This window comes from Myodes glareolus, chromosome 9 (genome assembly GCF_982192425.1).
Source record: "Myodes glareolus chromosome 9, mMyoGla1.1, whole genome shotgun sequence".
Classification (NCBI taxonomy): Eukaryota; Metazoa; Chordata; class Mammalia; order Rodentia; family Cricetidae; genus Myodes; species Myodes glareolus.
The window spans coordinates 68,992,182-69,063,899 of record NC_142034.1 but is presented as its reverse complement, the minus strand read 5'-3'; the positions used below and the strand labels follow the sequence as shown (position 1 = coordinate 69,063,899).

Sequence of the window (71,718 nt, the reverse complement as noted above, 5' to 3'; positions counted from 1 at the left end):
CTTTTAACTCACGGAGATCCACCTCTCTCTGCCTATGAGATGTTGGGCCTGTGGCACATGGTTGCAATCCTAGCACTCAGGAGGCTGAGTGCATGTACATGGAGGCATTGTTCATGGAGGTGTACATTGAAGTCCCTAAGTGATGGCTGAGTCCGTGACTAGAGTCAGTGGATTGAAGGTGTCTACCCCTGTACCAGGCTCTACCTTGTTTTTTGAAATGAGGCTTCTCACTGGAACCTGTTGCTCTCATTAGGTCAGTGAGCTCAAGGGATCCATCTGTCTGCCTCACCAGTGCACGGATCCCAAGTGTGTCCCACGACACCCAGCTTCTGTGTTCTGCAGCTTGAACTCAGGTCTTCACATTTGCGTGTCAAGTACTTTACAGAATAAACAATTTCTCCAGCCTTGCTGATATGATGCTTTAATAGCCGAACATCGGCTGCCACTTTTTCCGAGGTCCTTTGGCATTCTGTATTTGGTATGTTAGTGCTTTTAGTCCCAGGAGCAGTGTTTTGGGTTGAAAGCACTGCCTTGTTACCTTCCTGCCAGGTTGTGTGTATGCCATGTTGTGTATCAATGGCCTGTCGTTCTTTTCACTTGATTCACTTTTGGGGCGAGGTTCCAGCATGTGGAATGACAAAAGAGTCCCTACAATTCTGGACATGCTGAGCCCACAGCTTCCTGTGCCTTCTCTTCCCCGAGCGTGTGCCTGTGTCTCCTGTCCCATCTCTCTGTCATACCTGTTTTTGTCAAGACCCAGCTCACTGTTGAGAATCATAAGTGAACAGACTCACTCTTCTCCCTTTTATTTCATTTGTCCCTGTTTGCAGGCCTGTCCCATTCATCCCCATGAGCTGTGTCTTCCTAGAGGACTTGCCCATGGTACAGCTTGGAGTTGGAATTAGCTGCTTTACCAGGGAACGGAGAACTGGTGTTTAATTCCTGTATTCTTGAAGTCCCCAAGTGATAAATGAGTCAGTGACTAGAAGTCAATCAGTTTCAGATTGTGTGACATTTCCGTCCAAGGATATATTCTTGGGATACTGTGTATGGGGGGTATGTGTGAGGAGGAAGCCTCTGGTCTAAGTATTCTTCCTGGATGTCCCTAGTCCATTTTAGGCATTAATTCCTACAGAACAACTGGCCTCTCACAACCCTGCTACTCATGCTCCACCCTGCTAGAAGGGCGTGGTCAGTTTCCCTTCTTCCTCCCTGCATCCAGTATTCAGTTAGGTCCCACCATGCTACCTCAACAGACTTGACGCTGCACTCCGCCACATCCATGATTTTACTGCATCGTTAGATTAATCTTTCTGAAACAGCCCTGGCCTTGTATCCCACACATGTCTTTTCTTTCTCTCACTGCCCCCATAGACTGTAAGCCTTGGTGGCAGGATCTGAGAGTGAGTCACCTTTGTTACCCACCCTGTGGTATCTATCAATAAATATTCTTGACTAAACAAATGAGTTCTCTCTCTCTCTTGGTTTTTTGAGATAGGGTTTCTCTAGCTTTGGAGCCTGTCCTGGAACTAGCTCTTGTAGAACAGGCTGGCCTTATAGACCTGCCTCTGCCTCCCAAGTGCTGGAATTAAAGGCTTGCGCCACCACTGCCCAGCTGAGTTCTCATTTCTCAATATGAAGTCCTAGTGAAATGCTTCTCAGGTTATACACAGATTTTTCTCTGGGGGTAACTAGGATTTCAGAAGTTCTCTCAAGATTGGTGTGAAGTTAACAATTAGGAGTTAACCACAGAAAATTTCAGAAAACTTTAATTTTTTCCATTAGAATTGGCATGGACATGTGTCTATGGATGGCTCAATAAATATACTTTTATATACAGCACAGAAAATTTTACATTCCATCTTTAAATTGCAGAAATAGATTTTTTTTACAAGCCAAAAAAACTTGAACTAAAACAAAACAAAAATAACAAAAACAAACCCTGCCATAACTTTAATAACTTCATGCAAAAATGGGGAGGGGCCAGAGGGAATTGCCTGTTCAAGGTTGAAAGTCCAATGAGAAGTAAAAATTGTACATTAAGGAAGCGGTTGCTTAGCACGCTGCTTAAGGTGGGAGCCAGACAGATCCTTAACTGCAGCTTTAAGGCCATACCTAGTTTATACATATGTACAAAGAAGTTTCCATAGAAAACACATGGTCACATTCTCTTCTGGCAAAGGATGAGGAACTTCCGTGAGAGTAATTCAGACCCAATTTTCCAGGTCAATTAATCAGAGACGCCCCAGGACTGCTACTCAGCAATCTGCTTTGGCTATGTGGCTCGTGGAAACCTCTCCCACTGTGGCTGATCAAGGACTTTAGAGCTCAGCCCACAGTGCCCAGCTAAGCACGACTCTTGCATCCTTTGGACTTAGACCACTCCAGGCATCTTCCCTCTAGTGAACCCCACAGCCACGCTAGTACTGTGATAGGAAGGATGACAAGATGCTCTGTTCTAGGACGGATGCCTGGGGAGTCAGTCTTGACTTCCAGGGAGCATCCCCTGCCTGTTCTAGCCTGTTCTAAGGGGCTAACTTTTCTCCCTGTGCACTGGGACACATTTCAGTTGGAAGCTAACTTTCTGGGGAAGGGAAAAGGGAAAAGAAAAAGTTACCCAAGGAGTCAACGGGAAATCGTTCTATCTAAAAACCAAGCCAGGGAACTTTTAAGACAGGTTAGTTCTGTGCAAATACTTAGATGGATGAACTATAGATGACAAAGGGCAGTCCTTTGGAGGTGACTCCCAGGTCCACAGGAAGTCATTTGCTTTGGCAAGATTTGGGAGAGACTGAAGTGGCACATTGCTCCCCTTGGCAGAAGCTAGCTCATCTCGAATTAGTGAATTTTATCTGAAGTCCAGATGAGACTCAAGAACTTACCAAGCCTGAGATAAACAAGGCAAACGCAGCATCGCTCCACTCGGGCATGTTGGAAGCCAGTCCAATCTGGTTTGGAAGCCCCGTGGCTCATTTGAATAGTCACTTCATTTCTATTACTGCCACCCTTTGAGTAGCACTGTCAAGTCCTTGCGTGGATCCCAACAGAGCTGTCACCAGGTTGATCCTGACAAAAACAAGAGGGCTTCAAAGTAGTTATGGTTTTGTCTTGACCACTTTGCTTTTGAGACAGGGTTCTGTTATTTAGCTCCAGCAGGACTAGAACTCAGGTTAGATCTTTCTGCCCCTACCTCCGTGTGCTGGGGGTCATGCACCACCACAGCTGCTGTCTTGGCCACTCTGATTCACTTTGTTTATTCCAAGCCTATGGCAACGGAAGACATGTATTTTGTCCAGTTTTCAAGTTTTTTTTTTTTCTTCTTTTTGAGGCTACTGAGGCCCCTGCTATATCTTGTAAGCAGAACTCTGGTTGCTTAAATGGGGTGGGGGAGAGAGAACATGCCCCTCACCCCTCTGTTATCGGGAGTATGCATGCCAGCATGCAGTAGGCATTGTACGTGTGTCCAGCATGAGAAAGAAGCAAGATGAGCCCCTTGGGAGTCTAGCTCATTCATCTCATTTGAACTTGTTAGTGGTGATATTATCATGGCTCCATCATCGGAAGAAGGAATCATTATGACATGATAGTGGATGGATTTAAAATGTTGTGCAGTATATCTCATCCAACTTTTAGCTCCATTGATACTACTCTGGCTAAACTGGCGTGCAGAGAGCACAGTGCCTTTTCATGTGAGGTAGAAATGCATCTAACATGGAGAACGTTAACCTACCCAACTGCTTCTGTCATCCCCTGCCCCCCAAGCTAAGGCCTGGGGACAATATCTCCTGAGGGAGATACTCCGAACCGCTCCCTCAAAATGCCCCTCCTCAATTGGTCATGGGAAGGAAGCATATTCCTGAGGAAAACCAGTGTCACTGCGCATTTGCACCTGTGATGGCGTCGCGGCATCTGGTTCCTGTCTGTGTTTTCTCCTTCATACCATTTTTTTTTTCCTTGTCTGATTTTGTGCCTGGAATAAATCTTCTCTAGGGTGGGGAGTGTTTTCTTTAGATGCAGTTAAGAATGAGAACAGCATGCTGTTGCTTTGTCCTCCAGGTCTGTCCTTCAGTTAGACCAACAACGAGGTGATATCTGGACCACAAACTCGGCTCTAGAAACACCTTCAGTATACTGCTGAGGATGTGGTTCGGCGGTAGAGCACTAGTCTTGAATGCCACAGGCTGTGGGTTCAATCCCAAGTCCCAACGGGGCAGGGGGCACAGAACACACTTCACTGTCGGCAGCGTGCATGACGTATGGAAAAACCTTTTCTAGTCAGTGTTCATGGTGAGCTCCACACAGAACCGTAACTTTCAGGGCTGGGGTGTGGCTCAGTCAATAAAGTGCTTGCTGTACAAGCATAAGGACCTGATCTATGTGGATCCCCAGAACCACATAGAAACTGGGTACAACAACCTCTCATCTCTCTCTCTCTTTCTCTCTCTCTCTCTCTCCACACACACACACACACACACACACACACACACACACCCTACAATATAAAGAAGCCTGACTCCCAAGCTCCTGTATAGCTCCCGGGTCTTTTTGGCTTAAACCCTTAGCATTTAATGGGATGAACTGATGACCTTTAGGATGTGGGCTCCCAGTGACTACTTCACATGCTTCCTAGATCAAAGCAAAGCAGGCTCATGTATCATGAGCTGGGGATATCATGGGGTCAGAAAGGAGATGGAGTCTTTTGGCTTTGCCCTGCCAAACTGCTTCATGAACCCTGATCTGTAACATCTCCTGCAAGCATGCCTGACAGGCACAGCCACACCTCCCCTAACCTGACTCCAACTCATTGCTCCTCACCTGAAATTGCAAGCAATGCTTACATGACCTCCCCTCCCCATTTTATCCTTGGATCTCAGCACTTGCTCAGTCTGCTTGAGCCTGCCCTGTCCTGTCTATCAGAACTTTGCTGGGTTTCCAATACACCACGGTCTGCTTTCCTTGTGTCATCCTCTCTCTCCCATGCTAGTGACTGTTTGGGGGCTTCAGTCATTGCCTGCCACGTGGCTTTATTTGGATGCTCAGCTTTCATAGCATGTCACTTCCAGACTTAATATAGCAGATGTAGGGAAAAAAATCACAGAAAAACTGGGAATACTTCTGTTTATAAAGTCCCATGTGGTTATAGTCTAGTCTTGGCTGTGACACTTGATGCTATTAGAGAATTCTCTGGCCCAGTTAGGTTAAGTTGTTTTGTTCAGACTGAAACATTCAAAGGCAAGTAGGTAATCTTCATATGGAGTCAGACTTGGCCTTCGCTAGAGTCCACTCAGAGTGAAACTGTCCTCATTACACGGATGATCTGGGGGCCCTCAGGAAAGAAGCTAATATGTTCCTGGGTATATTACTGCTACAGCTAGCCAGCCAACACCCTGGTTTTGGGGTGGAGCTACAGCCGAGGCTAGGCAAATTCTGGGAAACAGCAGGAGAGACCTTGAACAGGGAGATGGACTGCCCGGGGTGTTGCACACATCAAATTGCCTTCTGGACAGTTAGTTCAAGAACAAGGGGATCCAGAGACAAGCATCTATTTAGTGCTTAGGGTTCTTGTTTTGTGCTGAGGGGGGATTTGACTATCTATATGTTTTCTCTTCTAATTTAATTTTCCCTTTCATTTCTAGATCTGGGATGACAGAGAAGAGCTACTGGACACCCCCTCTTTCCTGGAACATTGATCTGATCGGTATTTCTGTTTCAGTTGGTGCTTATCTGAAGACAGCTCCTTTTTCCCTCAAACACCTGCTTGGGAGAAGTAGCTGGGCAGCTGCCCCACAGGGTAAGCATTTAACTGCTTAACAGGTGGGTGAGACCACCAAATGGTAAATAGTTGCCATGAACATAGTCTCATAATTTGGGCTCAGAACCCTTGAGCACCCCAAGAGCGAGGTGCCTCTGGTCCCTGCATCCCTCCCCCAAATTATTCACAGTCACACCAGGGCTCACCCTGCTCAATTTCAAGGCCGGCCCTTAGAGACGATGCTTATCTTTGGCTCCTGTGCCTTTCGTTCTTCTTCACCTTGAGCAGATGTTAAAGGAATTCTAGGCTTTGGAAAGCTCTTGTCCTAACTCTTCACTCCAGCCAAGTCTAAACCTTCTTGACACAAGGCTTCCACCCTCTGCAGGACCACAAGTAAGGAACGTGGTCCTATCCCCCAAACAGCAGATTCTCATCTGCTCTTGGGCTCACTCCTCTTTGTCTTCAAACTTCAGTAGCCACTCAGTGGCTTCACCTCAGCTAAGTCCCCTGTGTATCAAGCTGTCGTAGTAGATTATTAACCTTGAAGTTGGGTTAGTGGGTTTATGATGTTCATGACTACATTTTGAGACAAAGAACAGTGGACATTGGCTTTTTTGTTTGCGTTTTGAGACAGGGTTTCTCTGGGTAGCCCTAGGTGTCTTGGAACTCAATTTGTAGACCAGACTGGCCTCAGATCCACAGAGATCCACCTGCCTCTACCTCCTGAGTGCTGGGATTAAAGACGTGCGCCACCATCACAGAACATTGGCTTTTGATCAAGATCTTTGATCTCTAATCTAGTCAAAGATGGCATTCACCAGCATTTGAGAGGTAGCTAGGATGTTAACCATTTGTATGCTGGGATGGACTTAAACAGAAACATCCGTACTTTTGATCTGTAGCTCTTAGATGCATTTTAGTGCAGTACCTCATCTATATTCTACTTTTAATAACAAAAACATTGATCATTTCATTTCCTCAATTTTATGCTCATCAACAGTTTGGAAAGTTAAGGTTCCTTCAAGTTTTCGGGAAGTGAAACAATTTGTTGAAGGTTAAAAAACACATATGTGGAAGACATAAATGGACACCAGCCAGTCTCAAACCCCAGTTCCCCATCCTCTGGGGACCAGGCCTGGACACCCTCTGTCGGGCTCTGTCTTGGGCTAGCTGTCTTTGACTCTGCTGACTCCCTGTGTGCTGTGGGTGCTTCATCTTGAGTGGGTGTTAAAGGTGCTCTAGGCTTTGGAGTCACACCGCTTAGGGAAGCTATGGGTGGGTTGAGAGAGTTTTCAGAGGGTGTCGGGTGAGTCCCCTTCCCTTCTTCTCTGTAAGTACCCCAGCCTCCTATACTAGACCCCTCCTTTGAAGGTTTCTCTCCCCGATAAAAACCTACACTGTTGTCCATCACTCACCCTTTGTCTGTCTCCCCTTTTCGCCAGTCCACACATCAGGCAAGTGCTCTTCCAATGGAGAGTTTTTCATTTCCCTGGGGATTTCGACCCACTCAAGGATGTCCTCTCTGCTACTGGGATGTCAGAGTACAGCAGACTAAACCCTTGCCAGGATGCACGTTTTCCTCGCACAGACAGAGTTCTCATGGTTGAGCCAGTTGAGCAAGGCACATTCTCTCCTCTCTTGTCATAGACTGTTGCTACTGTTTCCTAGAACTAGATAAAAAGAAAGCGGCTCTCGCTTCAGACTGCTGAAGTAGAAAACAGAATCCTTATTCTATTTAAAGAATGTGCTTCCTGCTTGCTTGGGTGGAGGCATCTTTTTCCAGCTGATTCATTGGGTAAAAGTCATTCACCCCTTCAGAGACTTATTGGCCACTTACCAATCCAAGAAACAGCCTGGGAAAATCCAGCCTCACCTGCCTGGGCAGAGTAAAGGGTGGGTGGAAAGTGCCGGAGCTGTTCCTGAAATAGATACTGATAGCTTCTACTGTGGTGTTCATCATTCTGAACTGGGCTTCCAGTCTGACTGGGAAAAGACTCTGACTCGCCGAGCCCTGAAGAGGATACACTCTGCTTGTCATCTTCTCCGAAGGATGCAGTCACTGCCGGGGGTGTGACAACCCCCTTTGGCTTCAGCATGTCGCAATCAAGTAAGACAGAAGACCATTATCAGTGGCAGTATCACCTTGACTGGAGAGCCAAGCTTCCCTGCAGTCTTACGTCATGGCGCCTTGCAAGACATTACTTCTTTTTATGATGCTCGTAAAGATGCACGTACTGGAGGAAGTGAACCAGCCTTCTTGTTTGTCTCCCAAGTGTGAAAAAAAAGCTATGGAAAATATTGTTACACTTCTGAAAGGAATTACTTTCCTATTATTGATAGTTTAGAAGAGGAAATAATTAGGGTGAAACTTCCTTTTTTCTTCTGGAGTTAATAGAAAAATAGATCTCTCTCTCTCTCTCTCTCTCTCTCTCTCTCTCTCTCTTTCTGTCACACACACACACACACACACACACACACACACACACAATCTCACATTTTCCATTATTGCCTTTGCCAAGAAGGGTCTTGCAGGTGCTAGGAAATTCCAGAAGAGGGCGGAGTGGAGCCGTTTATTTCTCAAAACAGTGGACTCCCTGAAGCTAGCAGGGTGAGCGGCAGTTGGTGTCCCCACCTGGCTCCTAGAATAAACAGCTCTGGAGGTGAGTTGAAGTCATCCACTCCTCTGCGCCCCTTTCCAAGGCTCACACTATGCACGAGTGTCAGTCTGTACTGAAGAGGAGCTTCAAAACCAGTGCGGTATTCTCTGCACGGACATCAGATCTCCATATACGGAACCATCCGTTTTTCACCTGTAATCTCAGGGCATAAGGCATTTGTGCTCAGCCTGAAGAGGAACTAGGAAAGCCTTGCCCTGTTTATTGGGATCACCTGAAAGCTTTGACTTAACTTATGTAGTTCAAATCCCTTCCTTCTTTCCCTTCCCTCCTTCCTTCCCTTCTCTTTTCCTCTTCTTTTGGGTTTTGATTAAAAGAGGAGAAACAAATTTGCAGATTTCCTGACAAAGAGAAGCAGCAACAGGAATTGTGCTGGTCAGTGCACCTGTGCATAAACCTACATGCTTGCACCGAGCCCTGAGAAATCAAAACGATTGATTTAGACTGGGCTTTAGGCTGGGCGAAGACCCCCAGTGTAAGCAGAGAGTCACGGCAGGTAGAGGCAGGGAGAGTTCAGATGCCATCCCACTCTCCCCACTGTGCATTCAGAGAGACCAAAGTTTGCACATGTACCCAAGAGCACTCTGTGTATTAACCGTGGGCTTGACTCAAGCTGTCTCTTTGCTTATAGTCTGAAGGGCTTCAGTGACATTCGCCAGTATGGCTCAAAGACGTGAGCCCATGGCTTGTTGGATTTGGCACCCAGGTCAGGCAGCTCACAATGGACCACTCCAAAATGATGACACAGGGACCCAGGACCCCAGTTGAGACTGGGAAAATGGTCCATTGATTTCTCTGTCTCAGGGTGACTCCAGATGCTTGCCATGGAGACCATTTTGGAAGGTGCTGGGTGGTTTTGTGTGAGAGATGTGACTCAGCATAGATTCCGATGTTCCCGTGGTCACCCTATTCACCTAGACTGGAGTCACAGTAAGGAGAGGGCTCCGTTGATTATTTTCCATCACAGATGTTAGTTACCTAAACAAAGAGAATAAAGTGCCTCTGGAGAGGGCTAATTGCAGCCTCTCCTAAGATGCGCAGCCTTGGAGCGACAAGATTCCTCCTCTTGTGCCGAGGAAGATGCTCACAGCACCATACACTGGCATCTTCATCCTGAACTATTCAAGGCCGTCTTCATGTTTCCTGCTTTGAACATTTTTAGGGTGGGAAAAGACAGACCTCAGATGAGAGTCACCCACTCACGGGGCTCCTACTGCTCAAGATTTCCCCTAAACAAAGGTCCTGTGCCCCCTCACCCTGAGCCGGAACGTGGATTGTCCTTTTGGATGGTACAGTCCAAGAGGAGGGAAGGCTCAGGCCGGCTGACTTTAGACCTGGAGGAGCGCCAGCAGTCAGTCTCATCCTCTTGGCTGCGTAGTGCATCTTCTTCACTCAGAGCGATTGGTCTTTGTCTTGGCTTCATCTATTTTAGACCCATCTTGGTACTAGCTTCGATGCCACAAGGAAAGGAGGAAAACTCCCCAGGGAAAGTGCATGGTAGGGGACAAGTGGACATCATCTCTTCACTCCCACCCCTCCATCCTGCCCTTGAGCTCCCTAGCTTGAAGGATACAAGCGAAGCGCCCGACTGATTGTCAGAGATCAATCTCTATCCTGCCTATAACTCTGACCCAAGGCCAAGCCAGTAAAGTGCAAGGACAGAAGTGCCACTCCTGGGGCCTAGCCATGGAGCGCAGGCCTGGGACAGGCTTCGTGCCATGGGTACAGTGGTTCTGTGCATATCCAGATCGGCCAGGAGGACTCTCGCTTCCAGTTCAGCTCATCACAGTCCCTGTCACTTTCCCTGGAGTGCCCTGGCTAGGCTGGGACCATTCTGGCACTTCAGAGTTAGAAGGAAAGAGAAATATTTGTCTAACTTTCCTACGTGTTAAAGCTGTGCAAAGCATCTTAAAAAAAAGACTTATAAAAATATAATGGGGTCATTCCCCCAAACTTCCCAAGTTATGATCTATGAAATGTCAAAATATAATGAATGGACTTTCTAAATATCATGGTCTCTTCCCACCCACACATAGAATGGGCGACAGCAGCATCGGCGACCCCCCCTTTCACCTCTTCAAACTTGATTCCCACCTGGCATTTGGGACCTGTTTCAGCCAGGTCCACATTCCCAGAACACACCTGCTTGCAGTCCCAAAGAGACTCTCCAAAAAAATAGACATTTGGAAAAAAGTTCATGGGTTTCCACTCAGTTTCTCCCCATATTATTTCTTGAGATTATTACTTTTTTCAACAATAAAAAAGATTGCATATTGGTAATACAACGAGAAGACCATGGTGGCCATAGGGCTGGCGCTGAGTTGGGCTGGCATTGAAGCGCAGAAGCAAGAGGAGCAAGCTTGGCGCCCTGTGGGGGTTCCTGGATTCTCCACCCTCAGGCTTCTGCAATGGTCCTTCTCCTCGGTCACTTCCTGCTGTTGGTCCATCTTTATCCATCTCCATGACCTACGCCTGTGTCACGTGACCCTCTTGAAGCAGAGGTGAAGTGGCTTTTTGGCATGTGTCCACGGGGGTCAGCTTGAAGATCCACATGTCATTTGTAAGGGCGTGATGTGGGCACATACCACAGCAAGCTGGTTAGTGGCCATTTCTACTCTGGGAGAAGTTGTCCATCACTTTGGGGACTTTAAAAGTTTAAGCAGTTACTAGGCTGATTTAAAAGACGCATCTTTTGTTCTCATGGGTTTTGCATTAATGTTAAGCATAGTTATATGTCATATATTACACTGCTTTCCTGCTCTGGGGCAGGCAGCACTGACCTCCAAACAGGAGACTCCCCCCGCCATGGACTTGAATTTTGAAAGCTGTGATTCCCCAATCCCCCTCCCTGACCCCCACCCTAACCCTCATGAAAAGGCTCCCCCACCACCTCATGCCCTTGGAGGCTAGATGAATATTGCCATACCCTGGAAGTATCCACCCCTGTGGTTTCTATTGCACTTGGAGGGAGATGGGTGTGCGCTCTCCCCCTCTCCCTCCTCCCCTGGTTCCCAGCCTCTGTGCTCCTCCCACCACCCTCTCCCACCCCCCCCTCCCCACCCATCACTTGTTGTGGACATCCTCTCTTCGAACGATCTTGTAGATGATCCAGTAGAACATGTTGAAGATTAGGAAGGCCATGGGGAAACCGATGCGCGATATCTTGTCGATCTTCTTGGCTCTTTGGATGAAGAGTTTCCGCATCTCCTCCGGGGACTTGGACGGTGCAGGTGGGGGGTTGGTGGTGTTATTGTTGTTGGCACCCTTGACAGAGATGCCATCCTTGGCCTGCAGACAGGCTGGGCCCATCCCGTAGGCGGAGAAGTTGAAGCGGCCTTCTCCACCCTCATCATCCTGAAACAGATTCAGCATGGGGCTCTACTTAAAATAAGACAAGGGCTGGGCACCCTCCCTGCAAGGCACTCCCCTTGGGGACCAGGCCATGCCATCTGATCCTCCCTGTCTCTCAGGCTTTGTGTCCCCAGTTGCTGGAGGCAGTCTGGCTGGCTGGGGAGTTTGGCCTTATAGAGGGGCGCCACTCACCTGCAGAAACAGATGCAAGCCAGGGGATGGGAATGAGCACAGATTCTGAGGTCTGGGTTCCGCACCAGGTTGTGGGTCTTTGTCATTTACTGACTTGTGACCTCAGTCTGCTAACTTCCTTCCCTTGCCTGAGAATTATTTTCAGGTTTCTTCTCGAGGTTTTTTAATCTTTGGAGACTTCACTGAGTAGGTGACTCCAGGCTGGCCGGGGGTTTGATTAGGGTTTCCAAGGATAGTTTGGAGACATCCCCTGCTTTGCCTCTGTTGCACCTGTCCCATTTTCCCCACCCTGTGATGGCCTGGGAAGGAGTAGAAAGCTCCTGGCTTTCCCATGTTACAAACCAGGGAAGCCATGGCTTCTTCCTTCCTCATGTTTCCACACCATCACCTTCATGAGTCTTCTGATTCCCAGAAGCTTGTCAAAGGCTCTTTGTCATTTGGCCCCAACTTACCTTTCCAGTCCCACCCCACTTCCCATGTGATCTGCACCCCTGCTGGCTTTGTTGGCCTTCTCTTCCTTTGTAAAATGCTTGATCCCAGATCCTAGTGGTTCATCCCTTTCCTAGTCAGCTCCATTTTGCCCTGGCCAGTCCCCTACACTTGCAGCTCCACAACAGGACCAGAAGGCCAAGGTGTTTGTTTTGTTTTCTGTGTGTATGTGTGCTCCTAAGTGTGTGGGTACATGTGTGCATGCATGGGTACACGTAAAGGCCAGAGGTGGAGGTCAGGAATCTTTCTAGATCCTTGTCCTTATTTGTTGAGGCAAGGTCTCTCAGTTGAACCCAGAGCTCACCAGTTCAGCTTGTCTGGCTGGCCAGCTTGCTCCGGGATCTCCTGTGTCTGCCTCCCTGGAGCTGAGATCACAGGCAGGTTACCCCACCTGCCTGGCACTTCCGGCTCTCATGCTTAAGCCAGAAGCACTTTAGTGGCTGAACTGTCTTCCCATGCCCAGGCCAAGGCCAATGTTTTGGCTGCAAGCTGGGCTGCCAACTCAGTGGGTAGTGCTGGCAAGATTCACCAGCTCACATTGCCCTCCTGGACACCAAGAGCTTCCAGGAGAGGAATTCTGTCTTGCTTGTTCCCCGAAAGACAGTGCTAATGAGAATAAGAAATGCAAAATCTAGGATCCAAATACTCCAATCTCCCCATGCCTCTGCCACCCAAGGACGTCCCATCATCTGACTGAACTGGACGTCTCTGTCATCCTGCCGCTGTATGTCAAATGCTGGGACCGTGGGCGTGTGCGACTATGCCGTGTTCTACTAAGGACTTTCTAGCAGGCTACCTCAGGATAATTCGATTCTCCCAGTGCTAAAGAAGGCCTCAGATTCCCTGGAGTGTGGCCGCCTGCTCCATCTCCCTTCATGCCATTCTCTGTGTAACATTATTCTTCAGCCACCAGGAAACATTTCCCCACATTTGAGGATGTTGGACTTTTCCTGTTTGGTTCACTTCAAGTTATTCTCCCTGCTATGCTTCTGCCTCCCAAACGGGAGCCCTGGTCTCCCTTTTTTGCTGCCCCTTGAGCTCCCAAAGACAGGCTAACTATCATGCAGAGTGTCCTGGATGCCACTGACCCCACTGGGATCTGGCATTGCCTCTCCCATTGAGTTCTCAACCAGTGGGTGGTGGTCCTTTTTGGAGTTGGGGGACGAACCACTTTTTCATAGGGGTTGCCTAAGATTATCAGAAAATACAGATATTTGCATGATACTTCATAGCAGTAGCAAAATTACAGTTTTGAGGTAGCAATGAAAATAGTTTTATGATTGGGGGTCCCCACAACGTGAGGAACTGCAGAGGGTTGTGGCAATAGGGAGGTCGAGAAGCACCGTGTTAGAGAGTGAGCTTGTGTGGGCTGCCGTGGTGCAGCCTGTCCTCCCAGCATCTGGAAGCAGAAGCGGGAGGATCAAGAGTTCTGGACCAGCTGAGTCACACAGATGGAGGTCAGCTTGAAGTATGTGAGGCCCCATCCCTCAAACCAGCAACAGCCAGCTCTCAAACCCAACAGGAAACAAACACTGGGCACACAGACATGTTCTTTTAGTATAGAAGCACAAAACCTAGCAAGATTATTACTTCAATAAATGAAGTTTTCATCAGCCCCCAGCCTCTTCAATTTTTTTCTTAGACTTATTTATTTTATGTGCATGAATGTTTTTCCTGCATGTATGTTTGTGTTCCAAGTGCACATAGTGCCTTCAGAGGCCAGAAGAGAGTGTCGGGTATCCTGGACCTGGAACTGCAGGCAGTGTGGACTACCACTATGTGTGCTGAGAATCGGACCTGGGTCCTCTACAAGAATAGGAAGTGTCCCTAATGTTTGAGCCAGCTCTCCAGCCCACCCAGCCTCCTTTTAAATATTTTCCTCTTTTTACTCTTTTGGTTTATCTAAGGGGGTGCTGCATCCTGCGTCAGACACATGACTAATGACCAGGAGATGATAAGTGAGTCCATCTGGCTGAGCATTCACTGTGGAAGGCAGGGAATGTGGGGGCATAGCACGAGGGAGGGCAGCCAGGCGCAGGGCAAACACTGGAAGGTGCTGGAGGCTTCACACCAAGGCCAAGAAGAGGAGTTGGGGAAGCCAGCACATTTCTGGACCCAGGACCTGGCAAGCGACCTGGGACTTTATAATAATATCCAAATGTGAACTTGCCCTTACTGTTAGGAGGCAGAGAATAGAAATGGTTGTCCCCCCACCCTCTTTTTATTATGGCGGTTGTCACCACACCACACCACACCACACCACACCACACCACACCACACCACACCACACCACACCACACCACACCACACAACACAGTACCGGTGCAGACGACATGGCAATGGATGACCCAGAAGTGTAAATGGTCTCCACACATCTGCTGCCCTATCTCAGAGCTAAGACCTGTAACGCTGAGCAACACTGAATGCTCTAGAAGAGGCCAGACTGGAGAGATGGCTCAGCACTTAAGAACAGGGACTGTTCTTGCCGAGGACCTGGGTTTGGTTCCCAGCACCCGCATAGTGGCTGACAACTGTCTCTAATTCCAGTTCTAGAGGATTCAGTGCTCCTTTTGGTCTCCTCTGGCACCAGAAGCATACATACACACAGACAAAATACTCATAGACATAAAATAAAAATAAATAAACTTTAAAAAGATTTAAAAATGGACAAAACAGGTATGGGCTGGTAAGATGGCTCAGTGGGTAAAAGTGCTTGCTGCTAAGTCTGAAAACCTGAGTTCAATCCCCAGGACCCATACAATAGGAGAGCATGGGTTATTTTTTAAAATAATATTTATGCATAGATTAAATAATATATATGCAGGGCTGGAGAGATGGCTCAGAGGTTAAGAATACTGACTGCTCTTCCAGAGGTCCTGGGTTCAATTCCCAGCAACCACATAGTGGCTCACAACCACCTCTGTGATCTTTGCCCTCTTCTGGCCTGCAGGCATACATGGAGGCAGAACACTGTGTACATAATAAATAAAATATCAAAAAATATGCATGTATTATTTAACTTTATTTTATGTGCATTGGTGTGAATGTATCAATATATTAAGTCCCCTGGGACTGGAGTTACAGACACTTGTGAGTTGTCACATGGGTACTGGGAATTGAACCCAGGCCCTCTGGAAAAGGTGCTTTTTAACTGCTGAGCCATCTTTCCAGCCCAAGAATGTATCCTTACAAGTTATTCTCTGATCTCCATATTTCTGCACATGCAGACATACATGGATATTTGTGAGTGCACACACACACACACACACACACAGACACACACATGTTCAAGGCCAACCTGAACTACATGAGCTGTCTCGAAAACTTTGGAATGACACTGCAAGAAATGCTCAGTGCTTCCTGTACATAATGAACCAACCGTCTCTAGACAAACAGGAGCCCCTCCACCACATGAATCCCACTGCATATAACGGGCTCTATTGGTATGTTAAACACCACACTAGCTTTCCTAGACATTTTTGGAGAGTTATGTTCCACCCTCCTATCTGTTACACATTGGTAGGGAAAGAGGTTTGGACCCTTCTAACTAGACAGTGACCCCTTGTATGCTGGAGAAAAGAAATACCTAAGGAATGATTGGAAAAGGCTTGCTATTCTGACTACAACCAGCAGGTGACAGGACAAACATGTTCATCTTCCTGGAAACACTCTGGCATGGAGCAAGAAACAGACTATGAAACATAGACTATGGAACCCACCCAAGGGATTCGGAGCTCTTGCTGAGTCTGGGCCCCCCACAGGAGCCTCTCAATGATCCTTCTAATGAGGTAGGCCGGGAACTTGGAAGACTGGATGCTCTCTGCCCAGCAAATGAGACAACATTTGGAAACGTGGAAAAACAGTGGGACTTGGGGAGCCTGGTCCAGATCACTGGCCTAGAGAAGTCCAGGTTAGAGCTAATTCCTTGCCACTCATCATCGAGGCTCCAAAACCTGCATAGGCTTCTTACTCAAGGGGGGTTTCTGCCGCCCAAATCTACAGGACTCCAGTCAAGTCACACCCAGATGCTAATGGGAGGTCTTCCATAGTGTGGGCCCAAGTAATCAACCTTGGCTTCTGATGCTCAGACCAAGTGCAGAGCCCTTGGGAATGAGCTAACATCAATTCGTCTGTACACAAGGGGAGCGATGATGTGAGCTGGGTCTGGGGTGAGCTGTGTCTGGGGTGAGCTGGAGAGTGTATGCTCTGCCTGAGGGCAGCTCCATTGTGCAGATACACATGGGGATGAGTACTCAATTTGGTTAAAGGTGGCAAGCATTTCAGGTGATGCCAGAAGTTCGTGGCTCAAGTGGCTTTCTACATTATTTTATTCCCTAAAAATTTTTATTTTAGGGGCTGGCAAGATAACTCAGCAGTTAAGAGCACCGACTGCCCTTCTAGAGGACCTGTGTTCAATTCCCAGGACTCACATGACAGCTCACAACTGTCTGTAACTCCAAGACCTGATACCCTTACACAGACATGCATGCAGGCAAGGCATCAATGCACATAAAAAATAAACAAACCATTAAGAACTTATTTTATGTGTATGTGTGAATGCCTGCAAGTATGTATGTGTCTAGTGTTCTCTGAGGGCAAACATGGCATTGAATTTCCTGGAGTTACCAGTGGTTGTGAATTAACATTTGTATCCTCAGAATTGAACCTGACCTCTGCAGGAACAGCCTATGTTCTTTATTTTTTTTGTTTGTTTTCTCTTTTTTTTTTTAAAAAGAAATTTTTATTTATTTGTTATTTATATAGAGTTCTGCCTGCATGTATTCCTCCTGCAGGCCAGAAGAGGGCACCAGCTCTCATTACAGATGACTGTGAGTCACCATGTGGTTGCTGGGAATTAAACTCAGGACCTTTGGAAGAGCAGGCAGTGCTCTTAACCATTGAGCCATCTCTCCAGCCCCTGTTTGTTTTCTGAGGCAGGGTTTGTCTGTGTCTTGGCTGTCCTGGAACTCGCTCTGTAGATCAGACTGGCTTCTAACTCACAGAGATCTGTCTGCTTCTGCCTCCCAAATGCTGGGATTAAAAGTGTGTACCACTAACACCCAGCTAAGCCTGTGTTCTTAACCACTGAGCCAGCTCTCCAATCCTTCTCCCTTTATCACTTTCTCCCCCTTTCTGTCTCTCCCTTCTCTCCTTCCTTCCCTTTCTTCCTTTTTTTCTTTGTAGCCAAGGCTAGCCTTGAACTCTCTACCTCAACAATGATTTTTATTGGACTTACAGAACTGCTTGAAGGGTTACTCACAGGAGTATGGAGACTCCAAAGCTGCCACAGTGGAAAGTCTTTGCCCAGTCTGGATGATGGCTTCCCTATAGCTGCCTAGAGGTTTTCCCTAATTCAGATAACCTTTCCTAGCTTTTAACTTTGAATGTCTGATCCTCCTGCCTCAGCTTTCAGAGTGCTGGGATTACAGTGGAAATCACTGCACCTCATTTTACTTTAGATTTTTTTTTTTTTGAGAAAAGGTCTCATGAAGTTCAAGCTTACCTTGAGCTTGGTATAGCAAAGAATGACTTTGAACTTCTGATTCTCCTACCCCTACCTCCAAGTACTGGGATTATAGGTGTGCACTCGCGTCTGGATTTATGCAGTGTGAGACATGGAACTGGGGGCTTCACAAATGCTAGGTGAGCACTCTACCAACACAGCTACACCCCCAGCCCCTCTCTTTTACTGAGACAGTCCTATGCTGTAGTCCAGGTTGACCTTGAACCCCCAATCCTCCTGCTTGTGCCTACAAATGATTACTACTTCAAAGGAGGGACTTGGTTCCTAAAGGGTAGTAGGAAGGGCTAAACCTTCTAGGAGGTTCCATCCAGCCTGCCAAATCTTTTCCAGTACAGACACAGAAAGATCTTGCTGTCTGGGCCCCAAGAAGATTGTCCTGTGGTTGATTGACGAGCATGAATTGAATCATGTTGCCGATGTTTAACATACTAAGGGGGAGCTGTGTGTGTGTGTGTGTGTGTGTGTCTGTGTGTGTGTAATAGTTTTAATCCTTGACACTGGTGAGACAGGGACAAAGTTTAAGCTTCCTTGGAACCTCTGACTTCATCCTCAGCATAGCCTCCTACCAAGCCAGTTTTTATAGACGGTGATGAAACTGAGCCCAGAGATAGGCCAGCTTGAAGCCACATGCAGAAAACAAGCAGCAGGCCTGCCCCAGCCTGCCCTGTCTACAGGAAGAAGCTGGTTTATGATCATGACTGTGGGCATTTGCTTCTTGGTGCCACTTGATAATCCCTACAGCACTGCTGCTGTGGTTAAAGAGAGGCTCTTGTAACCATGTACGTCATCATTCACGAGGGGAAAAGTTAAGGTTTTCAGGGTTCCATCCCTGATTCTCATTTGCTCATGGGGACAGCCCACGAAGCAAGGGTCGCCGGACTGCTCAGAGCTCTTCCACTGCCCACCGGTTGCCCCACCTTAGGCCACGCCCCAAAGGCCTACCTTGTGATGTCGCCGCTTCCTCCTAAATCGCAGCAGCTCCTTGTGTTGCCTGGACACGAAGTTCACGGCCGCATATTCCAGCAGAGCCGAGAACACGAAGAGCAGGCAAACGGCCATCCAAATGTCAATAGCTTTCACATAGGACACCTGGAGTGAAGGTGGGAGAAAGCACGGGGAGGTGAGGGGAGAGGAAAGGGTCCTGAAATAGTGGGTGGAAGATTCCAGAGATAAGCAGTTTGTAAGCTTTAGGTCCTGCCCTGTTCTGAACAGTGCGATGAACTCTCGCGTTGTCCTACTCCATCCTGCCGATAACATAAGCCATTCTCTCCCAAGCGTATCCACTCTGTGTTCACGACGTGGCCACGCGCATTAACAGATGGACTCTGGCCAAAGCTTAATTTACTTAATAATGGCTCCAAAGTGCAAACACAGTGATGTTGGGAATTTGGATATGACTAGAAAAGCTACAAAAGGCGTCTTTCAAGCAAAACGGCGAAGTTCTCAATTTAATATGGAAAGAAAAATACACTTTGTTGACATTGATAAGATCTACATCAGCAACACATTTTCATTTTAAAAAAATTCTAACTTTATTTTTTATTTTGCGTATTTATATATAGATATTTTGTGCGTGTGCACATGTGTATGTGTGTATGTGTTTATGTCTGTGTACCACATGCCTGCAGTTCCTGAAGAGGCCAGAGAGGCACTGGACCCCTTGGGACTGCAGCTACAGAAAGTTATGAGCTACCATGTGGGTGTTAGGAATTGAACCTGGGTCCTCTAGAAAACCAGTCAGTACCGTTAACCACTGGGCCATCTCTCCAACCTAAGGATATGTTAAAAAAGATTTATTTTTAAATTCTACATTTCATTGTATATTTGCATGTGAGTGTAGTATCTGCAGAGACAAGATGAGGTCCTCAGATCCTCTGGAGCTGGAGGTATAGACAGTTGTGAGCTGCCCAGTGTGGTGCTGGGAACTGAACTTGGGTCCTGTGCAAGAGCAGCAAGCACCCTTAACCTCTGAGCCATCTGTCCATCTCCACAGCAGAACACATTTGTCTACAAAATTATGGTATGCATAGGAAAAAAATATGGCATAGAGGGTTTGGTACCACTGTCTTTTTATGCAGTTGCCAGAGGGAGAGCACAGTGGAGTGTCCCTTGAATACGATCCCCGGGGATAAGAGGAGATTGTTGTATTGCGTGCGGATGGGGCATTGCCTGCTCTTCAGGAACTTCCCTCACTCCCCTCCGCTCTTCAGCAGGGATATTCGGATGGAAGGAGCAGAGGAAGATAGAGAAGGCATGTTGAACAAGCTGAGCAGAATGTCAGGGAAAAAGTACGATGCTGACATGAGAAAGGATGAGAGGAGAATGATGCACCGCCATCGCCTCGTCTGTGGAGTGGAGCATTGTATTCCAGTTTGAGAGGATGCTGGACTGAGCATTGGCATGAAAGGAGGCTGTTAGCAAACAGCACTGTCAGACTCTCAGAAACCATGCCTTCACGGAATCATTGACCGCACTGGCAGAAACTGCTACAGTCACGTGACCCAGACTTCTCTTGATTAATACCAAAGGCTCATCGCCATCCTGAGGGAATTTACTCAAGGAAAGCAGCTGACGGCTGAGAGATGGCTCAGTGGAAAAGGGCACTTGCTGACAAGCCCAAAGACCTGAATTCAAACCCCAGGACCCACGTGGTAGAAGTAAAGAACCAACTCTCCTAAATTGTTCTCTGACTCTGTTGCTTATATGTGCCAACCCCCCCTCCCCCAATGAACGAAAAAGTAATAACAGCAACAACAAAAGCATTTGGATTGTGGAGAGACTAGCAAGTTCACAGCATTGTTTTAAGACTGTTGAAAGCTGGTATCTTTTACCCATCACCTTTCTACTTCTCCAACCCTGAAGGTCGACTAATCTGCTTTGTGTTTCTGTGGTTTCTCTGTTCTGAATATTCCCGAATTCCATTATGAAATAATATTACAACATTTCTCCTTCCATGCCTGACTTATCCCACTTATAATATTTTTTAGGCTCGTCTAATGGTTACTTGCAACAGTGGTGATTTATTTGCAGTTATTTTAAAATATTTATTTTATATTTATTCATGTGTCGGTGCATGTATTTCTATGTGTAGACGTCCATGTGTGCAGGGCCTGTGGGGGCAAGAAGAGGTCACCAGTTCCCCCTAGAGCTGGAGTTACAGGTGGTTTATGCCCTGCCCTACACGGGTGCTGGGAACCCAATGGCAGTCTTCAGCAAGGAAAGCAAGTGCTCTTAACTGCTGAGCTGTCTCTCCAACCTCAACAATTGATTTTTATTTTTGGTTGTGAGCCTAGCCTTAAACGGCTAAGCCATCCCTTCAGGCCTCAACAGTTTATTTTTATGGCTTAATAATATTCGATTGTATGGCTACACAGCACTGTTTTTGTCAGTCCTTTGGACTGGCGGTGGAACTAAGACTGAGGCTGTGATCTGCCCTGTAGAGAGTCTCTATGCACTAATTCATTTCCCCTGGGGGGCTTTGGGTGCTTTAAATGACTCTTCTCCCATCCTAACCCTCCAGACCACAGTAGCCTTGAAAATCAGCAGCCGGAAAAGCACAGTAATACCCAACCACCAGGCAGCCACTGGAGAGGCCGAGGAGCTGTTTGACTCTAGTTCCCAGGGCCTTGCCCTCCTCCTTTGGCCTCCTCAGCTGTCCCCTTAGAACGCCTACTCACTGGCTGCCTTTCTTTGACCTGATTTGGAGTGGGTCCTGGGAACAGTTTTCATTTGTGTCTTTTTAATCTGGGGGACATTTGTTGAAAACAATTAGTGGCAATTGCTATCAGAGGCAAAGCGATAGGTTAATCAAAAAGTGAAAGAGGGGACAGGGGAGAGAGCTCAGTAGTGGGGTACTTGCCTGGCAAGCTCAAGGGCCTGGGTTCAAGCCTTTGCAATGCCAAATAAAAAGTTCAGGAAAGTGAGCTATGTCACGAGATGCCACAGCAGGCTAATCTGTGAGTGCTCATGGACAACCCAGGACACCTGACCCCCAAGCAGGAAGTGAAGGCTGAAGCCAAGCTGTACACTGCCTGGCTAATGCTGACGCTAGCAGACTCTCTCAGGAGGAGGTAGGGACATTCACAGGATCTGGGTATTCCATAAAAATCTGTGGTTTTTGTGTTGGCCACCAGGCTGAGTGAGCCAGACTTCAATGGCTGACCTAACACAGAATTCAGGGTTCACAGAACCAGCTCGGACAAAGAATAAATGTCAACAACAAGTCCTTAGGGGGTAGAACCCGAGTTCCAAAAATTGCCATGTTGTATTATGTAATACGAACGATTTATTAGGTGTGCAAAACTAGCAAACAAACAACTCAAAACAAAAAATAACTCTTCCCACCAGAAAAATATGACCCAGTTACAGGAAAAAAGAATATGGGTGAAAGAGGTGGCACCTGAGGAAACCAGATATCAGACTTAGTAGGCTTAACGTTTTATTTTATTTTTAGTTATGTGCATGCATTTTGTCTGTGTATGAGTATGTGGCCAAAGGGCTAGAGGCATTGGATCCTCTGGGGTTGGATATATAGGAAGTTGTGTTGTGGGAGCAAGGAATTGAACTAAGGTCCTCTGCAAGATCAATGAGCGCTTTTAATCTCTAAGCCATCTATCTAGTCTCTTTATTTTTATTATTCTTAAAGATAGAATATCATATAGCTGACCTTGAACTTGCTGTATAGCTGAGGATGACTTAGATCTCCTAACGCTCCTGTCTCTGCCTTCTAAGGGCATGTGTGCCACTATCATACCGGGTAGACAAAGACATTAAATTAGTTGTCTTAAATATATTCAAGCAATCAAAAGAAACTGTGTATAGGAAATTGAGCATGGTGGCACACATCTTTAGTCCCATAACTAAGGAGGGTGAGGGTGCAGGATCACCATGTATTCAAGGCCAGCCTGGGCTACAGAAGAGTCTGTCTCAAAGAAAACAAAAAACAACACAAAGAAACTAAAGGGAAATTTGAGAACATTCTCTCACCAAACATAACACAGTAGTAAAAAGGTAAAAATTATGAGAGAGCCAGAGGAAAACTCTGATGTTGAAAGTCAATAATTAAGATGAGAATTTCACTAGAGAGAAATTCATAGCAGTGGATGTGAGGAGGTAGAAGAAAGAACCAGAGAACATGGAGAGGAGTCAGCATCATTGAGATCGTGAGTCTGCAGGGAAAAATGAGGTGAGAGAAGCACAGCCACAGAGACTCATGGGAAACCACCAAAGCCACCAACACATGATGACTAGAACCTCAGAAGAGACAAAAAGAGGTAGAATAATTGATCAATCACCTACCCTATGCCTATTATCCATTTAGTAATCAACTCTCAATTATCTCTCAATCTATTAACAACCTATCATCTATCTATATATCATTGATCTTCTATAACATCCTCCAGCTGTCTACCCATCATGTCATGTATGTATGTATGAATGTATGCATGCATGCATATATGTATGATCTGTCTGTCTGTTCTTGTTTCTTTTTTGTTGCTGGGACAAATACTCTGTCCCACAGCTACTAGGGGAGGAAAGGACTCATTTGGCTGACACTTCCAGGTCACATGTCATTACTGAGGGAAATCAGGGTGCGAGCTCAGAGCGATCCTCGAAGCAGAAACCATGGAGGAATCTTACTTGCTGGCTTTCTCTCTGCCCACTTGTGCTCAACTAACTTTCTTATATAGCTCTGGATCACCTACATAGGGATGGTACTGCCCACAGTGGGCTGGGATTTCCTACATCAACTAACAATTAAGACAATCCCTCCATAGACATGCCCACAAACCAATGTGATCTGTGCAGTCCCTCAGTTGAGACTCCCTTAGATGACTCTAGGTTGTATTGAGTTGATAGTTAATGCTAGCTAGAAGTGTTTATGTATGTATATACGCATGTATGTATTTATTTGTGTCTACATGTATGCCATCTAATATATCTGTCTACCTTATCTACAAATAGCATCTTTCTATACCATGTGACTATTTCTGTATCTATGTATCTCTCTATCCCCTTATATAGATAAACAAAACATAAGTACTAACAATTGGTGAATGTAGGTGAAGGTCATGGAGTGTGTCTCGGGTACTCTTTTGGTGTCCCTGTGTGAAAGCAGAAGCAATGTGTGGTCCTGACTGGAAGTGGTGCAGACACCGTTTATCACCAGCATGGGCCTGGCATGAATAGCAGAATACAGTGTCGTGTCTGGTGCTGGCAGACAGAGTGGGAAGTGCCTTGGACAGTTAGAGTGAATGGAGCAGAAACTGAGCCTGGCATTAGGGAAAAGCAGAGCAGGATGAAGCAGCCATCGGCAGCAGTGTGGTACTTCTCAGGGGGGTGTCAAGGAGTGTGGCATGGCGGTAGAGTTATTCCTCACTAGGGGGCATGGAGGGGCAGCAGTGTAGAGAACAGAACCTATGTCTAGTGTTAAGGGTGAATCAAGCAGTCTGTGTTGAGTCTGGTGGGAGGGCTGATGAGAAAGAACGCCGAGTCAGGCAAGCATGGAATAATTTAGCAACCTGGGACTCCATACGCCCTTCTCCAGACAATGCATATAACAACCTAGGTCTCCCCACCCCTTGCATCATGCTGTATGCCCACTGTGGACAATGGATAATGGCCATGAAGAACTCCCCCTTTGTGGGTAGTTTCTATTCAAATATTTTCCTGGATGTATCTGGGTATAGGAAGGAGGGGGCTGATCCAGTCTGATTTGGTTTTGGAATCATGAGCAGTGCGGCATAGTGTGTCCTCTGAACAAACTGGTAGGGAAAATTCTCTCTTTACCATCTTTTGTTGCTGTTGTTCTTTGTTTTGAGATAGGGGATTGTTATGTTGTCCTGCCTAATTGGTAACTCACTATGTAGATCAGGTTGGCCTGACCTCAGAGATCTACCTGACTCTGCTTGCTAAGTGCTGGGATTAAAGACATGTGCCACCATACCCTGATCCTTATTTACTGTTTTATACCTCTACATAATTGGGTGTATATATGATTAAAATCAGATGCATCATGGAAAAGAGAATGCTCAATAAAGTTTATATAACTTGAATCTGTCAATCACAATATTCATTAGTCATCAGTCCCTCCTTCCTTCAGGACCCATAAAAAGAAGTCCCAAACAGTGACTGGACCCTTGAGCCCTCTCTCGCTCAGGTAGCCGGCTGCTTCTCTCTTTGGCAGGGTGCCTAATATATACTCTTGATTTACTTAAGAATAAAGTTTTCTTGCTATCTTGCAAACTGTATTCATTTCCCCTCCAATTCTTTGAATAATATGTTAAGAACTTAGAAAGTGTAAATCAGACAGCTACTTCTGGAAACAATGCTACACGCAGCACGTATATTCATGGTGACACTATGTGCTCCTCATGTCTCAGGCAGGGATGAGGGGTGCTGGCTTCTCCTCTAGTCTAGGGTTCAGTACTCCCCAATAGTACCACTCACCTTGGGTAGGGAGGCTCGGGAGCCAGAGCTCTGTGTGGTCATGGTGAGCACAGTAGTGATGCCCAGCCCCACACGAGCTGGTGCAGCATCCATGTTGATCCAGAAGGAGATCCAGGACAGGATGACGATAAGCAGGCTGGGGATGTACATCTGGATCAGGTAGTAGCCCATCTGCCGCTCCAGGTGGAACCGGGCCTCAATGCAGGTGAATTTACCTACAAGGAACGACAGCAAAGGAGCCATGGAACATGCTAGCGAGTAGCAGCGGTATTAGGGTCAACTTGACTAGAGTCCTGATTCAGCCCCACTCTGTCTATACTCATAGGCAAGTGCTTGAATTGTTCTGTGCCTAGTTTCTTTACCTAGGGTAAATGGTGTAACACAGTTGACTCTCCATATCCATGGGTTCTACATTCATGGTTTTAGCCAAATGCAAGTAGAAATATTCAGAAGAAGTTCATCTCCTCTGAACGTATGCAGGCTTTGTTCCTGTCATCGCACCTCAGACAACAGGCGAACATCTCTGTATACAGCTGAGTTAGGTATTGTCAGTCACCCTAAGATAATGTGTGCAGAAAGATGTGTGTATGTCATATGCAGACACTGCCCCACTCTACCAAGGGGACTTGAGTATCTTTGGTATCTTTGCCTCTAGGTGTCAGAGGGGGTCCTAGAGACAACCTTCTGGGAACACTAAAGGATGACAGACATCAACAATACATACTTCATATGGTTACTCTTTTTAAAAATTTACATTTATTTATGCATTTGTGGTGTGTGTGTGTGTGTGTGTGTGTGTGTGTGTGCACAAGCGGGCATGTCATGCCATGGCCCTTGTGTGGAGGTCAGAGAACAGCTTGTGGGAGTGAACTTATCCTTCCACCATGTGGGTCCTGAGGAGCAACCTACGGTGGTCAGGCTTACTGGCAAGCGCTTTACCCTTGGAATCCTCTTGCCAGCCCTCATACAGTGGTTCTTGTGGTTTTGGTGGGGTGAAATGAGATGGTGCTTAGGAAGAACTATGGCAGTCCTCACACATCGTGGGTGCTCAGCAGCCTCATTTGCCAGCACCATCATGACTACTGTCATCCTCGTAATTATCACCATCACCAACGTCATTATCACTGTCATCTCGATCACCATTGTCCTTTCAGAGTCATTACCATCTTCACCATTGCCACCATCCTTGGGATCACCATAATTGCCATCTTCATCATTTTAATTGTCTTCACCGTCATTGTCACACTCACCTCTGCCACCACCACCACCACCGCCATCATTATTTGTTTGCTAAGAGAGAGTACAGGTGGAGTTTCCAGACCCTTCTGCTCTGGTGTCCCCAAAGATGACTCAGTTCTATCACTGCTTGTAAACCTTTTGCTTGATGACTCTTATTTGAGATGTTCATACCCACACTCTTGGACATCTTTATTTCTTCCTAAACATTTCTTTCTCTTAACTCTTGGGTTTTAAAACGACTCAATCCCAACTCTGCTTAAGAATCCCTTTCTTTGCTCCTTCTTTTCTTATATGAAACATTTCCTGTCCTCTACAGGAGAGTTTAAACTCTGTAGACTGTCCTGCCCAGTTGACCTCTGACCTGTATTTCTAGCAATTTCCCTCTTCCCTTACCCTAATGGTCACTCTCTGTCCCCTGTCCTTATCTGGATCACGCCTACTCCGTTACCCTTCTGAACTTTGATCTTGCCAGTATCTTTGCCCCTCTTCCTTCCCTTGGCCCAGGAAACGCCTTTGCTCTTGCAAGAACGCTTATCTACAAAATGGCAGAAGGCTCCTTTCCTTGGTGTGTTCTCAGCTCTGCTCATGAGATCACCCAAGCCTTTAAGTCACAGAACAGCTGGTGAGTGAGTGAGTCAGTCAGTCTCTCTCTTTGGATCTTTGGCACTGGACTGGGCAGCCTTTTACCTCTTTTCACTCATGTATTACTGGAACTAAGACCATGCCTGCCCCAGGGAAGGGTCTAAGTTCCTGTCTACTGAAGCCAGGGACCAGGAGATTTCATAGGGCTCCATGTGATCAGCGCCCTGTCCATCTTTCACCTCTGTCCCCACAGGGCTTGACCCAAGACTGTAAAGGTGAAGCGTGGAGGAGGGAATGAGAGGGAAGGTTCCCTGCCCATCAGACTCTTTCCACCTCTTGGCTGCTGTCAGTAATGCTGCTGCAGGCACAGAACAATCGCGTCTCTGAAATCCTTCCTTTGCTTTCTAGATGGATATATAAAAGGTTATTGTTGCATCAGGATGCAATGGAAGAGAAGAGAAAAATAATAGAGTATTAGTCTTAAAAATAAGAAAATTGGGCAGAGGAGAGGGCTTATTGGGTGAAATTCTTGTTTGGGTGAGCAGCTGTAATCCCAGTCCTGGGGAGGAGGCAGGTGAATCCCAGGAGCTTTCTGCCAGCCAGTGTACCCCAAACGTTAGTCCCAGTTTAAAAAGAAAGCAGAGAGTGATAGAGGAAGGGACCTGCCATCCTCTGACTTCTGTGTGTACAAGCATAGTAACATATATTTGTATACACACGGGAGAGAGAGAGAGAGAGAGAGAGAGAGAGAGAGAGAGAGAGAGAGAGAGAGAGAAGATGATCCTGCCATTTCAAATATACGAATGGAATCGGCAGTCCCTTTCCTACCAAGTGAAGTGAACCAGATACAAAGACAAGTACTTTTCCATTTCAGTTATGCACATGGTCTGTGGCAGGCAAACTCACAGAAGCAGAAGGTGGAATGGAGGAGTTTAAGTGAGACAGCGGCCAAAGGGTGCAGAGACTCAGTCGTGCAAGATTATTAAACTCTGGAGATGTTGTACTGCGTTCCTGGTCCTGATCCATATGCACAGTCCTTCAGCCCTTTGTCAAGAGAGTGGACCTTAGGTGTACGTGTGTGTACATGCGTATGCACGAGGTGAGGCACATATCCATTAGCTTGATTGTGGTCTCCATTTTACAATTGATAGCACGCACATCAAGGTGTACATCTTCAATAAATATACTATTAAATTTTGGCAGTCAATTCTAGCCCAGGAAAGAGTGGAAGAAAAATGCTGCACGCTGGTAAAGCCTGTGGCTTGGGAGGATCTGCTGTGTCATTTGGACCCACGGTCAGTGGTTACTCGTGGTGGCCATTGGGAGTCCTGATATCTCAGAGTTAGCACACTCAGGGGCAAAGTACATCTTCAGACATCCGGAGACTTCTGTGCAGTGACCCAGAAAGCTGGAAGCTGTAGCTGTCCTAGGCAGACCAGAGCCCAGGCCGCCTGTCTCCCACAGGGGCTTCCGCTTACAGTGGCTTCTCCTGCCTCCCCGCCCCCCTCCCGTCTTCCTGGACCTGCCATTCTTCTATAGCAGGCACACCTCCGCTCTGCTCAGCTGGGGTCAGGCACAGCTTCTTACGAGCATGCCAGCTAGCATGCCAGTCGTCTTGTCCCTCCCAACAGTGCTCACACTAGCTGACTTCCTGTCTGAGATGGGGCATATACGATCTTATGGTCTAAGTCCAGTTCCTTTCCGAATTCAGCCTCTCCTAGCAAAGGTAAGACTAGTCATGGATGACAGACAGCTGACCAAGTAGCTGAGTTCCCCTTCTCTACCCACCACGGCTCCCAGAGAATGGACCAATTTTTAATTTTTACTAATTATCAGTTAGAACCATGGCCTCCCAGCTCCCTCTTGCTTGGTTGGGTCCAAGGCAAGCACTTTACTTCTGCACTATCAGAAACACAAGTTTCTGTGTGGCAGAGCCCACTCCGTCTACCAACTCCCCCTCCTTGCCTCGGTGGCGCAGGAGCCCCTGCCCAGAACAAAGAGTATTTACTAACTTCCTTTGTAATTAGGTGTGGCCTGGCTTACGTTAACATCCCCAGGATTCACAGAAATAACATCCCAATGTTATTTACTTATTTATTTATTTATTTTTGGTCCAAACCTATTCCATTAACCACCAGGTGATAAACACAGACCACGCAGTTCTGCGACTGAACGGTGTCTGAAATGCCCTGGGGTCCTGAATGGCATGACGTCTCTGGCACCCACCTGTGTTGTAGTGCTTGGTGCAGTATCTCAGGTCCTTCTCCTCTTTCAGGATAAACTGAGGCAGCGTCAGTCCATCTGCCACCTGCACCGCTCCCTGCTCCTGCCACTCAAAGATGAGGTCATTCATGGTGTATCCAACTGGGAGGGATCGGGAGAAGGAACAGTCACCAAGATCTCTGTGTTACACTTAGGGTTGGGGGCTGGGTTAAGCCTCAGATCACGGTGGAGGCCAGGGGATTCCACTGCCTTTTCTTCTTTACCTCCCTTGTATAGGAGGTGAATTGTTGAAATTCATTCCCCAGCCCTCCCACCTAGCTTGGTCCTGGGGCCCGGCTCCTCACCCCAGGATGAAGGGTGATTGACAACCAGCACTTCTTGCACATGCCACCCCGCAAAGCTTCCCCTTTTGTTCCTTACAGGTTTTCCTTTGGGGAGTGAATCTACCAAGTGTGATCTTGATGAGAAGCGTAGGTGGGAAATGGTGGCCTAATCAAGGCCACCAGATTTCTGCTTCAGGACCAGCTCTTTTTTGTTTTCTTGAGACATGGGCTCATGTAGCCCAGGCTAGCCTCAAACTCACTATCTAGCTGGATCTGTCTTCAAACTCACAATCCTTCTGCCTCAACCTCCTGTGGTGTACATGACCTAGTAGTTTGTACCTTATGTGTGTGGTGTAGCATACATATATGTTCACGTGGTTATGTGAATGTGTGTGTGTAAGCCAGAAGCTGATGTCAGATGTCTTCCTCAATTGCTCTCCATATCATTTATTTTTAGAAAATATTTTATTGTTATTATTTTTTTAAATATTTATTTATTTATTATGTATACAGTATCTGTCTGTGTGTATGCCTGCACACCAGAAGAGGGCACCAGATCTCATTACAGATGGTTGTGAGCCACCATGTGGTTGTTGGGAATTGAACTCAGGACCTTTGGAAGAGCAGGCAGTGCTCTTAACTGCTGAGCCATCTCTCCAGCCCCTTGTTATTATTTTTTTTGTATATATATATATATATATATATATATATATATATATATATATATGAAAGTCTCACATGCATGCAGATGGCCTCAGAGGCCAGAGGTGTCAGATTTTCCTGGAGCCAGATTTTCGGGTGGTTGTGAGCTGACCAATGTGGGAGCTGGAAACTGAACTGAGGTCTTCTGCAAGAGCAACATATGTGTTCTTCTTTTTAAAAATGTTTTATTTATTTTTATTTTATGTGGGTTGGTGTTTTGCCTGCATGCATATCTATCTATGTGAAGGTGTCGCATCCTCAGCACCTGGAGTTACAGTTGTGAGCTGCCCTGTGGGTGCTGGGAATCCAAGTCCTCTGGCTCCAGCCCTGCAGTATGAGCTCTTAACCACTGAGCCATCTCTCCAACAACCACCTTAGTTTTTGAGACAAGGTCTCACTGAACATGGATCACATTGCTTCAGTTGGGTTGGTTGGCCAGTGAGTTCCAGAGATCTGCTCATCTCTGCATCCCTGGCTGTGCTTGCCTTTTACGTGGGTCTGGGGTTCCAAACTCAGGTTCTGATGCTTGTGTAGCAGACACTGGACTGGCTGAACCTCTCTTCTTGTTCTGTTTCCTCCTTCCACCAATACACTCCACTAGCTCCTCTTTGCTAGAGTGACTTGGGCAGTCAGTTGTCTACCTCCCCTGCTGGTGAGCATCCTCAGACCATGACTTCTCTATGACATTTCTCTTCATTCCTAGCAGGCCCATTCACAATGTACTTTAAACCTTGCTTCTTCCTGGAAGGATGCAGCTGAAGACAAAGTCTGTGCTCCAGTGAGACAGAGTGGGGGAAGTTATATTTCTATTGTATATTCTCAAAGGACTCCTCCCCACTTGGCGCTTTGAGCTATAAAAGTATTCTCTTGGGTTCCAGTGATTAGGGAATTTCTGCCCAGCAATGGGTAAATAGGAGGCTGGTTCCTTTAAAAAACAAAACAAAACAAAAACCTAAAAAACTATTCTGGCAAGGGACTCACAGCTTTCCAGTTGCATGATACATGTCTGTACGTCCATCGGGAAGTTCTTCAGGTCCATGGGGCAGGCCAGCGTCAAGGTGATTCTGAAAAGAGAAGGGACTGGGCTGATGTGGGGACCACACTCAGGGAGTCTGTGCCTCCATGCTTTTGCCAGTTGAAATCATTGTTTTAGGGTGGGGACCGGAGACCTGAGGACCAGTGCTTAGAGAATAAGTGTGTGCACATTTCCAAATTCCCGGGATGGCAGAGGAGGCTTGGTGATGGAAAGGCGGTGGCCAAAGTCAGAGAGACTTCTGGGTTTCTCTGAAACTTTCTTGGCTGCTAGAGACCACTTTTTTTTTTTAGCAGATTGTTGGGGTGCCAGGTGCTGCCCTATGCCAGTTCTTCCTTCAGGGTTTCCATTGCGACCCCAGCCCCAGGTGCTCCTACGCTTCAGCAGTAAGTGCTGTACATAGCTCTTGGCTGCTTCCAGCCACAGACTGGGCCCGCCAAAAGTGAGTCCAGAGTCCCCCTACCCCCACTGCTGACTGTTCCCACACAGCTGACTCACATCTGTGGGTACAGGCAGGGGCAGGTGGAGAGCAGTGGGCCAGTTATTTATTTTGGGGGTGTTCAACCCTTATAAAAGCTGCAGCCCCAGAGCCAGAGAGAGCCCTCTGTGATATCCCAGGCGGGTAACTGAGTCCTGGCGGAGCTGATTCTGGGATTGGCAGACATAACTCCCTGCTGTCCTGAGGTCAGCCTTACTTCTTTGAGGTACCCGGATAGAGATGTCTCCACAGAACATAGCCGCTACCACCGCAGCTCCACACCTAGCCCTTTGTGAACGTCCCTTCCAGCTCACACCTCAGGTGTGTGGATGTCCTCCAAGAACTTTTTTTTTTTTAAAAAAAAGCAGGAGATGAATGGGTAGAAAGAGGGAGGAGAAGGGATGCAGGGAAGGGGCGGGAGGAGTGGAGAGAAAATGAGCGAGACCCATTTCTGAAGATAAAAGCTCCGAAGCGGGGCAGCTGTCAGACCGGGTTAATTTCCAGATGCTGCATGACCTTGGGACCATTGCTTTCTGCTGACCTGTCCTTCTGTCAGGTTGCACCGGGACTCTGCTTCCCAGAGACATGAAACTGTCCTGGCAGCAGAGACTTCCAGGCAGAGGTGACCCTCCCTCCAGCAACCCACGGGGGCTTGGTGGCTGACTCCAAGACCCGTGTCATTCTTCGTCTAAATGTGGCCGGTAGGGTGAAGTCAATCCGCAGAGTGGTGAGGGTTCTGAGACTGTGGGGGTACTGAGCCCAGTCCCCTCTGAGGGTCAGGATCAGCCCAGCCCCTGCTCTTTCCATCCTGCCTCATCCGGGATATTTAAGGCTCCTCTCTGAATGGGAGATGAGACTTCTCTCCCACCGAGGAACTGAAGGTAGAAGGGATGGTCACTTAGCTCTCTGAAGTGCCTTTAACTCAGAACACATTTCTTCATTATCACGTATTGATGGGCAGACATTAAGTGGTGGCCCATGGCCATTCTGATTCTCGAGAAGTCTTGGGACCCAAGTGGAAAGCTGTGGCTCTCTTAATTCTCCAGAGGGCAGGGACCCACACTAGTACCCCATCAGAACTTACTTTCTGACAGGAGCCGTGAAAACTTGGGAAGGTTTTCCAAGTTTCCACATTCGTACTTTCTCTGATGTATATAATGGGATCATCAAACCTAACTCACGAGTTATATAATGATGTCATACATAAGCAGAGCTCTGCGTGGTACGTTCTCCAAGATGCCAGTGCGTGAGCGTGAGCCCATTTTTCCATTTGCATTGTCCATTGTCCCTGTGCCCTGGGAGAGGAAAGTAGGGACTAGAGGTACGTGTGTGTATGTGTGTGTGTGTGTGTGTGTGTGTGTGTGTGTGTGTGTGTGTGTATGTGTGTGCGTGTGTGTGTATGTGTATGTAGGGGAGAGGGAGCTGGTGTCACAGGACACTCTGAAAGTTTAGCACCTAACTAATGTCTATAGGCTACAGGCACGGGGAGGTGTCCTGTCTTCCAAGGTTTAATACAAGGCAAGTGGGATTTAAGGCAGGGAGGCAGCAACCCTGGCTCATTCTCGTGGACCGTGCCATTCCCTGGTGGTCCCATTTACCGCCAAGCTGCTGTGTCTTGGCAAGCTTTGTTCCTTAGACTTGCTACCGATCATGTCTGAGAAGTCTATTTTGCCTTTTTGTTGAAACGCAGGGTGACTTAAACGCCACCTTCCCTCACAAGCCTTTGTCCCACCCTCCCTCCGTGCTTTTTGCTGGCTCTAGAACTCACCTGATGCTGTAGAGCACATTGCCATTCCGGGAGATTCTCAGTAATTTGTTGTCAGTGGTGATCTCGTGGAAGTGGGCTCCCTTTTCGTTGGCAAAGAACAGGTCAGGCTTCCAGATGGAATCCAACATGGACGGGTCAAGGTCCAGGGAGTCATCGGGGTACTCATTGTAGGCCAGACGGGGGTCATTCCACTGCTGCCTCAGGAAGATGTTGACCCTGTAGTCCTTCAAACCCAAGACAGCAGTGGGGGTGGGGTTAGGTTCTGGGTGCCAACTCTCAGAGGACTTGGGTGTTTATGACTCATGGACTCCAAAACCTATCCGGGAAGAGGCTGAGTGTGACTGCCTCCCCTGGTTTACCTGGGCATCAGGGGACCAGCAATTACTCCTTTCTGTCCTCAGCTAAGTATACATAAGTCTGAACTTTAGAACAACCTTTTTATTTTGAAGGAATTTTAGCCAGACATGGTGGCTCATGCCTGTAATTTCAGTACAGGAGGTTGAGGCAGCAGTGCTGCCATGATTTGAGGCCAACATGGGTTACATAGCAGATACTGGGTCAGGACTGCAGAACATGATTCTGTCTTAAAACAACAAACAAACAAACAAACCAAGAATCAAAAAAATTAAAAAATAAATTTCCAAGACTAATGTAATAGGTCTGTTTTCTTTTTCTTTAAAATCAAAATCAAATCTCCTTCCACCATATGGGTCCAGAGGATTGGACTCAGGTCACCAGGCTTGATGGTGAGCACCTTCACCTGCTGAGCCTTCTCCCCAGTTCCCTGCTTTTAGCTTCCTGTTAACATATTGTTATATTTACTTTCTATTTTTTTGTTTTGTTTTTTTTTTGAGACAGGGCTTCCCTGTGTAGCCTTGGCTGTCCTGGAACTCTTTCTGTAAACCAGGCTGGCCTTGAACTCTAGAGATCCATTTGTCTCTGCCTCCTGAGTGCTGGGATTCAAGGTGTGTGTTGACACATCCAGTTTACTCCTCCACAAATAAGTGTAAAGTGTAGAAAGAGAAGTTCAAGGTCAATCATAGCTGTGGAGTTTGAGGGCATGCTGGGATACAGGAGACTCATGCAGCCAAGGCAGGTCCAGCCGAAGTTTTCTTCAATTGTTTTCACCAATCATGGAGTTTAGTTTTGTTCACACTTGGAAAAGCTGGCAGGACTCTGGGCAGATGTAGGTAGGGAATATTCCATTAAAAAAGTATTTCAGTAGTAAGTCTTTTAGGGGCTGGAGAGATGACTCAGTGATTAAGAGCACTGACTCCTCTTTTAGAGGACTCAGGTTCAATTCCCAATACCCACATGACAATCACAACCACCTGTGACTTCAGCTTCAGGGCGACCTGACACCCTCTTTTGACCTCTACCAGCACTGCACACACCCACTCATACACAAACATATAAAGACAAAGTAAGTCTTAAAAAAAGGAAAGCTTTGAAGCCTGTCCTGGAACTAGCTCTTGTAGACCAGTCTGGCCTCGAACTCACAGAGATCTGCCTGCTTCTGCCTCCCGAGTGCTGGGATTAAAGGTGTGCGCCACCACCACCTGGCTTAAGGAAAGTGCTTTAATTTTGATGAAAAGGTACTGTAAACTTGGGGTCCATGAGTGTAGTGGCACTGTAAATAGAATTTGGGGTGCATTTCTGCTTCCCAAGGCAGAAGGGCAGAGCGTCAGTGTTGAGCTACCCAAAGGGTATCACTCTCCGAAAGATTAATGACCCCAAGTCTGACTTTTGGTGCCAACCTTCAAGAAATAGTACACACACACACACACACACACACACACACACACCCCACACCCACATCCGTGTAAATATCTCCACACCCATGCACCCAACCACTCACCCACACATACATCCACACCCATGCACACTCATGTGTGTGCACACACATACACCTCCACACACCCTTACTTGTCTGCATACATACACCCCCACACATGCACATCCCTCATACCCATGCACCCACCCACTCACCCACCCATACACCCACACCCATATTTGTGCTTGAGTGTGCACACACACACACACACACATTCGAGATAACACCCTTTCTCCGAGGGTGCCCGAAAAGTGAGGCCACACTGTCTTTTCTTTTGGAGAGCTGCTTCTGAGCCCTCATCAGTCTTGATCGGTCACTAGTGGGGATGAGTGAGATCTTCCCACGCTCACTTCACCCCTGTCTACCGCTTCCCGTGTGCTCCATTCTGGTGGAAATATCGATAGCTTCATAAAACATTCTAAAGTGTTTTATAGGATTTTCCTATAATTTAATTGCAGTGTGCCCCTCAAGCCCCATAGAAGGTGACATTTGGTCTCATAATCTCAGGTCTTATGAGTCCCATGATGAGGACTAGGCCTGGATATTGTTTAAAAAGCCCCGTTCCAGGGAATCTGACACCCTCTTCTAGTCTGCACGGGCACTGCATGAACAGAAATACATGAGGTGAAAAACCCATACATATCAATAAAAATAAATAAATAAAAATAAAAAATTTCAATTATATTTGTTTAATCTCAGTCTCTCTCTCTCTCTCTCCGTGTGTGTGTGTGTGTGTGTGTGTGTGTGTGTGTGTGCGTGTGTGTGTATGTGTGTGTGCACGCACAAGCATATGAGTGAAGATGTGGAGGTCAGAGGGCAACTTCCAGAGGCACATTCTTTCCTTCCATTATGTAGGACTCTGGTCTCAATCTCAGGTTGTCAGGCTTAGTGGCAAGTACCTCTACCTACTGAGCCATCTCACCAACCCTGGACGTTGGCTTTTGTTTTTCTTGCATTGTTGATGACATCTCTGAAGCTAGCCCCTCCTCTCCTTCTCCTTTGGAGCTTATGCAGAGTGTGTTATGATGGGTTCTGGGAACGTCACCTGGGAGTAAACAGACTATGAATGGTTGGGTAGAAAAAGCCTCCAGTCCCCAAATCCCAGTCATGCTTTTGATGTTCCTGCTAGTGACATGTCAAGGCTGGGCATGTAGCTCTGAGGAAGAAAAGGAAGTGACATTTCTTAAAATGTTTTCCATACTGCCACACACGTTTAATTCTCACGAAAGCTCTGCAAACAAACACCCAGATTCATACGACAAGGGGGAGAAATGGACTTGGAGAGGCTGAGGGATGTGTCCAAGAACAGGGTTTATGGATTGGGGAATCTAGGGCTGGGATCCTATTGGCCCAACCCTCTAGTGAACACATGATTTGGATGAGGGAAGTTGGTTCTTGCTTTGGATGCTCTGGCCCTTGTTGCCTGGCAAATTCTGTGAACTCAAGCCCCACCTCCTCTACTAGCTGGAGGCGCTAGGTACCCCCTGGCTTTCTTGCTGAGCTCCCAGGAGAATGGAATCCTCAGAAACACCCATCTGAGTGCCTCCTTCCTAAGAGTGGCTCCTCCCAAGTGTGGTTGGCAGCAATTGGAAAGGGTGATGCTGAGCTCCTGTTTCCCTGCAGCAGCTCTGCTACCCCAGCAGTCCCCTCCTACTTTCATGTCTTACTTTTCTTCTTTTTGCAGAAGTAATGCATGCAAACAAAGAGAATGGTGTATCATTTGAAAGAAGAAATAGATCCCATAGGATCTCATTATGAAATGACAAATGAGAGTCAGAGCCAGAGACTGGGGCAGACTATAGTAGGGTCCCCAATGCCTGACTTCTCTGGCCCATGGCCTCCAGTTCCTGATAGCTTCCCTGGCTTCTGAGTTCTCCCCATGACCATTGGCACTGCCTGGAATCTATTTCTTAGGCTCCCACCGTGGAGTTTTCCTCTTAGGGTTGGTAAACGGTTGGGAAGGAAGCACAGAAGGGATCAAAGTGAGTGGGTCAGTGGTTGAAAGTCAAGGGCTGTTTTGACTTCTTAGCCTTACACTTTGCTGGCTTGGTGTTTGACCTATGTGGAGTTCATATGCAAGTTCAAAACCAGAGAGGCAACAATGGAATTCTCCAACCAAGGACTTAAGGTCCCACTCTCTCAAAGGCAGTTCAAATCCCCAAAGTGGGGGACACTCAGAGGCATAGTCAGTCCAACTATCTTCAGCATCAACTCACCCTACTTTCAAGACAAGGTTCCTTGACACTCTGATTTCTGGTAACTGGACAACTTAGTTGTTTTGCTTATAAGACCAGCGAAAGACATTAACTCACCCATCCATCTTCATCCATCTGCCCTCCCATCCATCCATCCATCCATCCATCCATCCATCCATCCATCCATCCATCATCTATCCATTGTTCATCCACCCATCATCTATTCACTCATTCATTCATCCATCCATCCATCCATCCATCCATCCATCCATCCATCCATCATCTATCCACCCATCCACTCATTCATCCATCCATACTTTAAACATGTGAGGGCCTCCTATTTGTCAGTTCTAGCTGTATTTCTCCCTCTTTCCTTCCTTATGGTGTCTAATCTAACATTCTAACATCCAATGAGCTTCTTTAAATTCAGAATTGGGGAGAAATAGGAAGCACAAAATGTTTAAACAGGAAAGATCTCAGAGTTTGTGAGGATGTGTTATTGAAAAGGCGATGGGGAAGACCAGAGGTCCACTCACTGTTGTCAGAAGCAAGAGACACGACTGTGAGGGATAGACGGAGGAATAAAACTCATGCTCCTATTTTTTTATGTATAGTCCGGGCTGTCCTCAAACTCTCCATCCTCCTGCTCCAGCCTCCTGAGTGTTGGATTATAAGTGTATGTCACTATACTAGACTCATGCACCTCTTAAAAAACAATGCTTTATTACTTTTTTTGGGGTGTCTGTGTACATGTGTTGGTATGTGTGTGCACATGCTATGGCATGGGTGTTGAGGTCAGAAAACAGCTCGCTGGAGTTGGTTCTCTCCTGTTATGTACGTTCTGGAGCTCCAACTCCGTTTGTGAGTCTTTGCCTCATTTGCCTTTGCCAGCTGAGCCATCCATCTGCAGGCCCCTGTGCTCCGTTTGAAGTCTTAGCTTTCAGCTCTCAAGGAGAGAGCGGAGATTTCCTTTGCTAAACTCAAACGAATTCTTACCATGGATTGGGCTGCGTTGGATACAGACAAGCAGAAGCAGAAGCGGAGGCAGAAGGTTTTGGTTTCTGCCCTTGGTGAACTCAGATTATCCAGCACACAAGGCTGGCAGGGGTCACAAATCTCTACTCCAGGAAGCTCAGCGTGTCAGTGGTCTTAGGATGTGCTAACAAACTGTTATCACATGCAGTCCTGGAACCACAGGGGCTTGTTCCCAGCAAGGTTAGACGAGAAGGTGGCACCTGAGATGACTGTTTCAGGTTGTCTTTCTTCCCAAGGCTAGGGTCTCAGAGCAGCTCTTGCACCGAGATAAGGACAGCAGCTGCTTACGGTGTCTGCTGGGAAAGGAGCCAACAGCGCGAGAGGACAGAGGTGATGTGTGAATGTTCAGAGCAGTCATGAGGAATGGGGCCGCAGCTCCAGGGTGTTTAAGATTAGAATGAGAAGAGTCAGGAGCAGAAGGACTCTCATGTAGTAAAAACCAGCGTAGACAGAGAGCTGTGTAAGGCGGGAGCACTGACGCTTACTCAGCCTAGCATAACAAAGGCTTCCCCTTCTGAGCACCTACTGTGAGCCAGGCATTGTGTCTAATCACACCACACAACTTGGCTTTTCTTTTCTTTCTTTTCAATCTTGAGAATAATTCCGTGGCATAAGCATTTTTCAATCCGATTTAAAAAGTGTGTATGTATTGGTGTATGTGTTTATGGGTGCAGATGTGTGGTCATTTGGATAACAAACATCCCCCACAGGCTCATGTGTTTGAACACCTGGCCCCCCCACTAGGGGTGCCATCTAGGAAGGTTATGGAGCCTTTAGGAGGTGGGGCCTTGCTGGAGGAAGTATGTCACTGGGCTTTGAGGGTTTACAGCCTGACTTCACTCCCTGTTTCCTATGATGCGCGTGGATCTAATATTACCAGCCGGCTTCCTGACCTTGCCACCCTGCCTTCCCTGCTGTGATGGACTCCATACCTCAGGAATTGTGAGCCAAGATAATGTTTTCTCCCTTCTGTTGTTCTTGTCAGGTTATTTTATCACAGAAAAGAAACTAACACAGTGTGTGTTAGGTGCAACTGTGCGTGCAAGCCAGAGGACAACTGCCATGGGTTCAAGATGTGCTACCTTTGTTTATGCTGTGGGACGTCTGTTTATTGATGCAAAATGTGTTGCAATCTTTTATGTTGCATTTGTTTAACTCTCTGAAGCTGCGTTACTTTACCTGTCTAAAACACCTGATTGGTCTAACAAAAGGCTGAATGGCCAATAGTGAGGCAGGAGAGAGAAACAGGCAGGCCTGGAAGGCAGGGAGAATAAATAGGAGCAGAAGTATAGGGAAGAGAAGGAGAAACAAGAAAAGAAGGAGAGGAGGATGCCAGGGGCCAGCTACCAAGCCCCACAGCCAGTCATGGAGTAAGAAGGAAAGATAGATCTATAGAATAAAGAAAGGTAAAAAGCCCAGAGGAAAACTGTGAAAAGAAATGGGATAATTTAAGTTAAAGAAGCCGGCTAGAAACAACCAAGCTAAGACCAGGTATTCATAAGAATAAGTTTCTGTGTATTTATTTGGTAGCTGGGTGGTGAACCCCCAAAGAGTTAAAAAACAAAACAAAAATATTAAAAAACCCTCAACAACAACCATGTTGGTCCTCATGTGTTATCCACTTTTTGCTTTCTCTCTCTCTCTCTCTCTCTCTCTCTCTCTCTCTCTGTCTATCTCTCCCTCCCTCCCTCTTTCTCTCTCTCTCTCTCTCTGTCTATCTCTCCCTCCTTCCCTCTCTCTCTCTCTCTCTCTCTCTCTCTCTCTCTCTCTCTCTGTCTATCTCTCCCTCTCTCCTCTCCTCTATCCCTCTGTCTCTCTTTCTTCTACTCTTTGAAACAGGATCTCTCACTGGTTTGGCTGACCAGTGAGTCCTAGGAATTCACCTGTCTCCAGTCTCTGGCTTCTAAACTGTGTTCTGGGGACCACACTCAACTCCATGCTTGTAATGCAAATGCTCTACCAACTGAGCCATCTTCTCAGCCCTCAATCTGATTTCAAAAACAAAGAAGACTCAAGAAGGTAAGTATGCTCAAATCACATGGTTGATAAAAAAGGGTTGAGGGGGTGGAAGTGGCTGGAGTCTGATGATATAAAAGTCACACTCTTATTAAACAAGAGAAAGAAGCGTGAGGTATATGAAGTAGGATGTCCAACTGTCCCTGTTTGCAGATGATACGATTCTACACATGAAAACCCCAAGACTCCAACAAAGGTTATTGGAAGTGATAAATGAATTTAGTACCAGGATACAAAGTACCAAGGTACAAAACCAACATATAATCGGTAGCGTCTCTATGTACTAGTAGTAAATTTGCTGAGGAAAAAAAATTAGGACAGCATCCTATTCACAGTAGCCACAAAACAAAAGCCGGGAGTTGGGGCAGTAGCTCAGCAGTGGTTTGCTTAGCATGCATGAAGCTCTGGGTTCCGTTTTCAGCACCTTATAAACCAGGTGTGGTGGGAACACCTGCAACTTCAGCACCATAAAGATGGAGGCAGGCGGATGAGGAGTTCAGGGTTGGGGTTGGAGAGAGGGTTCAGCATTTCAGAACACTGGCGGCTCATGTTGAGATTCCTGGAACCTGCCCGGTGACTCCAGTTACAGGGGATCTGGTGCCCTCTTTGGACCTACTAGGACCCTGCATGCATGTGATCCCTTGACATACCTCAGGCAGACATTCACGCAGTACAATAAATTAATTAAAAATCCAAAGAATTTCAAGGTCATCTTTTACTATATAGAGAGTTTGAATACAGTCTGTGTTACATGAGACCCTGCCTCAAACAGAACACCTGCCCCCACTGCAGTTCCAGGAAAACACCTAACTAAGGGTGTGAAAGAACTCTTCAGTGAAAATCACACAACTTAAAACAAAACAAAGCAAACCAATCGGAGGATACTGAAAGGTGGAAGGACCATCCATGTTCACTGATCGAAAGGACCTTTCGGTAAAAGACTCCTACCACAAAAAACCTTCACAGAGGCAATGTAACTTTCACTGGAAAAACAGAGACATGCTTCACAAAACTAAAAAAAAAAATTCTAAGATTTATACAGAAGCACAAAGGCCCAAACAAACTCGAGTGGAAAGGACAAAGCTGGAGAGTTCATGGTACCTGGTTTCAGGACACCCCGCTGAGCAATAGTTAAAAATGGTACTCTACTGGCACAGGAACAGATGCTTAGATCGGTGAGGTAGAACACAGTGCCCGAAATAAGCACAGCATCTTCAGCCAACTGCCTTTGAAGGTGCCAGAAACAGACACTGGAGAAAAGACAGCTTCATCGACAAACAGTGCTGGGAAAAGCAGGGCATCCAGATGTAGAAGACTGAAAGTTCATTGTCTCTCTCTCTCTCACCCTGCTCAAACAAATTAGCTCAAATGTAGACCCTGAAACTTTGAAAGTACTCGAGAAAAGCACTGGGGAGCTCTGTTGAGATGGTGGCACGGACTGTGGTTTCTTGGACAACTCCAAAAGCTCAGGACAAAAAGCAAAAAAAAAAAAGGGCTTCTGCACGGCAAAGAGAACCGCCAACAGAATGAAAAGACAGCCGTGGTCTGGGAGGTAAGCACTGTTAATCGCTGAGCGACCTCTCGAGTGCCTGGAGAGCTTTAAAACTCATTGCCACTAGCTGGACGCTGGTGGCATACGCCTTGAATCCCAGCACTCGGGAGGCAGAGGCAGTCGGATCTCTGCGATTTTGAGGTCAGCCTGGTCTATAGAGCTAGTTCCAAGACAGAATCCAAAGCCACACAGAGAAACCCTATCTCGAAAAACAGCAAAACAACAACAAAACAAAACAAAACAAAAAAAAAAGAAAGAAAAGAAAAAGAAAAAAATCATGGCTATCATTTACACACACGTGTTAATGCTAGAAAGAGCTGTGGAGACTTCAGTCTCAACTACATATTACACATGGACATGGTCCAGGGAAGCTAGCAGATTTCCCAGGATGCCAAGCAATTCCATGACTAAGGCAAAGCTTACATGATATGGTGGTTAGTGTTAATTGTTATGTGGACAGAATCTAGACTCATGTGAGAGAGGGGCCTCTGGACATGCCCATGGGGTATTATCTTGATTGTGTTATTTGGGTTGGGAAGGCCTGCCCACCGTGGGTAGCACCATTCTCTGGAGAGAGCATCCTGGACTGTATAAGTGGAGAAAAGGAATAGGGCACTGCTATTGACTTCTTCTTCTGCCTAAAATGATTTATTTTTATGTGTATGTGTGTGTGTGTATCTGTATATGCACCCTGTGTGTGCAGTGCCCATAGAGTCCAGGAGAGGGCACTAGATCCCCTGGAACTGGAGTTACAGGTGGTTGTGAACTGCCATGTGGGTGCTGAGAACTGAACCTGGGTCCTCTGCAGGCCCAGTAAGTTCTCTTAAACACAGAGCCATCTCTGTAGCCCCTTTCTACTTCTTGACTGTGGCTGTATTGTGTCTAGGTGCTTCAAACTCTTCCTACCTTGGTTTCCCCACTATAACAGACTTGAAGTGTGAGCCAGAATGGCCCCTTTGTCCCTTAAGTTGCTTCTGTCCGAGTGCTGTATCATACCAATGAGAAAGTAACCAGGTCACATGGTCATCTTTCCCTTCTTTGTGTTGTGTGGTTTTGGAAGTTGTTTCACTTCTTTCCCTTCCTTGTGTTGTGTGGTTTTGGAAGTTGTCTCACTTGGTTCCAATCAGGGCAAAGCTGGGATTTGAACCCAGAAAACTAGTGCTACCCAAGCCTTTAACCAGGTTCTCTCTGAGTTCATGAACCGTCAGGGCCAAGGACGGAAAACTCCTGTCCTGGTTCTTTCAGAGCTCACTTTCTGATCTGGCTGAAGAACCTGGCCCACTGTGTCCCTTCCTCAGGTCCAGGGCTGGTGGGTGCCCCATCTTTTCCCGATGTCCCCCAGCCTTCTTGCTCGTTTCCATTCAAGAGTGTTAGAGGCACATCTCACTGTTGTGTCTTGTGCTGTTCCCACTCCACATGCCCTGTCTGAACCTCAGTCTCCTCTAGGACACCACACTGCTGGGCGCCTTCCCAGTTGGATGTCATGCACTCAGAGTTATCTTTGCTGTCAAGAACCAAAAGGGAGGTTTGGATAAGGAACTGAGGATCCTTGCTTGTCTTTATGGCATCAAGAAATCCCAGTATGACTTCAAAAATTGTATATAAATACTGACAGCATCTACTTTGATTGGATGTTGAATATTTGTTAGAACTTTAGATGAATTGTGTCTCTAAACTTTTTGTCATCCAGGCAAATGGGTCCCATGATACCCACTTCACAGGGAGGAATCAGATTCCCTGGATTAAAGCAGAAGTCAAGCTCTTATCTATCTTTGAAAAATACTTATTTGTGTGTGTGTGTCTACATGTGTGTGAGCAGATGTGTGAGCTACAGCACATGAGCCACAACACACATGTGGATACCACAGGACAACTTGGGAGTTGGTTCTCTCTTTCTACCACATGAGTTCAGGAGGGTGACCTTAGGCTGTCAGGCTTGTCTGCAGGTACCTTGAGCCTTCTCACTGTCCTGAGGTCAGGTTCTTACTTGACGACACACAGTTGCTAAGCACTAGGCTGTATATATGGGGCCCAAGACTCTGGCTTTCAGTTCCACACTATTTTGATAAATGTATAATGTACTTTGATTTATTTTTCGTAAAAGTAAAACTGCCAGGCCTGGTGGCACACACTTTTAAACTGAGCATTTGGGCTACATGGTAAGACTTTTGTCTCAAAAATATTTTTTACTGGTTTTTATTTATTTATTTTTTTGTGGCAAGGTTTCTCTCTGTAGCCTTGGCTATTCCTAAAACTTACCCTGTAGACTAGCCTGGCCTCCCACTTACAGAGATCTACCTGCCTTTGCTCCCAAATGCTGGAACTAAAGTCATGCACTACCACTGGCTGTCTCCAAAACATTTTTTCAAACCAAAAAGTTCCATCTACTTTATCTTAAATCTATTTTCAATATTGATTATTATATTAAAAGCATTTAAAGGTGTTTTAAAATTAAATATTTGCTATTTAAATATTAGCTATTCTGTTCAATATTTTAAAATGTTACTCAATATGAAATGAATGTTATTTTTTTTTTTAAATTCTCTGTCAGACATGAAGGAGGGAGTAGAGTAGGCAGGGTCTTTCAGGACCCCATTGAGCCGTGCCATATGCTGGGTCACCATGCACATAGTCAATGTCAGGAGGACTCTGGCTTGGGAGATTGACAATATGGGTTGATGCTATGGGATTTGTGCTGGCTGTTGAAGGGTTGTTAACCTTGAAAGACAGCCCATGATGGTGAGATGGGCCACTGATTCTCTTGAAAAGGAAATCACAAAGAAGGCTGAATGGAGGCGGGGAAGGTTGCTCAGTAGGTAGGGTACTTGTGTCACAAGCGTGAAGACTTGAATTTGGATCCCCAGAATCCATGTAAAAGCCAGGTACTCGGTATACATCTATAGCCTTAAGACTAGCAGGGTAGAGACAGAAAGATTCTGGGGACTCACTGGCCAACAAGGCTAATTCTAATGGTAAGTTATAGGGTCAGTGAGAGACCCTATCTCAAAAAAAGAAAAAGAAAAAAGAAAGAAAGAAGAAAGATAGATAGATAGATAGAGGAGCGGAACAGAGGATGATTCCTGGTGCCTGGTCACCTGTGTTGACCTCTGGACTTCACAGGCGCTCATATCAGTGAGCACCCGTGTGGGTGCCACTGCCCATTCCCCAAAGGCAGAATAGAAGTGACCAGCATTCTTCTCTCCCATGAAGAAGGACCAAGACATATTTGTTTTTGTAAAGAGGAACCCTGAAATTAAGCAGGGTGAGAGATTAGAGTCTTGAGAGCCAAGGAAACTCAGGATGACAATCTAGAGAGCAACAATGACCTGCTCCGTGACCTTGGCTTCCCAGCCAGGATTAGCTTGGAGCCAGGAGGAAGCCAGGGTGTGGGGCAATGGTCAATAGATCTCTAGAAGCAGCTCCTAGCCACAGGGAAGTCCCACAGTCCTCAGCTTTGAGGCTGGTTTAGGGAACTACTGGAGTCCCATGGAGTACAGCCTTGGGGGAGGAGCTCCTATAGTGTTTGCCTCACTCCCTTGGGCTTGAGTTGCTATGCTTCAGCATCATCTTGAAAGCCACCATCTTGAAAGTGGAGCCACTACTTCGGTGTGCCCTCCACCTCAACAGCACCTCTCCATTCCCAAGGCTCCACCAGCATCCTGCCTTGCTCACACAGATGATGCCCGCCAGGCCCAAGAGGATAACTGTGACCCTGGAATCCAAGCCTATATGGTGCTGTGCTTTCCAATGGACAGGCGGTCCAGTCCAGCACTAACACCAGCCCAAGACTATGAAACCTGTATATCCAAGGTCTGAGGTCTGACTCAGCTAGCTGCTCCCACCCACAACAGAGCTCCACAGCAATGCCCCCAATCATGAGGAACCCAGGCCCCTGAAGAACTCACTAATCTCAGCTGTTTGTGTTGTTTTGAGACAAAATAATGTAGATCAGGCTTGACTCCACCTGGTTGTGTAGCTGAGAATAACCACGGACTTCTGGTTTTCTGCTCCCGCCCCTGCACGCTGGGGTACCACCATATCTGGTTTATGGGGTACTGGAGATGGAAGCCAGAGCTTGAGACACTTCATCAACTGAGTCTCAGTTGAGTTGCTATTGAGGGAATCATATTAGTGAGGTGCCCCAGAACCAAAGCCTAAGCACCCTAGATAACCGAAACCCAGTACTTTCTGTGGGCAAAGTCTCTACACAAGCTTTTCCACAGAGCTGGAAGATATAGCTGTCCCACAAGATGCTCCAACACTGATGCAAAGACTGAAGAAACAGCCTGAGCAAGGAATCAGGGCAGTTCTTGAGGAATGCCACTAAACACAATGAGGCTCTAATTACTGCCACAAAATAAAAGGAAATCAATGAAATGCCTGAAAAAGGAATGCAAAACAATGACCACGGGGAAATGTGGTGGTGTGAGAAAGAATGTAAATAGGTAATGTGACCAACTCAGGAAAAGAACTTTGTACCTGGGAAATGGTACGAGAAATCTGCAGAGAAAAATCAGTCACGAAGAAAGAACTCGACGCAGCCTTTGCTTTGAAAGATTGCATCAATAAGATGACGATGTAACTGAATCAGCAGCAGACCCAATGTACCAGAACTAAGAAAAGAGAAAAAGAGGAATGACAGAACTTATGGGACAGAGTTAGTGAACAGAAATTCGCATTGTGGGAATTCTGGGAGGAGGAGAGCCGCAGGAAGGCTGTCCAGTAGAACACAGCTGAAGCTCACCAGATCTTGGGAGAGATGTGGACGTCCAGATCCACGAAGCTCAGAAGTCTCTAAGTAGCAGGCTGGGGACATGGCTCTGAAGTTAAGAGTGCGCACTGCCCTCCCAGAGGACCGGAGTTTGGTTCCCAGCACCCTCATCAGGTACCATACTTGCAGGCATGTGCACAGACCCACACAAAGACAGGCACGCAGGCACATAAAATACACATATTTCTGGGAGGGAGGCAGAGAGATGGCATGGAGGTGAGAGCTCACGCCTTTGATCCCAGCACTCAGGAGGCAGAGGTAGGTGGACCTCTGTGAGTATAAGACCAACCTGGTTTACATATATATCTTCCAATTCTGTTGCTGACTTATTAGGGCTCTGTCTCAAAAAATTCGGATAAAACAGTAGCAAAGAAGCATTAAGTACCATAGAAGGATATCCCCATTAAACTAAGCGCAGATTTTGATGATACATTCAGAGTAGAAAAGAAGGCCACTCTCTTGAGAGTCAGACTAATAACTGAGATGCATATGAACAGATTCAGTGAGGCCTAGCCTCAGCCATAGCCACCTGTGGGTACTCTCCATATTTGTATACAGGAATTTGTTTTCTTGAGACAGGGTCTCCTGTAGTCCAGGCTGGCCTCAAACTCACTACATAGCTGAGGGTGACCTTGAACTATTGATCCTCCTGCCTCCACCTCCAGAGTGCCGGCTGAGCACATAACGTGTCTGAGTTTATGTGGTGCAGGGGATTGAATTCAAGGTTTCACGCATGCCAGGAAAACCCTCTACAAACTGAGCTACACTCCCAGCCCCTTAGGAACGTGTTTTAATTTCGTAAGTAGAACCCAGATGCATCTCATTTCCAGGATGATTTTGTAGACATGTTGGGATGATTCTGTAGTACAAGAAAAGGAAGGTTGTGGAGTAGGGATTTAGCAGTTAATGATGCTGCATCATCTGAGGGTCAGGATCTTCATGTCCCAGTGGAAACTGACTTACATATGTTTGCAATGAAGATATGTGTGTACATGTGCACACATGTGCTTGCTTGTGCATGTATACCTCTGAACCCACACATGAGGAGGCACGAGGTTGGCATCTAGTGTCTTTCTTGGTTGTTCTCTACCTGATTTTTTTTGAGACAGTGGCTCTCCTGGGATCCAGAGCTTCCCAACTATCTGGTCAACAACTCCCAGGGATCCTCCTATGCTCACCTACACAGCACAGGGATTATAGTTAAGTTATGCCCATCTTTTTATGTGGATGCTGGGGATTGGAACTCAAGTCAGCATGCTGTACAGCCAGCATCTTATCTACTTTATTTTAAAATTTTATTTACTCATTTTTATGTATATGTGCATGTGCTTGCATGAGTTTACGTGCATCACGTGTGAGCCTTGCATCCACAGAGGCCAGAAAAAGGTATAGGATTCCCTGGAAATGGAGTTGCAGGCAGTTGTGAGCTGCCATGTGAGTGTTCAGAACCCGGGTCCTCTGGAAGAGCAGCCAGTGCTTTTAACCACTGAGCCATCCCTCCTTGTCACTGGAAAAGGGATACTGGGTGGTCAGGCAAGAGGCATTTTAGAACTGTTTTTTTGGGCATCCTACCATGTGGGCAGTGGTGGCAAGGGAGTCCCTTTGTGAGCATGTGAACAAGGCCCATTGTCTTTATGAGCACACAAGCAAGCTGCATTGTAAATAGGAGTAGCTTGGCAGTCTGGTCTCTCTATTCCAGTTTCTCTTGGATTATATGACTGAGTCAACTCTCCCTCTCTGATGGAGAGCTATGCTCTGGGCTGTCCCAAACTCCTGGCTATGGTATCCTCTTCCGTGGTAAACTGAGGGCAGTTATGAGAAAATGCTTCCAATATTGCCCAAAGCCTCATTTTTCTGCCTGTTGCAGAATCAAATGGCTTCTGCTATTTCCTTGTTATCGGTGGAGTATTGAGCACTTCTATAAACACAAAGGATGCACCATGTTTCAAAAACATTGGAAAGATGTCAGTTGTTTCCATGTGAAGTCCCATGAACTCAACGCCATCCTAGTTAGAGCTGGAAGAGATTTTTTATAGGCTTCAAAATGTTGACTGAAGTCCCCTGGGATGAACGTGAACTCCACGAAAGCATGCTGTGTGTGTTCAATGCTATCACAGTGAAACCCAATAATTTATACGACCAATGTGCAGCAATAACCTTCACACACACACACACACACACACACACACACACACACACACACACACTCACACCCCAGAATAATACAGAGAGAAGCTCTGCCCTTGGGTCCTGGAGTCCATCATGGTGACACCCTCAAACGGAGGTCTTGGGTACAGTGAGGGAGAAAGTTATCAATGATGTGCTGTAGTGAGTCTTGCAGAAAATGCTGGAACATGGAGACAAGGTATATGAGCAGGTGTTTTTACACCTTCAACTGAGAAATGTCAGCGAGCGACTCCAGGACACTGAGCACTCGGAATTAAAGATGCGGGTGGATTTGGACTGTAATTTCTGTGTTGGCACAGCGGTCCCAGATACTTCACACTTCTATGCGACCTGGGGATATTTTTTTTTCCTGGCATTGACACTGACTGAAGCTCTCAGGTTCATTGACTGAAAGAGTTCTCTTCTCACAGGACTCAGCGACAGCCCCACCAAGGACTCCATGAATGTCAAGGCCCATATCCACATGATGCTAGCGGGGCTTAGAGAGCTACAAGGCCTGCAGAATTTCCCAGAGCCATCTCCCCACAGACTGTTTCTCCCCATCCTCCAATATGGAAGAGCCAGAATTCCCTGGAGTCACATAGCCCTTCTTCCCCTAACACTCCCTGATTGATGAAGTGCCCTAGAGACCAAAGTCACTGGAAGACCCATCCACTCTATAGAACCTCTCAGACACTCTAGAGGTCTTGCCTCCAACTTTTATTTCCCACCTGACTATACTTTGCCCTGTTTTGTCACCTTGTGAACCCTGACCCCCCCACACTTTAAATCCTTTTCCTAGATATTTGTATCTGTATCCTTTGCACTATCGGAAAGAATGGACTGATAAAAAAATAAAGTGTATATGAAAGTAAGAGGACTCCGCCAGACACAAGTACAGAGTTTTACAGTGATCTCAGATGTGTTATTGGTAGGTTCAGGAGAAGGAAATGGATGAAGATTTGTGGCTAGGAACTGTATAGATAGAATTCAATTTCTGAGAAAGACAGTATTTCAAATTAGTGGAAAAAGACATTGCTTGATGTGGTGCTGCACACCTTTAATCCCAGCACTGGGGAAGTCTGAGGCAGGGGGATCTCTGTGAGTTCAAAGACAGACTGGTCTACATAGTGAGTTCCAGGCCAGTGATGACTGCATAGTGAGACTCTATGTCCAAACCTAAACCCAAATCAAACAAAACAGTGGCTACTTTAAAAATGGTGTTAGGAAAAAAATGGTGTTGGAACAACTTATGGAGATTTATGCTTGTAATCCTAGCACTTTTGAAGTGGAGGCAGGGGGATCGGGAGCATATAAGGTCATCCAAGCTATAAAAAAGAATTAGAGAGCAGCGTAGGATACATGGGACCCATCTCAAAAACAAAACAAAGCAAAACAAAAACGCTACAAAACAAAACAAAACAAAATCCACAAGACAAAACAAGCACCAAATGTGTTGAAGTACTTCTGCTCACCAGAGAAAGAGTTAAGCAATCAAGAAATAAATACTTCACAGGAAAATAAAGTGGATTAGAGTTACAGATGAAAAGGAAATCTAAGGAAATCTAAGTCACTTGATGCTGCACCAGTGTGAGGACCTGATTTTGAATCCTCAGCACTCCCATAAGAAGCCACACGTGGCCATGCATTCCTGTAACCCCAGCGCTGCTGCAGGTGAAACAGGAGCGTCCGCGGAGTTGACCGGCCAGCCTTGTTGAAAAACGGTGAACTCCAGGTTCAGTGAGAGACCTTGTCTCAAAAGGATAAGGCAGAGAGTATTAAAGGAGGATGTCCAAAGTCTTTCTCTGATCGCTGGGTATGTATGTGTGAGCACAGACACCACACACACACACACACACACACACACACACACACACACACACCTGTATATTATTCAAAATGCCCAATCAAGACACACAGCGCGGCTTCACATTTGCGAAGAACTGAGAGTGCAGATTACAAGTGACAGTGAGGTAGCATTTTGAAAATCATCTTTGGTGATGATAAAAAGCTTGATAGCATCCTGGCTGAAGGATGAAGAGAAATGATCACCACCGTGGGTGAGACTGGTGACGGAGGCTTCTCCAGAAGAAGGATGGACAATCATATTTCTCAAAATACTTTCCAAAAGTGCATCCCAGGGCTGGAGAAATGGCCCGGTGGAGAAGGTGCTTGCTGCCTAAGGACAGGGTCTTAAGTTTAGCCTCCCAGCACCCACAAAATAAGCCAGGTGGGACAACATGCATCTGCAACCTCAGTGCTGGGGGGGCGGAGACAGGAGGAGTCCTGGGGTTTGCTGGCCTGCCAGTCTAGCAGAATTGGTGAACTCCAGGGCCAGTGAGAGACTGTCCCAGAAGAACAAGGCAGGGGCTGGAAAGACAGCTCATCAAGTCTGCATAAGCTTGATGGCCTATGTTCAATTCCTGGATCCCATGTAGAGGTGGAAAGAGAGAATCCACTCTTGAAAACTGTCCTTTGACTGTTACCTGCACAACATGGTGTGGATGCTCTCTCTCTCTCTCTCTCTCTCTCTCTCTCTCTCTCTCTCTCTCTTTCTCTTTCTCTTCTCTCTCTCTCTCTCTCTCTCTCTCTCTCTCTCTCTCACACACACACACACACATTCACTAAATAAATAATGTAATGAAGTTTCCTAAAAGAGGAGAGACACTGGGCCCCTCCCTTTTATTCCCTCCCTCCCTTCCTCCCTCTGCAAAGGGAAGAAGGCCTGAGAGGATGCCATAGAAAAGAGCTCTATCTACAATCCAGGAAGCCTGTCTCCCTGGTAACCAACCCTGGTAGCACCTTGAACTTGGACTCTAGTCTCCAGAATTGAGACAAAGTCAATTGCCAGTGTTTGGGCAGCCTACTTGGTGACGTTTTGCTGAGGAGTACAGCCGTGCTCAGCCTTGCAACACATCACATCTCCCTGGCTACAGATGTTGATATGGAAACAGAGTGATGAACTGGTACCTGAGGACTGGAGCCCTGGAGAGCCCTCTACTTCCCAGCAGCCTCTGGATGAGGGAGAAACGAACCTTTGTGGTTGGAAGACACATTTGTTGGCATTCTCATCCTATGGAAGTCTAGCCTACAAGAAGTCAAACAGAATCAGAGCCCTAGAGCTTAAAGTCACACTTTGCACACTCAGGGCCTTAAATGGGGGAGGAGAGAACACAGGGAAGAGACCAGGGCAACAAACAAACATAAGCAGAAATGTATCTCCTTGAGCTTCTGGGTTGGAGTCCTTGACTGATACCTCAGTGGTTAATGACGCCTTGTACTTCTGAGGCAGTCAGAGAAGGCTCACACGTCTCGTGCTCAGTGTGAGCCTGTGCCCCACTGGCAGAGACAGGTGCACGGCGGGAGCCGCTGTGTAGAGGTGCTTCACGGTGGCAGAGGATCCTCGTTTCCTTTCTGTGCTGAGAAAACCCTCTGACCATATCAGCTTAGGGGAGGAAAGGGTTAACTTCAGCTTAGACTGCCAGTTCACATTGAGGGAAATCAGGGCAGGGACTCAAGGCAGGAACTTAAAACATAAACTCATGGAGCATGCTGCTAACTTTTGACACAGCTAACTGAGGTCATAATACATTGTTTCTTTTCATGTATGCATGTGAGCCCCGTGCACACATACCACAGTCATGTCCCTCATGGGCACGTCTCTTTGATGTTACTTGTCTGTTTTCAGAATGGTACACACACGCACGCAAGCATGTGTGCTAATCCCACAGCCCACACATGTACACAAATACTGCCCAGGAACATAGGTGTTGCACTACACACATGCAGCCTCATGTGCACACGTGTATGGGAAAGCCAGTTGCTTCCTGCTGGGTTCTAGATCTAGGTCAGTGCTTCTCAAACTTCCTAAGGCTGCGACCCTTTAACACAGTTCCTAACGCTGCGGTGACCTCTAACTATAAGATTGTTTTGTTGCTGCTTCATAACTGTAATTTTGCTACTGTTAAGAACTAATATGAGTATCCAATACACAGGACATGTATGTGACTCTAAAGGGGTTGCAACCTACAGGTTGAGAACCTCTGGTTTAGACATTTCTCTTGTAGGCAGAGTTGCTGTCGAAGAGGTCCTCTTTCATCCTCTCATTTTTAAAATTTTTTTCCTGCTCCTGCCTTTGGAGACTGCTCTGGGAAGGTTGGTGAGGGCTAACCTTGTCAGGATGAGTAGAGACCACTGTGGCCTTTCTAACCTTCTCTGCTCTTAGGCATGTTAGCCTGGTGAATAAAGCCAGTATCCCCTTTCCCCCAGGAAAGAGGAGGGAGGAGGAGGGAGGGGAGGGAACGGGAAGCTTGGGCTGGGCTCTCTAGTGGCTTCCGGGGCTACAGTAGTCTCCTGCTGTTTTACAGAATCATCAGAGCCCGCTAACGTTCTGACACAGTGACTTCATCTGGGCTGCTCTAACCCCTTGGTGCCCAGGCAGCTCTTCCTGTGGAGCTGTGGGGATCTGTGGTCAAGAGCCCCCCATTCACTCCCTGTCACCCAGTGAGCTCCCTCTCAGCTCGGACGCCCTTAATGACATGAGACAAATAAGTCTGGAAGATTCCAAATATTTAGGAGAACATGAGCTTGGAGGTGAGAGTTGAGTTCAAATTTTACCTTGGCTACTTACTAGCTGTGTGTCTCTAGGTAAACACCCTGAGGTCTCTGACCCCGAGTTCTGCACTTATTACTGGGAGTGACCTTGCCCTCTGTGGGGTTGCTGGGAGTCTAAATGAGATAACAGAAGCAGAATGCTCTGCTCACGGTGTAGCGTACAGCAGCATCTGGGGGACTCTCGTGAACAGCTTTTGCTGCTAACACGAACTCAGGCTGACTCTGCAAACAAACCCTACAAGACTGAGAAGGACACATGCATGGGGGACATTTGTTTGGTAGGATCTAAGGCAGCGGTGCTCAACTTGTGGGTTGAGTGACCCCGTTGGAGTCATATCTGATGTCCCGTGTATCAGATAACAGTAGCAAAATTACAATTATGGAGTAGTGACAAAATGATATTATGCTTGGGGGTCACTGCAACATGAGGAACTGTGTTAAAGAGTCATAGCTTCAGGAAGGTTGAGAACCGCTGTTTAAGGGAAGGAGAAAGTCCAGGGAGAGAAGCCTCGGCTACTGCACAGAACTCCGCCTGGGTTTCTGGAACACTGTTTTGTGCCGTGTGACCTTGCCTAAGTAGCGTCAAGCTCACAGAGATTCGCCTGCCCCTGCTTCCCAAGTGCTGGGACTAAAGGTGTGCACCACCATGGTGGGAAAGTTCTATAATTTTTCTCTAGGTCTGAGATTTTAGATTTCTTTCTGTCATATGCAAAGTAAATTAAGCAAACATACACACACATATATATGTGAGTATATATATAGTTATATGTATGTATGTATGTATGTATGTGTATATATATATATATATATAGTTAGTTAGTTAGTTAGTTAATTAGGAAGATAATGAAAACATATCATAGTATTGTAGAGTGTGCACACTGGAGAGGGCCTGCTTCTGTCCTGCTTGACAGACAGTCAGCAAAGCCTGTGCCCTGTGGGTCATCCTAAGGGAAATGTATTACCAGTCCTTCATTCTGCTCTGAACACTGGTGTTTCCTTCGACTCCTGCTGTAGGCTGTCCTCAGGGCCATCGTCTACTGTTTTCCCCTTAGGTACCCTGAACTTGGGGTGTATGGTTGGGTTCCCACTTTTTGCATTTCTTTCTTTCTAGATATTTATTTGTCTGTGTGAATGTGATTGGATCCTTTCCTACAGAGCCTGCTCATTTCCATAAGCAGGCGGTCCAGCCCCTGATTTGTTTAATTACTCAACCAACTAATCTGCACATGTAGAGGTTGTAGGTTAATCTCAGGTATTGTTCCTCATTTGCAATCTACAGCTCCCCCCCCCTACCCCGCACCCCACCACCAGGGCTCACTGAGTAAGCTCTGCTGGCTGCCAGTGAGCTCCAGGGACCTGCTTGTCTCCACCTCCTCTGCACTGAGATGTGTAAGCTAAAATGTCCAGCGTTTTACGTGGGTTTTGGGGGACTGAACTCAGATCCTCATGTTTGTGTGGCAAACACTTTTACCCACTGAGTCAGATTCTCCCCAGCTCAGCCGTCTTTTGAATGCACACCACACTTTGATCATGTCAAGACAAGTTTCTTTGCCAAAGGACAGATTTTGGTCCCTTTGCCCCATGAAGAAAGAGTTCGGCGAGTTTGCAAGTCAAGGACCTGTTTGGAGAAATAGGCCCAGTGTTTGTAAACGTTGAGGACCAAGCAGCAGCTGGACTCGGGGAGCCGGGCATCTGCTCTGGCTTATTTATTTAACAGAATGATTGAGTTTCTGCAGCTGCACTGCTGGGCTGACTGCTGAGGTTGGGCACTTCGGGAAACAAGACAAAAATTCAACCAGCCATATACTTCTAGTACAGTCCTGGGAGGGACAAACAGACAGACCGTGTGCAGCAAAACATGTGACTGGGAACTGTACCAGAGTAGAGACCTGAGACTCCAAATGAGGGCCTCCTTGATGTGCTTGGCTGGCTTTGAACTTACTTTGGAGCCAAGGATGACCTTGAACTTCTGATCTTCCTGCCTCCATCTCCTGGGTCCTGGGATTAGAGGCATGGGCTAGCATACAGTGTATGTGGTACTTGGGGAGCGAATCCAGGGCCTTCTACATGCTAGGTAGGCCCAGTGCCAATTAAGTAGTATCTTTAGCCCCACATAGGAAGTTTTCTGCTCCTGCAGGCTGTCATGGTATAATCGTAGAAAACGAAGACAGTCTTTCCTACTATTATTTTTGAGCACGCGTATTTCAAATCAGTGTCTTTATGTTGCACTCTGTTGGAAGGTTTGAGTTTGTAAATGCTGCTTAGACAGCTGACTTTAGTTTCATTGAAAAAAAAAAACAACTGAATGTGTTTTCGTTTGGGATTAGGGCAGGATTTCTAGCAATTTCTGAAAATGTCTTAAACACACACCTGCTATTTTTGTACTGTGCATTGATGTGATGTATATTGACGACTTTTGGCCCTGATGGCTCTGAACAGTTACAATAATGTCCAACCCTGGAAAATGCTGACAGTGTCTTGTGTCTTACGGTGTCAAGTCTCTGGTCAGGATTAAATTTTGGAGACTGGGAAAGACCGATTCCTGTGGAAGCACGAGGACCTAAGTTCGAATGCCCAGCATTTTAAAAAAAAAGCTGAGTATAAAAGGCTGGTGTGGTGGTGTGCACCTTTAATCCCAGAGCACAAAGACAGAAGTGGGCAGATCTCTGTGAGTTCAAGGCCATCCTGGACTACATACTACATCCAGGTCAGTTATAGATACACAGTAAGACTCTGTTCTTTTCTTTAAAGCTAAGCAATACTATGAACATTTGCACCCCTTGCACTGAAGGGGCAAAGTATGAAGATTCCAGGAGTTTCCTGGCCAGCCAGCCTCTTTCCCAAATGGCAGACTTCCTGTTTAGTGAGTGACCCTTGAAAGGCAATAGAGCAGAGAGGGTTGAGAAAGATAGAAGAAGATACCCAGTGTTCTCTTCTGGTCTATGCAGTTGCATACTCATGACCGTGCCCACCCACACACTCACATGCACCACACACACACATACACACACACACACGCACACACGCACACACAGGCACACCCACATAAAGAGGCATAGGCACATATACAAAATTTTAATTTACTTGTGTAAAAGCAAGCTAAACATATTTTTTGCTTCAGTATAAACATTTTTTGTCTTTTTTTTTTTTTTGAGACAGGGTTTCTCTGTAGCTTTGGAGCCTGTCCTGGAACTAGCTCTTGTAGACCAGGTTGGTCTCGAACTCACAGAGATCTGCCTGCCTCTGTCTCCTGAGTGCTGGGATTATAGGTGTGCACCACCACCACCCAGCAACATATTTTTTGTCTTTAATAAATGGCAAAATTTCATACATATTAAATAATTATCTTAAGATGAATTTCTGTGTGGTTAACAGTAAATACTTAATTTGTGTGTTTATTTTCTAAACTTATCATGAAAAAATTTATTGGTCACAAAGGGGTTCTATGTAGAAAAAAATTTAAGAAACTTTGGCAAAGAAGATACAGAGGTGGATGGCAGTGTGTTAGGGACACGAGGTGGCAGTGTGTTGGGGACACGAGGTGGTGGTGTGTTAGGGACACGAGGTGGCAGTGTGTTGGGGACATGAGATGGCAGTGTGTTGGGGACACGAGGTGGCGGTGTGTTGGGGACACAAGGTGGCGGTGTGTTGGGGACACAAGGTGGCAGTGTGTTGGGGACGTGAGGTGGCGGTGTGTTGGGGACGTGGTGGTGTGTTAGGGACATGAGGTGGCAGTGTCTGAATGTTGGGGGGAGCTGAATCTTACTCTGCTCACAAGTTAACTCCATGCTACTTTTTGTTTTGTTTTTCAACAAGCTAGATCACCTCCTCCCTATGAGCACAAGTGGTCTATGTGTTGTTTTGAGTGATTAAGAGAAACTTTCAAACTGTCGTTTCATACGTTTGGACTTCCTAATGTCATATCTACTTTTCACAGAGATGTGAAAGATGGAGCCATGCTGACAGAATAAGATAAAAAAAAATTACCCGTAAGTCTGAGTCAGAGATGATCACTATTAACACTCACCCGTCTTTGCCTTGTGCCCTCCAGAGTAATTGCTTTATTTAAAACTTTTACTATAGCATCTTGGAAGCATATTCAACAGAGAGCAAATAACCCAGCTGGCCCAGCGCACCCTTTCAGCATCTACAACCAGTGTCTTCCTCCATTCTCTGGGTAGGTTTGAAAGCCATTAGCAGGTTTTCACTTTTTGATTTATTTTTGAGACTGGGCCTTACTTATTATATAACCCAGACTGGCCTATAAGTCCTTATCCCCTGCTTCAGCTCCTTGAGGACCACAGCCTGCTGTCATTACAGGGGAGCACTTCCACAGCCAAGCATATTACCTTTTAATCCAGACACTTACCCTGTTGTTTGATGTGTGTGTACATGTGTGCATGTGTGCATGCATTTGCATGTGCGTATGTGTACATGTGTTTGCGTGTGTGTGTGTGCATGTTCTTGTGAGTGTATATGTATGTGTGTGTGGAGGTCAGAGTTTACCCTGGTGTTGTTCCTTAGGTATCATCCATTTTATTCTTGAGACAGTCTTTTGCAGGAACCTGGGGCTCCCCCTTAGGTTAGTCTGGCTTGCCAGGCAGTCCCAGGGACCTTCCTGTCTCCACTCTTACCCTTGCCAGTGCTGGGGTTAGAAGTTCACGCCGCCACATGGTCTTTTTTAAAAAATAGATTCTGGGGGATTAAGCTCAGGTCTTCTTTACTGACCAATCCACCTCCTCAGCCTTGTTGCTTAATTTTTAAAATACTTTTTGTAATTTTTGTTGCTGCTATTTTGAGACAGGGTGTGGGTAGTCTGGAACTCCTACTAAGACTCAGATTCATAGAGATCCTCTTGCCTTTGCCACGTGAGCCTGGGATTGTAGACATGCTCCACCATACACAGCCTCCATTGTGACATTGCCATACACACAGATATGATGGACTTTAATCATAATTCTCCCCCATTGCACTTTATGATTTTGCTCTTATAATTAGGAAGGTTTGTCCTGTACTAACTTTGTTAGCTGCTTAGACCTTCTTCAGATGTTAAACTTTAACCCAAAGCATCGAATTGGACAGAACAACAACAACAAAAAAACCAATTCAAACCTAAAGGAGACTCAACAAAAACACCCAATTCTGTGCTTTCTTGGGGGAAACTCAGTGTGGAGGAGCAACCTTCCCAGGGCGGAGACACCTACCGCAGAGACGGCGCATGCAATAACGGACTCACCATGGTTGTCTCAGCAATGGAGCCAAAGCTGTTGATGAAGATGTTGCAGCTCACGTTCACAGGGGGACCTGCCAATCAAGAGAGAGTCCCACTGATAGGCTGCAGAGAAACTGGCTTCAAGGGTAGACCTCCCCACAGTGCCAAGGAGCCCCCTGCTTGTTATCCACCCCACCCCTAAGTGCCTGGGCTTCCCAGCTGGCATTTAGCATCTCTGCCAGACTAGACTCCCCAGCTTCCAGGTAAGGGGCAGGTACACCTCACAGGAGGCTGAGCCAAGCTGTACATTCATTAACAAAGGGTGATTCATCATCCTGCCATATGGTTGAAATCCCTTCCCCAGGCCCCATTGGTGCCTTCTAATTTGTGTCTGAGATATATTTATGGCTCCAACATTTGGAGGCCGTCTCAGGAATCGCAAGGAACAGCAAGTTCTTTGCCTTGAACTTGTGAACTGAGAATGAAGGGGCAATGATGGGAATTAGCAGGTGAGGGATCTGGAGGGAGCCTGACGGACAGTCCACAAGCCTTTGTTAAATACTTTGTGGACGGGAAGTAGAAAAAAACAAGATCTTCTGAGTAAATTGGGGGCATGGGGACCTAGGGAGAGGGTTAAAGGGGAGGGGAGAGGCAGGGAGGGGAGCAGAGAAAAATGTAGAGCTCAATAAAAATCAATTAAAAAAACCCCCCAATACTTAGTGGACAATTTTATTTTATTTTATTTTTTTTAGCTTTGCCATGTTCAGAAAAGAAGGGAAGGGAAGGAATGCCACTGCCTTGGTACTTGTTTCTGGGAGGATGGCTCTTCCTGGCTGAGACTGGGACCCTTCATGTCTCACTGTGAATGGCAGCAGTTACCACCTCCTGAGCTGCTTCAGTGAGATCTTAACTGCAATGATCTCACCATGCCCTCCCAACAGCTCCGTGAGAAGGCTGGTTGTCACCCGCTCTGGGCAGAGTAGGAAACTGAGGGTCAGTGATGCCAAATTATTCATTGATGGCCACACTGCCAGAGAATAATGGAGCTGGGGCTGCAGCTCCGATTTTTCTAATTCTTAAGAGTTATACCACAGGAAGCAGGTTGAGAGGGAGGAAGAAGCAGGGTCATGTAGCTAGGGGCAGAATCCAGAATCAGTGTGTGTGTGTGTGTGTGTGTGTGTGTGTGTGTATGCATGTGTGCCCGTGCATAGGCGGTCAGATGACAACTTTGGTCGCTGTTCCTTAGGTACCACCCACTTTGATTTTGGAGATAGGATACCTCACTTTTTTTTTCTTTTGCTACTTTTCTGTTGCTTTGATAAAACACCACGTCAAAAGCAACTTCGGAATGGAAGAGCTTATTTAGGCTCATGGTTCCAGTTGGGTAAGAGTTCAGCATGGCAGGGGGGCATGGCATCACGGGGCAAACATGGCAGCATGGCAACAGGAACAGAAAGCCAAGAGATTACATCTTTCACCTCAAGTATGAAACAGAGAGAGGGGAGAGAGAGGAGAGAGAGAGAGAGAGAGAGAGAGAGAGAGAGAGAGAGAGAGAGAGAGAGAGAAAGAGAGAGAGCGCGAGCTGGAAGTAGGGCAAGGCTGCACGCTCCCAGTGCACACTTCCTCCAGCAAGACTCAACCTCCTACACCGCTCCAAACAGCACCACCAACTGTGCCGAAGCCTATGGGGGACATTTCCCGTTCAAACCAGCACAGCTGGCCGGGCTAGCTGGTCAGCAAGCTCTGAGGACCCGCCTGTGTCTACCTCCTAGAGCTAGAATGATGGGACTGGTTTTCACCTGGGTGCTGGGGGTGCACTCGGGTCCTCTGGCTGACAAGGCAAGTACCAGTTTCGTTATCTGCCCAACTTTTTCCACCCCCTTTATGGCACAGGTCTTGTCCCGTAGCCCAGGCTGGTAGGGAACCACAGTGATCTCTGCCTCAGCCTTCTGAGTACTGGGATTTCTAGGTGTGTTCTATTATGCCTGGCAGAACCTAGAAGATTAAGCATGGGGTTTCCATATACACAAGCATGAAATAGCTAGAGAAAGGCATAGGACCATGACCAAAAGGGCTCAAAGGAGCAGACTCCAGTTGAGAAAGAGTCTGAAGACAAAGACAGGAAGACCTCCGAGAGGAGCTGACCTTGGTCTGACCTTGAAGGTGCTTAGGCCTTGGATAGGTCACAGACCTTGTGAAGGCCTCCAGGGATTATCTCTTGTTGATCCCAGGAGGTGCTGAGGCAGGAAGGGTATAAATGTCCACACTTGTCAAAGGAGCACAGCGGGTTTTAGGCCCTCACCTGGGCTCACTAGGTAGAAGGCAGTGGAGCCAGGACTTGAACCGAAGCTTACTGAGTGTGGAAAGAAGAGGGCAATAATAGCTTTATGTTCTCTGGTACCCAATCCATCATGTCTGTCTTCAAAAGGTGCCCCACAGCTTGCACACAACTTAGCTAAGATTCTCTTTCTCTCGGTAGGCTTGATGACTAGGAGGAAGTTTTCTCTTGGGGTGAGAATCCAGATTACCCCTCAAGGCAGTGAAGGTCAACCTCTGGGGTATACCCAGCCTCCCCTGCTCTTGAGGCACAGGACAGAGTCTTCCATTTTCTGAATCTCAGTCCCCCCGCAACAGTTTGGAAGGAAGGCTTGGCATTATTGTTATTATTATTATTATTAGTAGTTACCATCATTATCCTCCTCTTCCTCCTCTTCCTCTTCCTCCTCCTCCTTTTCCTTCTTTTTCGAAAGCAAATTTATTCAAAGGTGATCTAGAGAAATATTAAGGAAATCTCTATCTCAAATATCCACCTTCGAGGGCTCAGGGACTGTCAAGAACTTTTGGGGATACAAGGGGGTTAAAGTAAGGCAGTGGGTGGGTGAAGTATTTCTCATCAAAGGGCCTCTCTTCTTCTCCTTTTCCCTGATACCCAGTGCTGAGGATCGAACTCAGAATCTAGCCTATGCTAGGCAAGAACTCCACTGAGCTGCCCCCCACCCCACTTCTAGAAAGTCAGTCAGCCTCTGCTCTCCTGGGACATTTTTATTTCCTTTTCAGACGAACCAATTCATAAGAAGAAAAGGTAGGGTTGGGGGAGGCTTCCGAGAATGTCGTATGTGAAGGACAGACAGTTAAAGGGTAGGGGGGTGGTAAGGAAAGGGTCAGAGGACGGCCTGAACGATGCAGAAACTGGTGAGGGAAGCTGGGTGGCCTGTCTTAGCGCTAACGGTTTGGCACCCTCTCAGGGAAACTAGCCTATAGTCTGGATTGTGGACTAGTGGGGCTGGGATACTTTCCATCCCTTCACCAATTGGTTTCCAGACTTGTGTGCGGCTGAGGCCATCTGCAAAATTTCAATCGCAGAGCCCGTGACTTGTGGTGACCCACGCCTGTAGTCTTAACACCCAAGAGGCTGATGTAGGAAGGCCGGAAGACCAAGGTCAGCGTGGGCTCCAGAGTGAGTCTTCTGCCTCAAGACATCAAAACCAAACCAAAACAGAACAAAAATCGCAGGGCCCTTGGCTCAGCCCTTAGCAGTGACTCTCAGCACAAGGCCGATTGTCTAACAAGCCACCTGGGTGATCCGCATGTATAGTTAGCTTTGGGGGTTGCTCGGAAGGAACCCAGTGCCCTTGCCACTGGCTAACGGTGCGTATTGAAAGCATTGTTTGCCTGTGCTGGGTGAGAACCACTGTTAGGGTCACATAAACAGGCGCCTATTCCCCTCATTCAGTTAGCCCCAGATCCAGGTTTTTCTTTTGATTTAGCCTCGTATCATTTAGCTGCCCCAAAGAGTTACCGCTCATGCCTCGAGGTGATGCGCACAGGGCTGCGTGCATCCGGCACTGTGACTTCCATATCAATGAGATGCTGATGCATGAGTGTGAGAGGGCACCAGCCCAAAGGACCCCGTGGGAAGGCGTGGCTCATGGATATAAATCCGAAATTAAATTATCTTGAGAAAATTACAATCCAGTTGCCGTCGGCAGCAGGATAATGTATATATTTCATTAAATATTAAAGTTTAATTTTGCTTTTGTGTATGTGTTTGCATTGGGCTATGCCCCTGATCCCGGAAGCCACTGCAGCACACAGAGCCTTAGCTAAGGTAAACCCTCAGAAGAGCTGGGAAGGCCTGGTCCTTCTGCTTGCGTCCCTCTTTGGATGCTAAGTCAGGAGCTTAGGTCCAGGAAGGAATCTCTTGCGGGGAGGAGGGGCGAAGAGGTAGGAGGGGAATGTAGGTTTAACGAGTAGTCTTAGTGCTACTCACTTTTGTATTAGAGTATGAATTGACTTTGTGCTCCGCAGACCAATCGTCTGTAGTTCTTGGCCACCTCGGACTTCAGACTGGCCAGAAGCAGGTTGCTCATGTTGTACAGGTAAGCTGCTGAGGGATAACTGTTGAGATTTCGAACTGTGTGCGTGCCTGCGTGCGTGCGTGTGAGCGCGTGTGTAGGGAGCCTTTGGAGTCCGAGCTGCATGGTCATTTTAGGAATCCTGGAGTTTTCCTGGTCTTTGGGGAGTCTTCTATGGGTCTGAAGCAGGATAAGGAGAGGGCCTGGCATAGTAGGCTTACCTTACTGCTTTCGTCTTAAGGGGGAGGAGCAAAGTCCGACTCCTAGCTCCTGGCTGGGAGCTGCACGGGAGGTGACCTGTCTTCTAGCCAGGCATAGGCTGAAGGGGGAGCCATTTGGGAGTGGGAAGACGTCTAAGAGATTATGTAGTCCTGCAGATATGGGACTCGAGTATTCTAAGTGAGATTTTCAGAGGGGCACAGAGGTGCACATGCTCTAATCTCAGCATTCAGAAGGCTGAGGCAGAAGGATCTTGACTTTGAGTTTGGTTGGGCTACACAAGCTTATTGAGGGCTTTCTGTGTGTAAAGTATGATGGCATGCATAAAGAATAGCCCTTGAACCTTGGAGGTAACTCTTTGGAGCAGTATGACGCTAAATAAAAAGAAAAACGTGGACCGTGATATGGTGAAGTTCCGAAAGAGTCCACCAGGGGGCGTCATGGACTGAATTTCTAAAAAGAATCGGTTAGCTAGGGGCAGTTGGTGCAGCCAGGTGGCTAAGGTCCCTACTGTCCTCTGCCGAAATGGGTTTGGCTTAGCCAATGCTTACCTCAGGAGCTGTTATTTAGTATCAGCTTCAGAAATTTTTGACATAGAGCCTCAGACTTCAGTTCTGTCTTGGAGGACCTGACTAACGATGCAGTTTTCATTCCTTCCTGGATGCCCTGGGCAGGAGTGGACCTTGCAAGGGACTCAGATTTTCTATATTTTACTTACTTATTTATTTGGACAAAGAGAGGAGAGAAGGGGAAGGAGGAGGTTGGGTGTCTCTGACTGTTGCTCTAAACCTTGTCTTTGGAGACAGGGTCTCTCGTGGAACCCAGATCTCATCAGCTGGGTGCTTGGAGGCCAGCGATCCGCCTGTGTCTGTATTAGTGTAACAGTCATGTGTGGCCATGCCTGGCTTTTACATCTGTGTCAGAGATCTGAACTGTGGGTACTTTTAACTCACGGAACTGTCTCTCCAGCCTCCAAGTTTTTTATCTTTTTCTCATCTTCATCTTGTTCCACCCTTGCAGCGTATCTGCCTGTTGCCCCTCCAGACTTTTGAGATTTTAATTTGGGGAAGTACTTCAGCCAGCTGTACTACCAAGTGTCCTGGCCCTAGGAGCACCAAGGTGTCATTGGTGTAGGTAGGCCCAGCCCACTGTGAATGATGCCACCCTTTGGAAGGTAGTCTTGGGGTGTATAAGAAAGCAAACTGAGCAAGCCAGTAAGAAGCACTTCTCCACGGCCTCTGCATCAGTTTCTGTCTCCAGGTTCCATCTTGGAGTTCCTGCCCGACTGCCCTCAGTGATGGACTGCGAGGTGCAAGTATAAGCTAAACCAAATTTCTCTTCCCCCAAGAGGTTTTTTGCTTCTAGTTTTTAATCACAGCACCCGAAACCCCAAGAAACTAGTGCTAATGATGATGGAAGGGCAGTTGCGGACCAGTGAAGGAGCGGATGGGGAAACAAGGCTGGAAGGCGGGCCTGCGTACAACACCCCAGCCATCTCTCTCCCAGGCCACTTTCTGTCTGCAGAGACTGTGGGCAAAGCAGTCAGAGAACGTGGCGAATGGAATGGGGGCATGTGGAGGCAATGTAGGCAGGCGTTAGATAGCTGCTCCCAGCTGTCTAATCTGAGCCACAGGAGTGATGAGGAGAACAACCTGGAATGAAGACTGATCCTATGGCTGTTGGTTCTTGGGATCAGAACCCTGTAGGTTCTATCTGTGTGGAAGATCTGGGTGCACAGGGTCTCAAGAGGTTCTTAAAGCCACGCCTGCAAGATTCAAGTCGCTCAAGGCACAGCATTCAAAGGCACCAGAGCACACAGAGCCCCGATCTCCTCTTGTTATTGGTACTAAGATCCCAGTGGAACCATGGATGCAGAGAACTTTGTCCAACTGCCTGGACCAGCATTTGGCAGCAATGAACCCTGAACATGTTTTGTTTGAATTTACATGATCCAGGAATTAAGAATTTCTCGTAGGGTTCCGTTTGGGTCTTCTTGGACTATTGACTCATCTGACCACATGGGGCCCTCACTCCCACAGGAGACCTACAGGCTGGGGGTAAGGGGAGCCCTCTTCATTCACAGGAGACTGTGGCTTTTCCCCCACAGTCTCCACCTGGGGTGTCTGACCTTTGGCTGAGAAGACCCATCCTGAATGTGGGCAATCCCATGCCATGGGCTTCCATCCCAGCCCGAACAAAGAGGAGAAGGGCGGGTGAGTCTCATTTACATGAGGAAACTGCAGAATTGTCTGGAATTCCGTGGACGTCTTCTGCAAGTGCGTATGACTAGGAGGGCCTCATCTAGAACAAACAGAAGGGGAGCTCCTTGGGTCAAGGCCTAGATGGGCCTGCTCCTCACCCGTGTCTTCTTCTCAGGATTCCTAGTGGAAACCTAAAACCCCAAGAGTCATGCTAATGACTGCACACATAGCCAGGATTACCATGCAGAAATGTGAAATGTGAGGCCCAGATGAAGGGAGAGGCTTGACCCAGCTCACAGAGGAAGCCCGTGCTTCAGCCGAAACTTGACCCACTTTCCTTGTTTTACCGTCTGTGACACTAGACACAGTAAAATAGACCTTCGTTTACTTACTGACTCCCAGAAGCCAGAGGTGCTATTGAGCTGAATTCTCTGAGGATCTGTCTGAACTTGTTGGGAAAAGAGATTGCATCGATTAGCCATGTCTACCTTGGGTGGAGAAGGAAGTGCGGGCGGGGGTGGGGTGGGGTGGGGAGGAGGTGTCACAGCAGCATGTGTGTATCATGGGAGAACTTTTCCTGTGATTCTGAAAGGAACGTTTTCCTACCTTTAAAGTTGGGCCTGATCCTGGCATCATACCCAGAAGTCCTCCCCATGAGCTTATCTAGGAAGTCCGAGGGTGACATAGGCTTGGGTGCAGAGCGGGCAGCTTCGGCCTCCTTGGAAGCAGCAAGGCTAAGGGGAGAAAGAGAGAACACAGGTTGATGGTGGTTCTTCTCCATGCTCTGATCAGACCCCAGTCTTGCTCAGCGATGTAAGACCCCTGCAGTGCTCTGAGCTAGAGCTGGTCTTTAAGGCAGAAGGCTCAGGCCACACAGTTTATGCAGCCTCAGTGGAAGCCAGCCTGGAGCCTGGCAGACAGCCAGTGCCTGACAGGTTGAGAAGTCTTCGACTCCTCTCAGTGTCTGTGATCATGAGTCATCCCAGTTGTTGCTGGGTCTCCTTGGGAGAGGAGGCTGAGGGGTCGGGTCCGGATCTCCCTTGAGGAGAAGAGTCAGACTGGCTGACTCAGCTCTGCTGGGGGGGGGGGGTGGTACCTGCCCTCTCACAGGTGCGTGGGCAGTTAAAGGATCTCAGAGATAACCATTTCCTTTCAAGTTCTCAGGATCAGCTAGTGTAAACATAAGCAAATAGATAAATAAAAGTTGCTACAGTCAAATGCCTTTGGAAATACAAATTCAACCTGCTGACCTTTCGCAGTCTTATACCCTTATGCACAGGGATGCTTACATTACAAAACAAGTATTTTAGAAATCCACCATTAGAAACTGGAGGTGGTGTGTGCCTGGAACCCCAGAGCTCCAGAGGTGGAGGCAAGAGGATTGCTGTAAGTTTGAAGTCATCCTGTGCTACATAGCAAACACTATGCTGCCCCCCTCCCCGCAAATGTGACTTCCTTGAGAAGCCCACAACATGCTCATGGGTGTCTTTCTTTCTGAGTGCTTCTCTTTCTTTTAAGCCTGTGTTTAAAGTCTATACCAACATGTCTTCAATAACTCACATCACTGCTTACGAAAAGTGGGGGGTGGGGTGGACAAAGCTGAGGAAGGGTAGTGGAAGGTGCTACATAGGTTCCAGAGCTGATCAGTTAATCCTTGGGACCAGGAGTAGGGAGGCTGGAAATCAAGTGTCTGGTGATGTTCCAAGGTATTTCTGTCAGGCCTCTCTTCCCTAACAAGGCAGGTTAGTCACACCTAAACAAAGTCCCAAAGGTGCCCAGATTTCAACACGAGTCATGGTTGGAGGCATAAGGATTCAAAAGCAGTCACTTGGGTTTTCAGGCTTTGGGTCCCTAAGAGGCTGAAGTCTACAGCTACACTCAAATGGAGAGATCTGTGTGCTGCCCTGGCAGAGGCTTGTGGGTCTTCAAAGATGGAGGGAGCACAGAGGCAGAGGGAGGGGTGTGTGTGTGTGTGTGTGTACGTGTGTATGTGTGCACATGTGTGCCCTCCAAGGGTGGTCCATACTGAACTTGACTCATTCTTTGTTTGCCTTCTTTCTTGAACCCTTGTCTTCATTGCTGGGGACTGACCCCAGAGAAGAAGGTCTGTCTTTCTTTCTTTCTTTCTTTCTTTCTTTCTTTCTTTCTTTCTTTCTTTCTTTCTTTCTTTCTTTCTTTCCTTCCTTCCTTCCTTTCTTTTCTTCCTTCCGTCCTTCCTCTCTCTTTCTTCTTTTTTTCCTTTCTTCCTTCCTTCCTTCGTTCCTTCCTTCCTTCGTTCCTTCCTCTCTCTTCCTTTCTCTTTCTCTTTCTTTCTTTTTTCTTTCTTGCTTTTTCCTTCCTCCCCCTCTCTTTCTTTCCTTCTTGTGCACATGCATGTTGATCAGAGGAAATCTCATAGGAATATTTTTTTTGTTCAACATGTGGGTTCTGGGGATCGAACTAAGGCCATCACGCTTGACAGCAGGTGCCTTTACCAAGTGAACCACTTGCCAGTCCCAACTATTTGTTTTTGAAGCTGCATCTATGTTTATATCCAAGGGCAGAGATCACATAATTTTATTTATTACCTATTTGTTCTCTAATCCCCCAGGTGTCTACCCTGCTGTCTCAAACTTAATTGGTGCTCAGTGATTGCGTGGTGACTGAACAATAATTGAGACACCCATTAATTAATCAAATAAATATACCCGCTAATAGGAAGTGTTCGTAAATATTGATACATGGGTTAACAATTTAAAAATATAATTAGACTATTATACACAGTAATAAAAACACAGACACAGTCTGGTGTTTCTTAGGAGATTTGCAAGGCATGCTGGAATTTCCTAGACATCCTTGCTGAGGCTTTGAGGATGCCCTTTTCAGGTCTCAGGGAGCTGTACTGGGCTGACGAAGAACACTGTCATTGTTTGGATGTGGATTGTGGTGCAGCTGGGGTCCTCTGATGAGATGGGCTTCCGCATGGATTGATGGGGGTGTCACGTATCCCAAAGGAGGGTGTGTAACAGCTGTGCGCAGAGACTAGAGTGTGGATGTGGAGCAGATAATGTCACAGAGCTTACTGTGAGCAAACACGAGGGTGCCTGTATCTATGGCAGGTTAGGGCCATTTATAGTCACATGGGGTGCAATGTGTACAGTGATGGGTGAATACTGACAACTGTCGATGCATCTATTATACACGTTTGTTTTTCTATGCATTGTAACATATAATGTAGCAATAGCTCCCATTGGTGCTGCCTGTGCCATCCCAGGGAGAGGCAAGAACTGAGGGAGAGCAATGGAGAAACACTGCTTAGAGGCTTGCTCCCCATGGCTTGCTCAGTTTACTTTCTTATACACTCCAGGACCGCCTGCTCAGGGGTGGCACTGCCCATCGCCGGCTGGACCCTCCCATATCAATCGTTAATCAAGAAAATGTCCAATAGACTTGCTTATAGGCCAATCTGAGGGCGGCAATGCCTCGAGTGAGATTCTCGTCTATTGAGTGATTCTAGGTTGTGTCAAGTTAACAATGAAACCTAACCAGGATAGGACCACATCAGCCAGTACAATGGCAATTAGATGTAGAGGGGAACGCTTTGGGCACCGGTGTGGTGCTGCTTGCCAATGTCCACAGCCTGAGGTTGTCCTCACGGATAGGGAAGAGCTGTGTTGGAAGCATTATGGATACACTCAGACTTAGCTATGACTGTCTCTGGGATGATTAGAGCAGCGGAGAGAAAACTGATTCAGTAATGATACAAGCTGGGTATGGTGGTATACCCCTACAATCTCAGGACTTGAGAGGCTGAGGCAGGGGGATTGTTCCAAGTCCAGTTTGGGATACATAGTGAGATCCTTTCTGGAAAAAAAAGGATGGGGCTAGAAGTGGCTCGGCAGTTAGGGCATTTTACTGCTCAATCAGAGGACCCAAGTTTAGTCACTAACACCCACATCAGGTGGCTCACGACTGCCTGTAACGCCAGCTCCTAGGGATACAAGGCCCTTTACCAGCCTCCGTGAACACACCTACAAGTTAAATAAACCTTAAAAACCTTCCTCCCTCCAAAACTAAAAAGACACAAACAAACAAACCAACAAACCTTAAATTCATTGTGTGTGCTCAGCACCAACCTCCAAATCTCCAAGGTTTTCTAATATTTCCCCAGAACCAAAGGCTCCATCTTGATGCCAAAGTGGCCATTTCCCTGCACCTGATAATCCTCAGCCATTTCTGCCTCTGTTTGGACAGTGCAATTTGCAGAGGATTATTTTAAGCCTCTCCCTCATCTTCAGTGGATCTGTGCTCTGGGCATCTGTAGATAGTAAACACACTGCATTTAGAGTCACTGCCGCTGGGGACTTTACAAAAGCTGAATGAGTCCGAAAATGAGGCACCTGGCCACGTATAAGCACTGGGAAGCAAGACAAATTACTTCATTTTTTTTTAAAAAGATTTATTTTAGATTGTGTGAGTGAGTGAGTGTGTGTGTGTGTGTGTGTGTGTGTGTGTGTGTGTGCGTGGTTTGTGCATGTGTGAGAGCAGGTGCCCATGGAATCTAGAAGAGGGCATTGGATCCTCTGGGCCTGGGGTTATAGGTATTTGTGAATGGCCTGCCAAGGGTGCTCGTAAGTGTACTAGGGTCCTCTTGGAGAACAGCAAGTGTTCTTAACTCTGAGCCATCTCTCCAGCCCCCAGGTAGATTTGATGAATACTAATTGCCAGAAAGTGAAGAGACCTCTGTCCCACGGAAGGTTTTGGTAGTAGATGTATTTTTGAACAGCGTGGGGAGTCTGTCATTTTCTGTTCAGGGCATGTGCCTCCCCCCAAGGGTCTTAAGAAAGCTGAGTTGTGACCCCGAATGACAGATACCATGTGCATCTTCGTTCGTTTTTGTCAACTTGACACAAACTAGAGTCACCCGAGGGAAAGGAATCTTAACTGAGGAATTTCTTCCCTCAGACTGGCCTTGTAGGTGTGTGTGGGGGTCATTTTCTTGATTAGTGAATGATTTGATGTGGGAGGGCCCAGACTACTGTTGGTAGTGCTACCCCCTGGTCATGTGATCCTGGATTGTATAAGCAAGCAGACTGAGAAAATCAGGGGGAGCAAGCCTGTAAGCAGTTTTCCTCTATGGCCTCTGCTTCAGTTCCTGCCTCCAGATTCCTGCCCTGAGTTTCTGTCCTGACTTCCCTTGCTGATGGACTATAATTTTGTAAGCCAAATAAGTCATTACTATCCTCGAGTTAATTAATTCTGGTCATAGGTGTTTATCCCAGCAACAGAGAGAAAAGCAGGGCAGCATGGAAAGGCTTGGGCCCAGTGCTCAAACTGTAGGGCAGGACAGTGGAAGAATATGGGGACTGTGGGACTTTGGGTGAGTACTGGTTTTCAGGTCCCTGTGATCTGAAATGAATGGCTTAGTATAAATTGGGAGGAGTCTGAATTCCATAAGCACCATCTTATGAGTTTGCCGTATCATGCAAACTGGTCCTGGGGTGGGAGCTGGTCCTGACTCCTTTGAGGGATGCCTACATACTTGTCCTGGTTCTTTTCCATTCAGTATTAATACATCTGCTCAGTAAGCCAACTCATTTCTCGGGAATGTTTTGGAAGAAAGGTTGGACTGATGTCCAAAATCTCACTCTCCAGGGACAGGAAGTAAAGAGTATGGATCTGCATTTTAGATAAGCCAGGGTGGGCTAGGACATGGCAACTTCCACCATATCATATGTTGCACCATGCCACCAAGATTAGTGTGTGTGTGGGTCCTCACAATGCTCCAT

General features: G+C 46.9%; 1 protein-coding gene across 1 annotated transcript; it reads right to left on the bottom strand.

Annotated features, from left to right (window-relative positions):
* Window positions 1-11,490: 11,490 nt before the first annotated feature.
* Glra1 (glycine receptor alpha 1) lies at window positions 11,491-69,326 on the bottom strand. The gene is made up of 9 exons (XM_087909582.1): window positions 69,280-69,326; window positions 66,557-66,684; window positions 59,200-59,267; window positions 33,781-34,004; window positions 31,483-31,565; window positions 29,480-29,617; window positions 25,433-25,647; window positions 18,926-19,072; window positions 11,491-11,781 (listed from the first exon to the last, which is right to left on the bottom strand). The coding sequence occupies exons 1-9, from the start codon at window positions 69,324-69,326 to the stop codon at window positions 11,491-11,493; spliced, it is 1,341 nt and encodes a 446-aa protein (XP_087765708.1).
* Between the last annotated feature and the right edge of the window lie 2,392 nt (window positions 69,327-71,718).

What these genes read in the sequence shown, in the direction of transcription:
- Glra1 (XM_087909582.1), bottom strand. Translation starts at nt 69,326, where the DNA reads ATGGGCAGTGCCACCCCTGAGCAGGCGGTCCTGGAGTGTATAAGAAA. An exon ending in GATCAGGCCCAACTTTAAAG is followed by an intron (nt 59,268 to 66,556) that starts GTAGGAAAACGT and finishes CTTGATTGGCAG; the next exon opens with GTCCCCCTGTGAACGTGAGC. An exon ending in CCATTGCTGAGACAACCATG is followed by an intron (nt 34,005 to 59,199) that starts GTGAGTCCGTTA and finishes TTGGGTTTGAAG; the next exon opens with GACTACAGGGTCAACATCTT.